At 37.9% G+C, this 72,089-nt stretch overlaps 2 protein-coding genes and 1 non-coding gene across 3 annotated transcripts; 1 reads left to right on the forward strand and 2 right to left on the reverse strand.

Moving 5' to 3' along the window:
* Positions 1-2,884: 2,884 nt before the first annotated feature.
* On the reverse strand, positions 2,885-34,634 carry LOC113759986. Its single transcript, XM_027302566.1, has 4 exons — positions 33,570-34,634; positions 32,752-33,090; positions 32,115-32,229; positions 2,885-3,147 (listed from the first exon to the last, which is right to left on the reverse strand). Exons 1-4 carry the CDS (start codon positions 34,632-34,634, stop codon positions 2,885-2,887), a joined length of 1,782 nt encoding a protein of 593 aa, XP_027158367.1.
* Positions 34,635-50,821: 16,187 nt separating this feature from the next.
* Positions 50,822-68,136, reverse strand: LOC113759987. The gene is made up of 3 exons (XM_027302567.1): positions 67,279-68,136; positions 66,726-67,164; positions 50,822-51,048 (listed from the first exon to the last, which is right to left on the reverse strand). The coding sequence occupies exons 1-3, from the start codon at positions 68,134-68,136 to the stop codon at positions 50,822-50,824; spliced, it is 1,524 nt and encodes a 507-aa protein (XP_027158368.1).
* An 88-nt stretch (positions 68,137-68,224) lies between these two features.
* On the forward strand, positions 68,225-68,331 carry LOC113764326. The gene has a single exon (XR_003467597.1). It is a non-coding gene; the product is annotated as a small nucleolar RNA R71 (small nucleolar RNA).
* The last annotated feature ends 3,758 nt before the right edge of the window (positions 68,332-72,089 follow it).

Genomic DNA, 72,089 nt, shown 5'->3' on the forward strand with positions numbered 1-72,089 from the left:
AAGACAATTCTCAAATGTTTCTCATGCTCCTCCAAAATCTTAGATTACACTAGTATATCGTTAATGAACACCATTATAAACTGATCCAGATAAGGTTTAAAGATTCGGTGCATTAAATTCATAAAAGCTGTAGGAGCATTAGTCAACCCAAACGGCATCACTGCGAATTCGAAGTTCCCGTACCTCAAATTAAAGGCAATTTTAGGTATATTTTTTTCCAAAATTCTTAGCTGATAATGACCCTGCCTGAGATCCAACTTTGAGAATACTACCGCCCCTTGCAATTGGTCAAACAATTCATCAATGTGGGGTAAAGGGTACTTATTCTTAATGGTAACGTCATTCAAAATTCGGTAGTCTATGTACAACCTTAAACTCCCATCTTTCTTTTTAACAAACAATACCGGAACTCCCCACGGAGAATTACTTTCTTTTATAAAATCTCGCTCTAGTAAATCTTGCAATTGCAATTTTAATTATTTCAATTTTGTCGGAGCCATTCTATAAGGTGTCTTACAGATAGGTGCTACTTCTGGAGTCACATCATTTTTAAATGCTATCTCTCTCTCCGGTGGCAAAGACTCTAGTTTCTTGGAAAAAACATTTGGATACTCCTTAACCACTGGCATATCTTCCAACCTCACCTTGTTACTAGGAGTATTTATAAGAAAGACCAAATACCCTTGAGCTCCCTTACTCAACATTTTTTTAGTTCGAATTCCTGAAATAAGGGCAGATGAGCCTAGTCTACCCCTTACATCCAATTTTAGGGTTGCCTCTCCCGGAATACACAACTCTACTGTTTTTGTCTTACAATTCAATTGAGCGTGGTAAAGAGCTAGCCAATCCATACCTAAAATGATATCATACCTCTTAATAGCTAAACTCATCAAATCGGCCAGTAATTTCCGCTCTCCAACCCATATCTCGCAGTTTCTATATACCAAATTAGGAATTAAGCTTTGATCCCTAGTGGCATTCTAACCTCCAAATCATAAGGTAACTTAATTGATTTCACATCTACCCCACTCATGAATCTAGGGTTTACAAAAGAGTGTGTCGCACCAGGATCAATCAAAATCTTAGCTAAACGGTGGAAGATAGGAATCGTACCTTCAACCACCTCAGTGGAATCAGGAATCTGTTGATGGTCCAATGCGTAAACTCTAGCCGGCACCTTAGGTCTACTCCCTCCAGCACTAGACTGCTTAGAGGCCGACTTCTCTGGCAGTTGAGTACTACCTCTCTCTTTCGGCACACTTGGACAACTTGAGAGCTGGTGCACGGTACTGCCACAGTACAAGTACTTTTCCGATTTCCTCCAACATTCATTCTCCGTATTGTTGAACTTACCACAGTAGCCACAAACAACTTGAGGAGCCACGGTCTGTTTACTAGGAGGTGTTCCTCTCGCTTGGCCTTACCCGTTGCGGCCTGCTCTTGATAAAACCCCTCTTAGTGCTCTAGCAGTCTTTACTCCTCCCGCTCCTCTTCCCATTTTAGGAGGTGGGGTACTCTTACTTGCTTGTCTAGGAGAGTGACTAGAAGTTCCCCTTTTCTTGACATGAAAATCTTTAACTTGCAGCCTTGCACTTTCAACTCTCTGCACTTTCTGTGGGGTTTCAGTGAACGTAGAGACTTGGGCTACTGCTAACCCTTCTTGAATCTCCACATTAAGTTCTTGTACAAATCGCCTTATCATTCTCCTTTCAGTGGCCACCAATTCTGGAGCGTACCTAGAAAACTTAGTAAATCTCCGCTCATAGTCAGCCACGCTAGAAACCCCCTGTCTCAACTTTATGAATTCATCCTCCCGTTTCTCTTGAATCAAGGGCGGGAGAAACTTCTCATTAAATTTTCTTACAAAGTTTTCCCAAGTCCAAGGGGTCTGCGCTCTTTCCTATTTTCCCCTTATCACATCCCACCAAGCACGTGCTGCACCCTCAAATTGAAAGGCAGCAAAGTTCACTCGCCTCTCCTTAGTATAGTCTAAGACAACGAAGGTATTAGTCATTCGTTCCAGCCAATTCTCCGCTAGTTCGGGATCAAGTCCCCCAGTGAAGTTAGGCGGAGCAAATTTCAAAAATCGCTCCAAGACTCTATCCTCCCCTCTCTCCTGAGCCCTGAGTTGGTTAACAGGTCCTGGACCTTGACGTTCTGCTAACTGTTCTAAGATATCCGTCATACAGTTAATAGCAGTAGCCACTTGGTTACCCTCTACATTTTCTTGTCTTTGGTTCGGCCCAGTTGCCGATCCTTGATCATCCCCATGGGTTTGGGGTTGCCTAACCCCACGCCCTCGGCCCCTTCCGCTTCTACGGCCATCCATATAGTTTCTAAAGACATAGACGCAAAATAAATATACATAAGTAACGTAAAAGTAACACTTTAATCATGCAAGACGAAAATAAATAAGAAAGAGACCAAAATGGTCGCATATAAACACAATCCATGGCATAGATTAGGAGTCAGAGTACAATAAAGTCGGGCACATCAGAAGTAAATTCAAGTGCTTCAAAAGATAGGCCGCACAGTTAAGTAAAATACAATGGCTTTTGAACTAGCACCACCCGACTAATCCCAATTACAAAAGTGTCAAAAGATTCAACATTCCTAGCCTAGTTCGCAGCAGAATCGCTAGTCTGGACCTCCTCCTCTGGGTCCTCTTCAAAAGGCTCCTCCTCAGCAGTGCCCTCATGAGCTGAGTTCTCAACTCCGTTTACCACCTCATCTATCAGCATGGTAGTGTCAATTAAAATCCCAGCGGCCCGCTACTTGACCTCTTCGACTACCCTAACTAGTCGAACCCTAGTCCTCTGAACCTGGTCACGAGCGGCTACAGTTCTAACCCGCTCATCGATCACTGTCCCCTCAAGCTCCAAGATCATAGCACTTGGGCCTCCACTATAGCCCTCAGCTCCTCAACCTGCTCAAATACTGCCTTATTAGAAATCAATAACTGTCGGCGCTCATCATCAATAGACAACACTAGATCGTTAGGGTAGACATGCGTCTCCCTACAGGGACAACAAGAGAATCTAGAAGAAGGTGAGTATCGGACACTAGATCCTCCACCCAGTACTCGATATCGGATAGGTCTAAGAGACTCTGCATGACCGTTAGCACCTCCATTACCATTCTCCATTCCTACAAAACAACCACAAAACTCAAGGTTAGAAACTTAAAGTCACTAATTCGCTCAAACATCAACTTAAGGTATAACTAAGTTATCTCATTTCTATTCTCAAGAGTAAAGCCTCTACAATATCTCCCAAATAGATCTCTAAACCTAGGCTCTAATACCAACTGTGTCGCCCCCACTTCTCCCTAGGGCGAACCCAATGGTATCGGCGGAACGCCTGCCTAACTCTCGCCAGAACTCAATACGAGTCAAATTTAATTTAAAGGTAATCAACCAATAATAAAAGTCAAAATAAAGAAAAGTCGCTTCCTTATATAATCATTCAAGTCTTACATCACAAGATTTCCAAAAGTACATCAATTTTTCCAAAATACAACAATCCAAAGTTAACTAGACTGTTTACATCCAAATTCTAATTAAAAGGTAATCAACTTAGCTCCTCCCAAAAGTCTTTCCATTCCAAACTCCTGTTAAGGAAAACAAACTACGAGGGTGAGCTAACGCTCAGTGAGGCCAAGAAAAGCATGCAAACAAATAAGTTCAAGTAGCAATAAAGCTTATACAAAAGGAATAGCCATAAAATTCAAGTTATTTGCAAGGGAAAGTAAAACACAATCAATAAGGATATGGAAGCTCTCAGGAGCTAACTCCACACAGCTTGGCCAAGGCCTTGATCCAAATATCCCACGTTGACTCTCCGTCAACCGAGCAAGTACCAAATCCGTAGACTCTATTTTCACCAAATTTCGTCCACCGTTACACCTTCTACCGGGCCCGTACATCAACTAGAAAAGGTAATACTACTCGAGTATGCCAAGCAAGATCTCAAAAGATCAACCTTTATAATTTTCTTATGGTTCACCAAGCTTCTCGACCAATCCCATGCCGGCTCGAGTCGCAAGGTTAGCCAATGAGTTTTGGGCGTCCCCACAAGTACAAGTATAATTTGTCAATGAGATTCACTCCAATCGACATTCAAGTTCAAGTTCGATACAAGTCAAGTTCAAGTAAGTCAAGTAACAAGTCAAGTAAAGGAGAGCGAGTGCGATAAAGTATACACTCGCCTCGTCAAGTCATGTTCACGTATACAAGAAAGATCAATCAAGTAGATACAACAATTCTTACACTTGACACTCACCAAATCAAAACTAAGTGAGCAAGTAAGGTCTTTAGTCGTCCGCTCCGAGATTTCCTTCGAAACCCCCTTGAGCACGTGAAAAAATAGTGACGAACCAGCACTCACATAAATTCTAGACCACTTAACATTCAAGTAAGAAAATGCATTTGTTTAAACGTAGGACAACGCCTCAAAAGATCTTTAATCCATCAAAAATCAAGATTTAAAAATGAATATTTAAAGTCACAAGGGAAACTTGTATCATCCATGAAATCAAATTTAAAACGGACTATCAATCTTCAAAGGAAGGGGAAAGTTCATAAATGTTCGTTTCTTAAGAAATCAGAAAATTTTAACTTTACGCGACAAAACTTGGAAAATCAGATCTTGAGTTTGGTAAGTCCAAAAATTAGAAACTTTACACCGTTGGAAACTAGATTCATGGTACTAAAATTTTCCAGAATATACTTTTCCCAGATTCCAACCAGAAACCATTCAAATCTCTGCTCAAACTTGCTGTTTCATGAAGACAGGGCAGAACCAGTTCTTATTTTTCAGCAAAGTTTGAAAATTCGGCAAAATTCACAGGTATCAAATTAACCTCTGAAGTGTTTCAAGTAAAGTTTCAAACACAACAAGTGGAACTAAATTTGGATTTTTGAACAACAAGATACAACAGTTTGAAGATGGCTGGATTTCACAGCCTGTTCAACAATTTTCCAGTTTCCAGCTTTGACACAGTTTTGAAATCAGACCATATCTAACTCTACACAAGTCCAAATTGAGAATAGTTTATGGCGTTAGAAATTAGATTCAAAATGCTTCATATCATCAGAAGATATCATTTTCAAACTCCTATTACAAGTGAGGCAAAATTGAGCCACAAGATACAGTTTTCCAGTTTCTCTCGGATAAGCAAGTAAAACAGGTCAGTCCACTTTGCCGATTCGCTACGGCTCACTCAAAATGAACTAGCAGGGGAATTTTATACCGTTTGAAAGCCCTTGGTGTCTAGTTTTAAATGCCGCAAACGACACTCGATTTCAACTTTTGTACAAAGATTATGCTCAGACAAAGAACTACTATTCGGCTACCCTAGCAGTAAATTTTCAGATTTCTACCTTTCACAAAACTCAAGTTTTATGCAACCCATTGAAGTGATTTTTGAAAGCCAAGTTCCACACGCATAATACAACATATAACAAGCAATTTAGCAGCCATATAATCAACAGAAATTTCGGCCAGCTCTCTCAAGAGTTTTTCGCCAACTTCCTCTCCTCTTATCAAGCCCATATCAAGTCCCTCATCACATAAACAACAACAATCAAGTAAAAGGCCTCAAGTCAGCTACCTAAAGGCCACCTCAAAACCACTAACTTAGAATATAAAGCAAGAAATAAAAGTTTCTCAAGTCCTCTAGCTTAAATTCTTGATTAGGGTTTCAAACCCATGAAATTCAACCTTTATACTTAGTGAAATTTGAAAGATTAAAGGTGGATGAAGTGATTACCTCTTCAAGCTCTAAACCCTAGTTGAATGCAAGACTCTCCACCAATATTTCATCAAGAAACACCACAAGCTTACACCTTTCTTCTAGTGAGAGCAAAATCCAAAAGATTTGTAGGTTGGATGAAGTGAATCAAGCAAGATTGGAGCAAGGAGTGAAGCTTTCCCTTCCCCCTTTTCCTTTCCCTTATTCGGCCGAGAGAATGAGTGAGTGAGGGAGTGTGTGTGTTTTGATTTTGTGGAGGGAAAATGAAGTAAAGGCTAGCCATAAGTTTTGTACAAAGTGAACTCTCAATAGTGGCTCAATAGTGCCTTGCACTACCAGTTTCTCTCTTATTTGATACACTTAATTACTAACCCTCCAAGGTAGTTCCTCTAGCACTACAATTACTCATACATACTAGTCTAGTATTAAATCCTCAAATCTCCAATTAGTCGTGCCGGTGCGACTTTCGAGAAACTTTCGACGCGCGCGCGATAAAATTTTAATTTAAGAAAAATTCACATAAAATAGTAAAATTAAATAACACTATGGCAAAATAATTATAAAATAGATTAAAGTAAGAATAAAAACATGAGTCCTCACATATGTTGACAATATGCTAATTAAAAGCAAGACTCTAGATCAATTTATTCCTAATTCATAGAAAATCTTTACCATATTAAAAGATTCATGGATGAGGCTAAACCCCAAGAAATGCACTTTTTGGATAACATCTGAAAAATTCCTAGAACATATGGTATTCAAAATTGGAATAAAATCCAATTCAGACAAACTCAATACCATCAAGAACATGAAAGAACTGGAAGGATGGTTGCATTGAATAGATTCCTTTCTAGATTAGCAGTTCTGGGCCAAATTTTGAATGGATAGATAAATGCCAGAAAGCCTTTGAGGAATTGAAAACATTTTTAGCCGAACTGCCAACCTTAACTTCTCCAAAATAGAATAATACTGTATTCGTATATCTATCGGTAAGTGATAAATGTGACGACCCCACCTCCCCCTAAGGTGAACCAAAAGTTTTAGCGGGTCGCCTGCCCAACTCTCGTCAGGACTTATGCACAGCTTATTAACAATCTTTTATAACAAGAGCCACATCTCCAATGACAATATAAATCAATCCTTTGCCAAGCATGAGTTTATAGATGATCCAAACTTCAAAATACCCTACTAGGTCTATTTACAATAGTCAAGTTCCCAACATACAAAACAACCTAAAAGTTGATACAACTGTGCAAAATAAAAGATTTCAACCTAACTCGGTCTCTCCTAGTCACTCGCCCAAGCGCTTGCCCCCTGTAAGGAAAACAAAACTAAAAGGGGTGAGTTAGGTTCCAAGAAAATCAAGCAAATAATGATATCAAGGTTAAGCCACAAAAATCATAATTCATTACAACAAGGAGCAAGTGTACTTCAATTATGGTTTCACGTATTCAATTAAAAGGATACGGGGCTCTCATGAGCTTATTCCAGTAGCTTAATCAAGATTCAAGATGTTGTTGACACTTCATTAACATAATCCAAGATACTATCAAGTTTATCACCACTTCACGTTTTTCTCCCTCCACCATACAACCCCCTACCGGGCCTGCACGCCAAAATCAGGAAGGAGTAATATTCGAGTATACCAGTTCACGTTCAAGAGCTCAAGTGCACGTTCACGTTCAAGTTCAAGTGACAGGACCCCTGGTTCATTGATCGTCTCGACCAAACCCTTGCCGGATGGACTCGACCAACTAACCAATGTGTCACGCCCCATTTTTTAAATGAAAAAAGGGTAAACAACAAAAAAGCCCCCTGTGGTTAAGCAATCATACATAAAAGCCCCCTGTGGTTTCATATCATACCAGTCGATACCCCGTGGTTTGAATTAACCTGAAAAGTGGACGGAAATCGGCAAAACAGACGGAGCTGAGTGAATAGACGAAAATACCCTTTTGAAGAACGCAGCTTGCATGTAAAATTTTTTTTTTTTTAAGTAATTTGTTAAATAGCCTGCCTGAAACCCGCTTGCGGGTTTCCCCCTTATGTAAAATGACTAAAAGCTGCGTTTCTGTTCTATTTATATCAAACACATACTCTCAAACCCTCACCTGAAGGGTGAGGATGAGAGGGGAGGTTTGCTGGGCATCCTAGGGCCCTCCGATGGGCATGTGCAACTCAACGCAGCTTGCATGTAAAAAAATTTTTTTTTTTTTAAGTAATTTGTTAAATAGCCTGAAACCCGCTTGCGGGTTTCCCCCTTTTTTTTTTAAAAATAAATTCTATGCTAAAATGACTTAAAACAAAAATAAAAGACTAAAAGTAAATAAAAACTAGCATGAAAAATAAAAATAACAGTAAATAAAAATACACTAAAAATTTGGTGTCTACAGTAGTTACTGAATAATCTGGAAACAGATTGAATGAAGACTCAGAAGAAACGGAAGCTGGTCTCTTATTATTAAAGAGTGAAGGCTAAAATAGGCATATCAGGTGAAAGTTTGTGGTGGAAATCTGTTTTTCGCATATGCACGCGCCTTTGCAGTTCATTTAAGACACACGCCGAATATTTGACGATTTCCGTCCATTTTTCAGGTTAATTCAAACCACGGGGTATCGACTGGTATGATATGAAACCACATGGGGTTTTTATGTATGATTGCTTAACCACAGGGGGCTTTTTTGTTGTTTACCCATGAAAAAATAAAGTGGTTAGAAAAATGGATTTTTGATTGATTTTGATTTGAAAAATGTGTTTTTTAGAAAATAAAGAAAATGGGCCTAAAATGGGATTTAATAAGTGCGACGATTTTGGCCCAAATTATAGTTTAAAAAGGGTTTTTGAATAAAAAATCGGAGTCGCCACTTGATATCGAGTTAAGGTGTACCAAATCACCTAAAATGAATTTTTAAAGAAAAAGTAGAAAAAACCCTTTTTAAACGACTCCAAGTCTTCGAAAATCAGAGAAAAGTGTTCGGGACTCACATTTGAAGAAAAGAAAGGCAAGGATAAAATCCAAAGTACCCTTTCAACCTAACCAAGGCTAGTTGCTTGATTTAGTCAAAGATTTTCTTATTTTAACCAAAAAATTTATCACATTTGGACGTACTATATGAATGCAAACTCTAGACCTAATGTATTGGGGTCAACATGTCTTTTCAAATTTTAGTTGGTGCAAATCGCATTAATTACGATGCCCAAAAGTAATTATTTAAAAAGGTCACGAATGTGCAAAATATGATACTCGAAGAAAAAAAAAATAATTATACAAATATACATGGCCTAGAGGAATGCAACATTACGGGTGCGGGGGACTAATACTCATGACTTCAATGTTCCCTTTTATAAAAGGAATACGAACGTGCTAAGGTTAAAAAACCACACTCGTCCATATCCCATATTTAAGGGGTATTTCCTAATGTAATCAAGCAAGTGTACTAGCCTATTTCTAATTTTTCTTATATGAAATGCAAGTCTAATGGCATGTCTTACACATGGGATATAGGATATACATATAGGGGAAGTATGGGATAATGGATATACACATAGGGGGAATAAGGGATAAGGGATGTGTATACAAGGGAAATGTCATGCAAAAATGATAAAAAATCCTTAAAAGTAGCAAATATGCATGAAAATGTAGTGATTGTCACATAAACATGATCTAACGCGTGGATGGTCTCTAAGGGTCTAGCGTTGGACTAGCCCACATCTATGAGTTCTCACTAGCGTTGGACTAGTGAGAAATCGGAATAAAGGGTCACAACTAGTATTGGACTAGTGTGGAATCAGGAAAGAGGTCACAATTAGCGTTGGACTAGTGTGGTGACGTCTGTCGCGCCCCATTTTTGAGAAAAAAAGAAAATAAAGTTGTTTGAAATCATAATGCGTAGTGTGCATGAAGTGTGTGAATGTGAGAAATAAAGGGAAAGGCCATGGGACTTTTAATATGTGACGGTTTGGCCCAAAAATGAAAATCTAAAAAGGTTTTTTAAACAAAAAAGTAGGAGTCGCCACTTGGTATTGAGTTGGGGTGTACCAAGTCACCCAAAAAAGTAGTTTTTGAAAAAATGAAGTAAAAACCTTTTTAGATGACTCCTAATCTACGAAAATCAAAGAGACGAGTTCGGGGGTCACTGTTGATGAAAGGGAAAGCAAAGACGGAGTCTAAGGCACCCTTTTACCCTAGCCTAAGCTAGTTGCGTGATTTAGTGTCAATTTTCCTAATTTTTACCCAAAAACTGTATTGCATTTTGGATGTGTCTAACATGAATGCAAACCTAAATCTAATGAGTGGTTTTAAAGGGACAGAATGTCTCTTTTGAGGCTCGATTGGTCCTAATCACATGAATTGTGACAGCCAATGGTGAATCCTCAAAAAGGTCACGAATAAATGCAAATGAATGCTCGAGTAATAAAGAGAGAAAAAAATGAGTGTGCGAAAATGTCTTTGAGTGTAGAAACGAGTGCCAGGTGCAAATGTGCAAAGTGCAAGTGTGTAAAGTGCAAGGGTGCAAATGAGAATGTAAAAGTGCACGTGTAAAGTGCAGGTATGCAAATGAGTATGTAAAGTGTAAATGTGCAGATGTGAGAGAGTGTAAAGTGATAGTGTGAAGAGTGAGAATGTGTAAAGTGGTAGTGTGCGAAGTGAGAATGTGTAGGATGAGAGTGTGTAAGGTGAAAACGTGAAAAAATGATAGTGTGTAAAATGGTGGTGTGTAAAGTGAAAAGTAAAAAATGGGTAAAGTGGTGGTGTGTGAAATGAAAAGTGAAAAAATGGGTAAAGTGGTGGTGTGTGAAGTGTGATGCGAAAAATGTGTAAGGTAGTAGTGTGGAAAATGACGATATGTAAAGTGAGAGTGCAAAGTGATAGTGGGTAAGGTGATAGTGTGCAAATGGTAATGTGCCTTAAGCTTAGAAATGCATGAGCCCTAGAGGAATGCAAGCAAGACGGGAACGGGGAGACCCTAAATCGTGACTTTTGATTTGCCTTTTGGTTAGAAAGAAAACAAGCGTGCTAAGGCTATGTGTAGCCAAACTTGTCTGTTTCCTTTACCAGAAGGGTGACTCCCTAACCTATGCAAGCAAATGAGCTAGTCTAAAAAATGAGGATGCAACCCTAAATGTGTAAGGGAAAGGTGAGGGGAGCATGCAGAAATGAGAAATACTAAAATGAAAATATGCATGAAGTTGTAGTGAGGCATGCATATATGACACTAGCGAAAGGGGGACGACCCTATTGGGTTTAGCATTGGACTAGCCCTTTAACTAACGTTCTCTTACAAGCATTGGGCAATATAAGAGCTTGGGGGGAAGACCATGACTAGCATTGGACTAGCCACGGTAACGTGCATTCCATTCACATAATCAGATATAATGCTAAAAACAAATGGACATGCAAGGCACATATTTTCACATAGCACGTAGCACATAAGCATGCTTATCTAGATGCAGAAACCTAGGGAAAGCAATTAAACACATAGGCATAAACATGCAAATCACACAAGGCAAACAAGCCCTAACTATTACATTAGGGGGGCCCTACTACAATCTAAAAGGGGGAAATGAAATAAATAATTAAAATAAATACCTAACTATTACAAATTTGGCATTCAAGTGCCTTTCAAATGATCAAAATGGAACTAAAATAAATATACAAAACTAAAGCCAATAAATAAGTAAATAAAATAATAAATATAAAACACTTTCAATAGGCATGCAATTAAACACATAAAGTCACATAGGGCACGTAGGATCAAATAAAGTGAGAAATAAGGGTTAGGGTGTACCTCCTTTGAGTTGGGACCCTAATGGAGTGAAATTACTTATTTACCCTCCAAAATAAAAGAAAAAGTCAAGGCATCACAAATAATCACATAAATACAAAATTGAATCATTAAAAGCATTTAGATAACTAAACCACCCATGTTCACAAAATAAGGACCCAATTGACAGTAAAAAGAAAGTTTGAGGGGTCAATTTGATTGATTTTTTCAATTGTTTGGGCCATAGTAGAATTAGACAAGAAACAAGGGGTTAGAATGTAATTATTGGAAAATCTTTTCATGTAAAGCACGCAAATGCTACGAAAGGAACTTCTGCAACTCAAACCTGCTTCAGTTTCATCTTCGCACATAAATTTCAGAATCTAACGCAAACTTTGATCGAAACTTTCTCAACCCAACATCCAAACTTTAAAGTAAGTAACAAAACACATAACTTCAACATCTAAACAAACAAAAAAAAAAAAAAAACAACTTCCATGAATGTAAACCAGTTTACTATTGCAGCAGATTTTCTCATTCAGCTTAGATATATGCATGCAAAGCAACCCAAAAAGGTCCTAATGGATTCGGCAACTCAACTCAACTGGGAGAACTTGGGATAAGGGGGAGAGGAAAACTCAACACCTATAACCAGGATAACAAAAGAAAAACTCCCACAATTTGATTTTTTGCAACAATGAAACACAAGAAGAGACCAGGACATATCAAAGTCTTTAAATTTCTTTCGAGTTTCTGGTTTGAAGAAAAAACTCTCGCCTGGAAGATCCTTTCGACATTCAATCACCTCCCAACACCGAATCCGAAGTGACAGGCACAAGAAAGAAACTACACAAATGAGGGCCTAGTACTATAACTAGAACAAATGGATGCTACCTAGATTTAAACAACCGCAGTCAAGACAATTAACAACAACAAAAACTCAGCATGGTTGAAGCTTTGCTGCAACAGAATTCTACTGTGAACTTTGCAGCTCATCCCACGCGTTTATGTTCTTATGAAACCCGAACCGAACCCATCATTTTGTCAGCCAAAAACCACATAATCCTCAACCCCTTATTGCTTACAGAAACCAAACAGATTAAAAACAAAATCTGATAAAAAAACAAAAGCATCTTATAAACAAAAACAGATTAAAAGGTCATGCAAATCCGATAAAAGGAAGAAAGATCTACAATTTGCTGGGCTTACTTGTCACAAACATCAGCCATAAACACCAAACAAAAGCATCTTAAATTCATCATAGAACCCCCACCGAGAAACCCAAACTACTGTCCCTAAAACCCCAGGTCAAAACCCCAATGAGTTCATAAACCAAAACAGGAACAACAAAAAAAATCCAAACTTAGCATGAGTTCTGGACTAAAATACCTCGGTGAAGATCTGCCGGTGATGATGGAGGGCTGAAATGGTGGCAGTCGTGAAGGTTAACAGTTCCAGCGGCTCCTTTGCTCCTTGGGGAAGTAGCACCAGACCTCTTCTCCTCCTTGCTCTCTCCACTCCTTCGGTTATGGCTGAGAAGAGACCGGACTCTCCACTCTCTCCCTCGTTCTTTTCTTCCCAAGCCCGCAACTTTTTCTTCCTTTCTTTCTCCTCTCGGTCTCTCCCTTCTCACTCTATCTTCCACTCTTCCGTTGTTTCTTTCTTCTTTCGGTTTTCTCCAACCTCAGCCACCCTCTCCTTGTTTGCCTTTTTCCGTTCTCAGTCTTTTTTTTACTCTCTCTCTCGGCTTTCCTCTCTTGCCTTCTACCCACTCTATCTCACTCCAATTTTTCTCTTCCAAAACCCTTCCCAGCCGTCACCAGCTTCTCTCTAAAACCCCCTTTCAGCCGTCACCCCAATCTGCCCCTCTATTCCTTGCTGCATTTTCTTTTATATCAGCTGCAACTCTGAAAACCTCATCTCAATGGTTGACAAACAACCTCAGTTCACCGCCTCTCCTTTAACCATCGGATGGTTTTTCTTCTAGATTCCTCTTGTTTCTTAGATGCAAGCCAGGTGGTTAGGGATTAAAAGATCCAATGGTGAAGAGAAAAACAAATGAAAAAATGATGGGAAAAGAAATGGAGCGCTGTGATGCCTTTGCCTCTGTACTCTCGCGCATGATCTTGCTTCTGATATGGAGAAAGAGCTTGGATCATGTGCAGCTCACGCATGCGTGAGCTTGCTTTTTTTTTTTTAAAAATTTAATTAATAATGAAGTAATTTTAACAACAAAAAATAAAATAAAAACAAAACAAGATTAATCAAATCAAATGAAATGCTAAAAAATTGTTGATTTTGATTGATGGCTTTTTTTTTTTTTTTTTTTTTCTAATTTTCACTTAATTTAGGTAAACAAACAATAAACTTTCATAAAATTGAATCTAAAAGAAATAAAGCATATTTTTTGTGAACAATTTTCTTTTTCCGATAAATTTTATGCTAAAAAAGTCTTAAAAATAAAAACTAAGAGACTAAAAATGAATAATAATTAACATTTAATCAATGAAAATAAAAATAATAATAAATAAAACTAAATTAAAAATTTGGTGTCTACAACGTCACACATGGATTATTATCTAATAAATCATATAAAGCATAATAAAGCAAGTAAACACATAAGATCACATAAACACATAACACATAATCATGATATCTAGATGCAAGACCCTAAGAAAGCGAATAATACATAACACACAAGCATGCAAAACACACCAAGCAAATAAAGCCCTAACTATTACACTTGGGGCCCTAACTACAATCTAAAAAAGGGGAAGGAATAAAATAAGTAATAAAATAGATACATAACTATTACACATTCTATCTAAATACATATCTTGAACCCCCTAACTATTACAACTTGACATTTAAATGACTTTCAAATAATCAAAATTTGTGAGGACTCGTAAATTATTTTACTTTTATTTTATTTTATTTATTCATTTTATCGATTTATTCACTTATTCATTGATTTACCCAAAAGGGGTTATTTTTATGTTTAAGTACTCAAGTATTAGTTAATAATACTATCGTTACAAGAATTTCTTAGAAATTTCACTTTATCGCGCACAAATCAGAAGTACGCGTTTTCGCGCGCGCGGTTGATTGAGGGACTTTGGACATTTATTTTTAAACTATTAAGAGTGAATAATAATAATGTTAATGGAAGTACATTAGAGGTTTAGTGCACAAGTGAAACAAACCCGATTTGAGATCTGGGTTGGAGAACGGAAACTACTGGCCGATTTGATAGGTTTAGTGATTAAGGGATACGATGTGATCCTAGGAATGGACTGGTTAGCCCGTTACAATGTCCAATTGAATTGTAAGACGAAAATGGTAGAATTGTGCATTCCGGGAGAGGCGACTTTGAAACTGAATGTAAGGGGCAGATTAGTTTCATCTGCACTTATCTCAGGGATTCGAGTTAGGAAAATGTTAAGTAAGGGAGCTCAGGGATACTTGGCTTTTCTAATCAACACTCCTAGTGATAAGTGAGACTGGAGGACATGCCTGTAGTGAAAGAGTACCCAGATGTCTTTCCTGAAGAGTTAGAATCTTTACCCCCGGAAAGGGTAATAGCTTTTAAGATTGATGTGATTCCGGGAGTAGCACCTATCTCTAAGACGCCATATAGAATGGCTCCAGCTGAGCTGAAAGAATTGAAGTTACAATTGCAGGACTTGTTGGAACGGGGTTTTATAAAAGAGAGTGATTCACCGTGGGGAGCCCCGGTCTTATTTGTTAAGAAGAAAGATGGGAGTTTAAGGTTGTGCATAGATTACCGAGGCTTGAATGATGTCACTATTAAGAATAAGTACCCATTGTCCCACATTGATGAATTATTTGACCAATTGCAAGGGGCGGTAGTATTCTCGAAGTTGGATTTGACATAGGGTTACTATCAATTGAGAATTTTGAAGAAAGATATACCCAAAACTGCTTTTAACTCGAGGTATGGACACTTTGAATTTGCAGTAATGCCATTTGGACTAACCAATGCACTTGCTGCTTTTATGGATCTAATGCACAGGGTCTTAAGCCTTATCTGGACCAATTTGTGGTGGTATTTATTAATGATATATTAGTATACTCTAAGAATGTGGAGGATCACGAGAAGCATTTGAGAATTATTTTACAAACTCTGAGAGAATATCAATTGTATGCTAAGTTTAGCAAGTGTGAGTTTCGGTTGAAGGAAGTAACATTCTTGGGTCACATAATTTCTAAGGATGGGATTAAAGTGGATCCAGTTAAAGTTGAAGCTGTTTCAAAGTGGAAACGACCAGAAAACGCTACTGAAGTTTGAAGTTTTATAGGGTTAGCAGGGTATTACCGGAGATTTATCAAGGATTTTTCTAAAATTGTTGGACCTATGACTGAGTTGACCAAGAAAAGTGAAAAGTTTATATGGAGTCCTAAGTGTGAAGAGAATTTTCAAGAGTTAAAGGGACGTTTGACAAGAGTGCCTGTATTAACTCTACCGAATGGGAAAGATAGTTTTGTGGTCTACACAGATACTTCCAAAGAAGGCTTGGGATGCGTATTAATGCAAAATGATAAAGTGATAGCGTATGCATCTAGGAAGTTGAAACCGCATGAAGGAAATTACCCGACTCATGATTTGGAGTTAGCGGCTATAGTGTTCGCTTTAAAGAAATGGAGGCACTACCCGTATGGAGTAACATTTGAGGTTTTTACTGACCACAAAAGCCTTAAATACTTGTTTTCTCAAAAGGAGCTAAATTTGAGGCAACGTAGGTGGATGGAATTTTTGGAAGATTATGATTGCACGATAAAGTACCATCCAGGGAAAGCTAATATAGTGGCCGATGCTTTGAGTCGTCAAGTGCAAGTGGTCGGATTGATGATTAAGGAATTACACTTGTTAGAAGAAGTTAGTTATTGAAATTCTAGACTTGAACCGAGAAAAGTAATTCTTGGAAATATTGTAGTGAATTTCACTTTGTTGGAACATATTAAAGAGACTCATGAAAAGGACCCGAAAGTGCAAAAGCGGGTGGAGAAAGTCAAAAAGGGAGAAAAATCAGATTTTAACTTGGGAATGAATGGCATATTGAGATTTCGGAATCGGATAGTAGTGCTAAAGGATGAAGAGCTTAAGAAGGAAATTTTGGAAGAGGCACACCGATCAAAGTTTACGGTACACCCTGGAGGGAATAAAATGTACCAAAACTTGAAGAGTTTGTATTGGTGGGAGAGCATGAAGAAGGAGATTGCTCAATTTGTCCAGACTTGTTTGATTTGTCAACAGGTTAAGGCTGAACATCAGAAACCATCAGGACTTTTGCAACTTTTGGAGATACCTGAGAGGAAATGGCAAAACATCATTATGAATTTTGTATCAGAGTTACCTAGGACACAAAGAGGTCATGATGCCATTTGGGTAATAGTGGATAGATTAACCAAATCGGCTCATTTTCTGCCGATTAGCATGAAGTACCCATTGGAAAAGTTAGCCAAGTTGTACTTGGATGAGATTATCAGGTTACATGGGATACCTGTAAGTATTGTGTCTGATAGAGACTCTAGATTTGTTTCAAGATTCTGGCAAAGGATGCAAAAAGTGTTGGGGACTAAATTGAATTTCAGTACTACATACCATCCTCAGACCGATGGACAGTCTGAGAGGACAATTCAAACCCTTGAGAACATGTTAAGAACTTGTGTTTTGGATTTTGGGGAGAGTTGGAGTAAGTATTTGACATTGGTGGAATTTGCTTATAACAATAGCTTCCACTCTTCTATTCAAATGGCCCCGTACGAAGCGCTTTATGGTCAGAAGTGTAGATCTCCGATTTGTTGGGATGAAGTAGGTAAGCGAAAAATTTTAGACCCAACTACGGTGCCTTGGATTGAGGAGGAGAATGAAAAAGTGAAGTTGGTATGCCAGAGGATTCAGACCGCACAAAGTCGTCACAAGAGTTATGCAGATAACCGAAGGAAGGATTTAGAATTTGCGGTTGGAGATCTGGTATTTCTTAAGATTACACCTCTGAAAGCGAGTTTGATGGCAGGAAGAGGAAAGAAATTACAACCGAGATTTGTAGGACCTTATAAGATTATCCAACGCGTGGGAAATGTAGCGTATAAGTTGGAACTACCATCGAGTTTGTCTCGGATCCACAACGTTTTCTACGTGTCCATGCTTAAGAAGTATCATCCAGACCCTTCTCATATCTTACAACCGGATGATGCGGATACGGGTGTGCAATAATTAACTTCAACCTTGGGTCAAAGATCCTTTGGTCCATATTGGCGGTCCGATGACAAGATCAAGAACCAAGAAGGTGAAGGAAGCTTTACGAGCCTTGATCATTCACCATACAAGCAAGGAACAAGCTAAGTTTGAAGATTTGATGGACCATGAAGTTACTTTGTTCACTTGTACGTTTGAAGTAAAGGAGTGATCTCATACTTGTTAGCTTAGTTGGTAGTTGTTTTAAGACTGTCCCGTTTAGTAGTTGTTAGGCGTTGAGTATTTTATTACTTATCGGGCCTTATCGGAAAGCCTTAAAGAGCTAGCTCTTTAAGCTCTTTTATGCGGACCGAATCTCTTCCAGGTTTATGTGGGCCGGATTTTGCCCTAGTTTTAGCCTATAAAAAGGCACCTCTTGTAAGAGTAAAAGAGAGATTATTACAACCAGAAATCGTGAGAAATTTTCCTTCAAGTTCTTAATCGAACTTACTCTTGAATTCTTGAGTTCATGGCTTAGGATTCAAATCAGACTTTATCGATTAGCTTGTTCCCTAATCGTGGTGTCGCTTCATCCATCCTTATTTGCTTAAGGTTGCTGATTACCTTTGTGTGTCAGAGGTCTTGAGTTCATGAGAACAATCGAGTTCAATTTCTATTGGGAGAAAAGATCCAACTCTGATAATTACAAGGTTGGGAGGTTCTAGGAGGGTCTTCCCCTAGGGTTGCCTATATCAGTTGGTATCAGAGCTAGGTTAATTCTCTTTTAATTGAAGTTGTTCATATCTTGTTAGTTTGTGTCTTTTGTCAAAAAAAAAAAAATTGTAGCGATTATTACTGTTCATCGTTACTGTTCCGAATTACTGTTCATCGTACTGTAGCGTACTGTTCACGTTACTGTTCATCCGAGTAAAAAAAAAAAAACTGTTTGGGTGTTGTCTTTTTGTGTTTTCTGTCCAAGTTCTTGGGTTTGTTATACTTGTGTTTGGGTTGTTAGGGTTTAAAGAAAAAAAAAAAAAAAAAAAAGAGTCACGTACCTTATATTGTTTAGTGTTCAAGTTGCTAGAGTATTGCTGGAATTTTCTTTTGAGTATTGCTGAAATTCTGTTTTGCTTATTTCTTGAGAATTGGTTGTTGTTTTTGCAAACCCTAGACACCGCAACATAATTTGGGAAAATTCTTGTGTTTCTTGAACAAATTCTTGAAGTTCTTGGACCACCAAGTCTTGTTTTGAAATTTCTTGAACAATAAACCAAGAACTAGGATTTTCTTGGAATTGGCATAACCTTTCATCCGTTTTCTTGAACTTGCTGGTGTGATCTGAATTTGTGTTCCTTGAAGAGCCGAAAAAAAAAAGGAAAAAAAAAAGAAAAAAGAAACGAAAGAAAAAAAAAGTAAGAAGAGAAGGAATTGACTCTCATACAAAGGAAATCAAGTTTCCAAAAAAATCGTAAGTTTCCAATTCTTGGTGGGTTCCCAAATCTTGATTAGTCTCCAAATCTTGGTTGATTTCCCAAAACTTGAGTTTCCTAATTTTGATTGGTTTCCAACTCTTGAGTTCCAATCTTGATTGAATTCCAAAGACCTCAAACGACCTCACCCGCCCCAAACACACCCAATTCCGTTTTCAAAACCAAACCAAACACCTTAGCCCAAATCGCCTTGGGAGTTCTTGAATTTCTAAAAAAATCGGTTGAGCTAGTTTTGCGATCCGATTTGACTGAAATTTGAGGACTGGTTCGTACGTTATTTGAACATCCCAAAAGCACCACTTACCCTCCAAAATACTGACCAGAAACTCAGCAAAACAGCAGCTAAAAAAAAAAAAGAAAAAAGAAAAAAGTTCCAGCTTCGGGTAGAGTTTTTCTAGGATTTACAAAATTCTGCTTTGTGTCTTATTACTTGCTTATAGGGTAATTAATTCTGAAATTTTTGAGAGTTTGAGTTGTTTTAAGAACTTCGAGAAGGAAAATTGAGAGTGAGTGTGTTTTCTTGAGTGATACACGAGTGCTTTGCAAGGTAGACTAGGATACATTTGTTTTGCAGGGTGGACAATATGTCTCAAGAGGGGAACATGCCTGAGCCGTCTGAGACCGACGTGTCACTCAAACTGGTGCTCCAAACTCTTCAAAAACAAGCGGAGAGACATGAATTTGTGATGGCACAAATATCCGACAGGTTGGCTGCCATTGAGATGCGAGGTACTGGAGATATTCCCAATAGGGCTTCAAGTGCTCAGAGTGTTGAGCATGATGCGGATGATGAGGGGTATCATTCTAACACCTCATTCCGATCAAGGAAAAGCCACAGGGAAGCGAGGGAAGGCCGAGACCGACCTAGGAGAACCGATGACAATCTTGGTTCCATCAAGACTAAGATGCCTACCTTTCATGGGAAAAATGATCCTGAAGCTTACTTGGATTGGGTTAGGCGAGTTGAGCAAGTGTTTGAAGTCCACAATTACTCCGAAGAGAAAAAGGTGAAACTTGCAGCTATTGAATTTCAAGATTATGCATCTATTTGGTGGGAGCAAGTATGTGCCACAAGAAGGAGAAATAGGGAACAACCGATTGCCACTTGGACTGAAATGAAGCAAGTGATGAGGAAACGATTTGTACCCTTCCATTATACCACGGACTTGTACAATCGAGAGAACGAACATAAACTCAAGCAAGAGAATGAATCTCTCAAGAGGAGGGGTTCCATGCAATCTACCTCTTTAAAGCCGGTTTATACAAGAGGTGATAAGAAGGTTCATTCAGCATTTTCTAACACTAAACTTAGAGTTGAACCACCTCATGCGGAGTCATTTTGGGAGACATATCAACGTCTTCTACACCAAAAACAAATGGAGTCAAATGGATGCTATCAAAGTGAGTTTTCTAAGAAGGAGATAGCTGACCCTATTCCCAACAAAGGAGTATCTCATCCTATTGAACTATTTGTTGAGGAGGTTGATGATGAGAAAACAATCGAGGGCGTTAAACTAGATAAAGAGATGGAAAAATTTGATGAGATGAGTGGTAAAAAGGAAGAAAAGAGAGAAAGTGAGACGATTTTGAACAAAAATGTGAGGGCTTATTGTTTTTCTAACGAACTTACCTTTGCTTTATTTAGTGTTTCTTCATTTGTGCAGATTAAGCAAAGTCAAGTGAAGTTAGTCATGCCATGCTCCATTCCAAAGTCACTTGTACAATTCACTAGTTTCCATGGAGTTTGTCTTTTAGGAATTGAATCTATTTGGAACCATCTCATGGAACAATTTCAATTCAAATCTGTCCATACCAAAGGGGAATCACGTCAAATCCACCATGAAGGGAGAATTCCGAAATTTGACTCTCATTTGCTACCTATGGGTCATTCATCATCTTTACCTTCTTCTGACTATAATTTCCATCCTAACACTTGTATTTCTTATCCAGATTTTGAAGAAAAGTGTAAAAGGCTAGCAATGCCTTCTCAAGTTGAATCAATTGGTGGAAGGAATAATGAAGTGGCAAAGGGAGTATTCACATTTAAAACTTGTTCTATACCTTCTTACCATTTAGTTGATGATGTACCATTACTTCTTTACCCAATTTCTAATTTGTTTCAAGTTGAAGGTTATTTTTTTTTGTAGGTTGTAAAGCTGTCCAAAATTTTTCAGTTTTGATTAAAGACTTACAACCTGATTTCGTGCTTATTCCAACTAAAGGTGGTGATCTTTCATGCTTATTCACACAGCCAAAAGCTGGTGGCCAAGTGCTCAATTTGTCAGCTTCAACTTGTGCTAGTTCGAGTAACCCTCATGAAGTGGAATTCAATTGTTTGCTACCTTATATGTTGGAAGATGAGAAATTGTGTGTCACGCAAGATCCCAAAGCTGTCCTCCACGAGTTGTTTAGTGTCTCATCCATGCAACAAGTTGCTCCCAATTTATCCATGCAAGATGATTCAAATCAATGTCAACTAGTGCTGGATTTTACACCTTTGCACAATCAAGGTGTTAATGTGAAGCTTCATGACCAAAGGCTAATTAGAGAGTTTTGGATTGCCACTTGGGATTTTCACACGCCTTACACAAGTTCTTTCCTATCTTGGCGCATGTCCTTGTTTGAGCGCTTCCCGAAGCTGACCAAACGACATGCAACATGGCTCGTAGTCATTCATCTATTTCCAACATTGCTGTCCTTTAAGCGCACCATCGATTTGTGGACAAATCATTTTCAAGAGGAGACTTTGAAGATTCGAGGACGAATCTTTTCGAGGAAAGAGAGAATGATGCGGATACGGGTGTGCAATAATTAACTTCAACCTTGGGTCAAAGATCCTTTGGTCCACATTGGCGGATGACAAGATCAAGAACCAAGAAGGTGAAGGAAGCTTTACGAGCCTTGATCATTCACCATACAAGCAAGGAACAAGCTAAGTTTGAAGATTTGATGGACCATGAAGTTACTTTGTTCACTTGTACGTTTGAAGTAAAGGAGTGATCTCATACTTGTTAGCTTAGTTGGTAGTTGTTTTAAGACTGTCCCGTTTAGTAGTTGTTAGGCGTTGAGTATTTTATTACTTATCGGGCCTTATCGGAAAGCCTTAAAGAGCTAGCTCTTTTATGCGGACCGAATCTCTTCCAGGTTTATGTGGGCCGGATTTTGCCCTAGTTTTAGCCTATAAAAAGGCACCTCTTGTAAGAGTAAAAGAGAGATTATTACAACCAGAAATCGTGAGGAATTGTCCTTCAAGTTCTTAATCGAACTTACTCTTGAATTCTTGAGTTCATGGCTTAGGATTCAAATCAGACTTTATCGATTAGCTTGTTCCCTAATCGTGGTGTCGCTTCATCCATCCTTATTTGCTTAAGGTTGCTGATTACCTTTGTGTGTCAGAGGTCTTGAGTTCATGAGAACAATCGAGTTCAATTTCTATTGGGAGAAAAGATCCAACTCTGATAATTACAAGGTTGGGAGGTTTTAGGAGGGTCTTCCCCTAGGGTTGCCTATATCACCGGAAAGTATAGAAATTGATGAGACACTGACCTATGAGGAGAAACCGGGGAAGCACCTAGATCGTAAAGTGAAAGAACTGAGGAGCAAGCGGATTCCATTGGTGAAAGTTCTCTGGAAGAACCATGGACTAGAGGAAGCAACTTGGGAAGTTGAAGAAGAAATTCAAGGAAAATATCCAAGCCTGTTCGCAAATCAAGGTATAATTTCGAGCACGAAATTCTCTTAAGGGGGAGAGGATGTGAGGACTTGTAAATTATTTTACTTTTATTTTATTTTATTTATTCATTTTATCGATTTATTCACTTATTCATTGATTTACCCAAAAGGGGTTATTTTTATATTTAAGTACTCAAGTATTAGTTAGTAATACTATCGTTACAAGAATTTCTTAGAAATTTCACTTTATCGCGCACAAATCGGAAGTACACGTTTTCGCGCACGCGATTAATTGAGAGACTTTGGACATTTATTTTTAAACTATTAAGAGTGAATAATAATATTATTAATGGAAGTGCATTAGAGGTTTAGTACACAAGTGAAACAAACCCGAGAGGAAATGGGCACGAAACGCGCGCGTACGCGTACTATTGGAGAGTTGACTTTTGTGCACCTTAAAGCCAACTACCAAGCTTACTCTAGAAGCTTTTGATCGGCACAACACTCTCTCTTTTCTCTCTCAAACAGCCGGCCACACCAAGGAGAAGAAGGAACCAAAACTTCTTCATCATCTCACTCAATCTTTCACCAAATCACTTCAAATTCATACCACAACTTGCAAACAACTTGGAGATCATCTTGGACTAGGAGAGGAGCTTCATTCTCACGGTTTTCTTGGAGCTCTAAGGACCGAAAATTCTGAGTTCATCATCTAAGGAGGTAGCAAACCATCCAACCCTTGAAACTTGATTATTGTAAGTTAGATTAGACTTAGAAGCTTGTAGCTTCATGTGTGTAGCTTTAGATGGTTGAAAATAACTTGAGTGGGCTCTATGAAATTCTGCAATGGATTTGATGATCTGATTTGATGAGTTTGGATGTTATTTGTGTTGATTAAATGTTAATCTAGTAGAGATAAGTGGAAAAAGTGAAAAGAAAATCAAAGGAAGTGATGCATGAAGAAGGGCCGAATCTGCCCTGTTCTTGTCAAACCTTTGGTGCGATTTTTTTGGGGTTAAATTGACTTGATTTTGATGTAGATATGTTGTATAGGTTGTGTGGAAAGTTTCAACAAAAAATCACTTGATTTGGTTGGGTAAATGTTTGGATTTCGAAATTTCTTCATGGCTGGAAAACGTATCCAGAGTTACTCTGGCAGCGAATTTCAAATGACTATAACTCGTTGCTCCGACATCGAAATTGAGTTCCGTTTGCGGCACTAGAAACTAGAAACTTCCAATTTTCTAACAGTATAAAATGAATCCCCTGATTCTACTTGAGTGAACCGTACCAGCCTTTCAAAATCACCTGTCCTGTTTCGCTGCTGTGTTGGAAAACCTGTTGTGTGCTGCGACTTGTCGCTCGAATATGAGCTAGTTATGGACAGAATTTTAAAATGATTTCTTCTGTGAAATTGTAACCTTATGAATTTAGTTTCCAACGCCACCAATCACACCCAATTCCAAGTTGAATTGAGTGAGTTGTGGCTGAATTACAGACCTGCTTCAAAGAAAGAAAACCCTAACTTTGGGCTAGCCAATGGCTTATCTTGAATGGAACTTGTTATTTTGAAACTCTTGGTGTTAATCACCTACCAAACATATTTTAGATGTTTCTTAGATATTTTATTCATAAATGAACCAAATTTAAGTCGATTCCATTGGCCAAAAGTTAGAAAAAGGAAAACAGAAGTACAAGGCAGATTTGCCTTGGAAATTCTTGGAACTTTAGTGGCTTTGTTAACTGACCTTCCGTGTGAATTTTTGAATGAAATTTGACAGAGGAATAGCTCTTATATGGTAGGGTAATACTACCAAATTTGGTTCCATTCCAAATCCATTTCGATGCCCAACCAAAGTCTCAAAGTTCATGTTTCAAATCTGGAAAACCCTTGTTCAGTGAGAAATTTTCACTTTGTTGGCGTTCAAAACTCCGATTCTTGTTCCGTTTGTTGCGTTTTAAACTTTGATTATAACTCTAATTGAGTTCCAAATTTCAGAGGCTAGTTCACATTCTGTGAATTTTGCCGAATTTCCAAAATTTGCCAAAAACCAACCCCAAATCTGTCCGGGGAGCCCAAATCAGCAACTTGAAACCAAAATTTGAATGTCTTCCATTTTGAATTATGGAAAAGTTTCTTCTAGGAACTTTTAGTACTTTGGAAGTAGTTTCCAACGGTACCAAGTTTTCTAATTTTAGAACTACAGAGAGTGAGATGTGATTTTTCAAATATCGCACCTCAAATCTGAAATTTCCGAACTTAAAGGAAATTGAGTCCTTAGCACTCTCTATTTTCCTTCGAGATTGCTTGACCATTTTACACTTGATTTCAAGATGAAAATCAGATTTTTTCTTGTATTATTAAACCCCACTTTTGAGTCTCGATTTACGAGTAATTAAGGCTCATTTTCATGATATTTTTCTAGATTGTACAAGTGTGCAATCTTTCTTGATAATTAGGGGTTTTAAGCGATAGTGTGTAATAGTTCATTATTAATTGCTCAATCACTCAAGAGGACCTTCAAGAGAATCCCACGGTGGACGTATGAACCCTCAAATGGGCACTACTTCTTTGTTTTTGATTGGTGAGTGTCAAGTGCGTGAAATACGTGTTACGTGTTAATTGTTATTGATAATCGAATATTTTGAAAATGCTGAGTCGAGTGTGTACTTTACCGCACTCGTTCTCATTTGAATGAATCGTGATTGAATTGATTGAAATATATTGAATGAATTGAATGAAATGAATGATTGAATTAATAAAATGGTATGTTATGGCTGCATACGTCGTTGGAGTGAATCTCCTCGACTCATAAATGTTAATTGGGGGACGCCTAAATTCTCACTGGCCAACCTTGGACTCGAGCCGGCACGGGCTTGGTCGGGCTCCTTGGCGAGCCATGAGAAAATATAAGCTTGACCTATTGAGAGGTCTTGCTTGGTATACTCGAGCAGTATCGCCTCAAACAAATGACAGGCGGGCCCGGTACAGGGATATGTAACGGTGAACGGGGACATGATAAGTGAAGTTCTACGGACTATAACCTACCCGATTGACGGAGTGTCAACTCGTGGAGGTTCTTGATCGTGCAAGTGGAAAAATAGCTCCTGAGAGCTCCTAATTAGGGGTTTTAAGCGATAGTGGGTAATAGTTCATTATTAATTGCTCAGGCACTCAAGAGGACCTTCAAGAGAATCCCACGGTGGACGTCTGAACCCTCAAATGGGCACTACTTCTTTGTTTTTGATTGGTGAGTGTCAAGTGCGTGAAATACGTGTTACGTGTTAATTGTTATTGATAATCGAATATTTTGAAAATGATGAGTCGAGTGTGTACTTTACCGCACTCGTTCTCATTTGAATGAATCGTGATTGAATTGATTGAAATATATTGAATGAATTGAATGAAATGAATGATTGAATGAATAAAATGGTATGTTATGGCTGCATACGTCGTTGGAGTGAATCTTCTCGACTCATAAATGTTAATTGCGGGACGCCTAAATTCTCACTGGCCAACCTTGGACTCGAGCCGGCACGGGATTGGTCGGGTTCCTTGGCGAGCCATGAGAAAATATAAGCTTGACCTATTGAGAGGTCTTGCTTGGTATACTCGAGCAGTATCGTCTCAAACAAATGACAGGCGGGCCCGGTATAGGGATATGTAACGGTGAACGGGGACATAATAAGTGAAGTTCTACGGATTATAACCTACCCGATTGACGGAGTGTCAACTTGTGGAGGTTCTTGATCGTGCAAGTGGAAAACTAGCTCCTGAGAGCTCCTATATCTTTGAATTGTTTCTGTTTACTTTACTAGCTCGAATTGTTATTTACTTGAATATTATTGTTTTACTCGTCAAATAGGATTGTTACTTGAACAATGTGCTTGCAAGTGTATTTTCTTGGCCTTACGAGCAATTGCTCACCCCATAGATTTGTTTTCCTTAACAGGAATGGATATAGTGTGAAATTCGGAGAAACCCCTTTGGATGTACTTTTGTATTAGGGTTTCAAATGTAAATGACTAGACATTTTGGCTGTTGTATATTTTGGGAATTGATGTATCTTTTGGATACCTGATGTAAGAATTGGATAGCTGATGTATTTTGAACTCGTGGTGTAAGACTTGGATATTCGATTATGGAAGCAACTTTTCTTTATTTAGCTTGTATTAATCATTATGTATCGTTAAGCGTGAATCAATTTGTCTTGAGTCCTGGCAAGAGTTGGGCAGGCATCCCGCAGATACCCTTTGGTTCGCCTTAAGGAGAAGTGGAGGCGTCACAAAATTGAACTAAAATAAATATACAAAATTAAAACAAATAAAGCGAATAAATAAATAAATGAAATGAAAACATTCAAAAGGCATGCAATTAAGCACATAAAGTCACATAGGGGTACATAGGGTCAAGTAAAAATCAAAATAAGGGGTAGAGTGTACCTCTCTTAGATTGGTGCCCTAATGAAATGAAATTACTTATTTACCCTCCAAAAACAAAGAAAAGATCAAGCCATCACTTTAATTAACAAATAATCACATGAAATGGAAATAAACAGGAAATTGAATCACTCAAAGCATTCAAATAAACTAAACAACCCATATTCATCAAATTGAAATAAACAGGGACCCATTTGAAAGAATTAAAGAAGTTCGAGGGATCAATTTATTATTATTACAAATATTAAGGGTCCAAAAGGAAATAAATTAAGATTAAGGGCTTAAGGTGAAACCTACCAATCAAATTATAAAATTCACAAGAATAAATGAAAACAAATTTGCTACGATTAAACAACAAAATTTCCAAAATTCCACAAAAAAATCAAATCGAAACTATAAATCAAGAAAAAGTTCTTAAAACCTTCAAATTCATCCTAAAACTCATGCATATTCTGTCCAATAATCACAATGAAGACACAAAGAAGAAAAAAAAAACATTTTAAAGGACAAAATTGTTTAATTTTTTCAATTTTATGGGTCATAATAGTATAAGGGAAAACTTGGGGGGTCAAAATGCAATTTTTCTGAAAATTTTCATGCAAGCTACGAAGCTTTCTTCGTTTCTGCTGGTTTCTGCAACTTCATGGGTTTCATCCAATGTGATCTTCCGTTTTATTCAAACACACCTCACATTTCGACCAAACAACTGGAAACAAAGTATCACAAAGCTTCCTTTCATTTTTAATTTCGACACAAAATCTCAATATTCAAAGATTCAAGACCATCATGCGAAATTGGAACCCGAAACTTTGCTGCAACTTTCTTATGCAGCCAAAACTTGCTTATACGAAGCAAAGCCTATCCAAGCCCCTATGTTATGACTTCCGTCCATGTTATTAACATCACCCAAATGCAATTGTCTACCCCACAGAAATCAAACAAGGGAGCTGGACATAAAAATCAGCAACTGAACTTGGAGCAGCGAAGGTTTCAATCATTTGCAAAACAATGTCTACCTCTATTGCTGCAAGAAACCAAGAAGCTTCCCCCCACTTTTGACCAAGTTTTGGCTTTGTAAACTCAAGGTAATTTGCTCACAGGGAGAGGAAAGTGAGGGCAAGAAACCACACTATCGGGTGACCATAAAAACAGCAAGTGAGCAAAATAAAAAAAATGAATTTCTGTTTCATACACTTGGAGAGCCGGAAACCAACATGACGAAACAATCATCAACCCAATGATAAAATTCAATGCAAACGAACGCGAGTCAGGGGAACAAGAAAGACAGAAACAATGGACATGCAAGTAATGAATGAAGAGGCGGGGAAACACATCAGCGAATGCAAGTTTGGTTGTATGCAAGCGAATGGACAGCAAACTTTTGTTGTATGCATTCTGGGCATGACTCAGATACCAGCCATGCTAACAATCAAGAAACCCACGTTCCAGTTTTAGAAGAAACAAACAAGAGAAGGGTTTAGAACTACCTCTTTTGCTGCTTTTTTGAGTCGAATCACCGTGAATATGCTTGGATGAGCAGGATTGACTGAACCCAGGTTGCAAGCTTCGATAAAGTGCAGTGAAGCTTTGAGCTTTAGGTCCGAAGCCTATCTTTACTCTCCTTTCTCTCCATAACCTCTCCTTTGCTCTCCGCCTTTCCTCTCCCAAAAACTCTCTCCTTTCTTTGTTTCTTCTTTGCCGTTCTCTTTCCCTAGTTTCCCCCGTAGCTTTTTCTTTTCCCAGCCAAACGCCTTCCTTTCTTTCTCTCCTTGCTTCACTCTTACCCGAAGCCTTTTTCTTCTATTTTTCCTTGGCTCCCTTGGCTCTCTTTTCTTTGCTGAAGCCTTCTCCTCTTTTCTTTTCTGGTTTCTGGTTCCTTTCCCGCAGCCCCTAGCCTCTCTCAATATCTCTTGCTCTTTTCTTCCTCGGTTCTATTTCACTCAGCCCGTAGCTCCCTCAAAGCCTCCCTTCTTGCTCTCTCCTTATCTCTATCTCTCACTCTATCTCCCCAACCCTAGCCGCCGGCCTCTTTTCTTGTTTTCTCATATTTCTTTTCTCTCCTCTTGCTATCCACCGCCAACTCCTTCCCCTTTTCTCCCTAGCCGCCACCCTCTTTCTCTCCCGTATCTTCCCTTCTTTTCAAGCCATTCTCTTGCCTTTTATATGGAGCCAAATGGATCAAAAACTCTTAGAACTAAGGCTGAGATTTAAGTTGGATTGTTCATTTTTTTGGAGCCGTTTGATCCATGTTCTCTAGATGCTTCATGATGATTCTCATTGAGGTGAGCTGTCCTTGTACTGGAAAATCTTGGGGCAGAATGGATGAAGAGCAAAATCGCATCCAGTTCCAGCTCCGCATCCTTGTTTCTGGTTCTCTTAGCAGCGAACATGAAAATGGGCAACGCGCGTGAACTAACTTTTTTTTTTTTAATGATTTTACGTAAACAGACAAAATTAATTCCTAGTTGAAGTTACATTGCAAAAATTCTTTTAAGAAATCGAATCTAAGAGGATTAAAACATATTTTTGAATTTTATGAGGATTTTCCTTTTTCTTCAAAAATTTAATGCAAAATGTTTTAAAAGGGAAAATAATGTCCCTAATTCGACCAAAATAATTAACAATGCAACTAACTATCACTTTGTGAATTTAATTAAATAAAATCAAATAAAATCAAATCAAGTAAAAGCAAGAATAAATAATAATAATAATAAACTTGAAATTTTGGTATCTACAGCTTGTTCCTCTTTGTCTGAGTTTCGAAGAGACTCGAGATAAAGACGTAAACATCAAATACTTACCTTTTGTTATTCTGCCGTGAAACACGTAAACATAAACGGTTAGCGGGATAAAATCCGGTCCTGCCGAGGTTGGCGGGATAAAATCCGGTCCTGCCGAGGTTGGCGGGATAAAACCCGATCCCAACGATGATATAAATGGTCAGCGGGATAAGACCCGGTCCTGCCGAGGTTGGCGGGATAAAACCCGGTCCCAACGAGGTATAAACGGTCAGCGGGATAAGACCCGGTCCTGCCACAAAATTGAAAAGATTTTTGCAAAATGTTTTTTGTAGAATTTTGAGAATAGAGTCAGATGATTTCTTCTTCCAACAAATTTGCCCCAGTATGATGCTATTGAATTGTTGGACCTGCATAAGAGAAATACTCATAATGATAGATAATGCCACCACCATCCGATCAATCCTGCTTTTAAGAAATGTGTAAACATGATTATTTGGGTGTTCTTCTCCGATGTAGCGAAAATTTAACTTTACTCTGTGAACTGTATCAAGTTTGCTCAACTTCCTATGCTAACAAAGCCCTTGGTATCCAGGCAATTTTAATAAATCGCAGGAGTTGCCCTTTGATAAATTCTCGATGTAGCAAAACTCAATTTCACTCTACGAATCACACCTTCTTAACTTCTAATGCTAATAAGACACTTGATATCCGGGTAATTTCAATAAATCACAGGGATTGCCATTTGATAAACCCGAAAAGATAAATGAAACCATGACACAGATGCAAGAATATTTTATTTACACAACAATGATGAAAACAATCACTTATTTTTATTGAAAGAAAAATTAATTTTAGAGAAATGAACCTGTAAACTCAATAATTTATGTTGGATAAACCAAACACTTTGATTCTCAACAAGATGCCACTTTGACCCTTTGGATATCATTCCTCCGGCATTCAATGCTTGTAGAAAATCACAATATGAGGAGGAATCCCAAACGAATCGAATCACCAGCTTTTTAAATCCAATCTCACTTTTCCTCCTGAAACTCTATCTTAGTGCCCTTTCAGGTTTTCACTAAGGCTAACCCCCACCTTTTTATTATTTTCTTCTCTTTTTTTTCATTTTTCATTTTCTTTTTATTCTTCTTTCCTTTTCTTTTTCTTTTCAAAGGTGCCCTTTCAGATTTTCACTAATGAACTAATCCTGCCGATAACCTTTATCAACTCAGAAATGCATTTTAAGAAATGATGGCATCAGTGCGACAACCCTTCCGTTGCAAAAGTGGTGAAAGTGTACTGACATCATTTGCCATGTGATTAGAAAATTTCCTAAAAGAAGTGATGCAAAGAACGGAAGTTAGGACTTTTAGTTTTTTATAATGTGGTTAGGTGAGGTGCTGAGAGAAGGTTAAGGCTTGAAGGCAGATTTTATAAGTGTTCAAATCACCTGAGATCGCATCTTCATATTAACCCTATTTAGGATTAAACTAAAATTGCCCTAGTTTATTCTCAACTGAGGTTCTCTTCTCTTTCATTTTTCCTTTTTCTTCTGTCATTCCATTCATCTTTTGAAATGTTCACAATTTGCCCCAGTTTATTTTCAACTGAGGTTTTCTTTTGTTCATTTCCTTTTCTTTCGGCTTTCCTCCAAAAATTGAATTTGCCCAGTGTGGGGTTTTCTTTCTTTTTCTTTTTCAAAACTAAATTTGCCCCAGTGTGGGGTTTTTTCTCTTTTCTTTTTCAAAACTAAATTTGCTCTAGTGTGGGGTTTGCGATCCTCAGGGGTTGCCAAACGAGATGATTCATTCTGAAGGTTAAAAAGGGATAACTAGGGATAAAATGTCTCAATGGAAAAGAAAGAGGGCCTGACTTTCATTCCATTGTTCGCATTAACCCTAAAAAGAAACTTTCATTTATCAGATAAAGAATTTGTTACACATATCCGAATTGATAGGTTGAGGAAAAATTTGTCCATCCATTTCTGTGAGAATGAGTGCTCCACCAGGCAATACCTTCTTGACGATAAAAGGGCCCTGCCAATTTAGTACAAACTTGCCTTAGCCTCTTCTTGCACTGGCAAAATTCGTTTCAAGACTTTATCTCCTTCTATGAATAGTCGTGGTTTGACCTTCTTGTTGTAAGCACGAGCCATTCTCTTTCGATAGCACTGACCATGACAAATGGCATTTAGCTGCTTCTTATTAAGTAACCACTGATTTTATTTGCTTAATCTTGATCCCAACTCAACTTGAATTTTTCTTTATACCATTTAGGCCTCTTTGAAACATTTTCGGATGTCTTATCGATACTGCTCTCATTTTGAAATTCAAATTCACATTCGTGAGATATCGAGATTGCTGCCATTAAATTTTGGAACAGTGATATCCAAAGGATCGGAGGATTTTATTCTTGGCCATCTGAAAAGAATGCGTAAGTAACACAGTATATAGAAAACTGTACATTTTATTGAATTCAAATGAAGGACAAAACGTCATAATATGCTATTTAACCAAAAGATACGCTATTTAACATAAAATTTGTATTGAAAAGACATTTGAGTCAGAACTATGAATAATGCGAATGATTTCTTTCATAGGTCACAACCAAAGGCAATCCTCTAGATTTATCAAAATTCCCTTCGGGAGGGAATGTGATTTGTAGTCCAGTTTTAGATGGCTCCTTTGAGTACAAAAGGATTCTGGACTATTTCGATGTCTTCATTCTCTCCCACAGTGTATTTGGCAGGCTGCTCAAACTCCTCATCAGTAGTAATGGCCCCTACAGTATCTTTGTGCGCAGGAAGAGGGTTTTTGCTAACACTTGGCCCTTGTTCTTCTCTCCTTCTCAAAATTATGTCTCCGGCCTCAATCATGTCTTGGATTTTATGTTTAAGCACCCAACAATTGGCAGTAGAATGTCCAGGAGCTCTAGAATGATAAGCACAAAAAGATTGGGGATCATAACCAGGGGGAACTCCTTTAGTATAGACTTTAGGAGGTATCGTACCAATTTTCCCTGCTGCTTTGAGCTGTTCATATAATTGATCAAGAGACCGACCTAGATTGGTAAAAGTTCTATATCGGGCTGGGTTTCGGGTGTCATTAGTTTGTTGATAGTTGTAGTTTTGGTTGGCGGGTGAAGTGGGTCTTAGGTTATAAGGAGGGTAAGGTCTAGTTTGAAAAGTGGGTGGAGGAATATGAAATGGTGTTGTGGGTGTGTTTGGGTAATTTGGTCGAGGTCGAGGATGGTTAATGGTGGTATGATAAACAGGTCGAGGACGTGGCTAGTATGGATAACGGGGTGAGTAGGTGGGGTATTGTTGGTATCTAGGTCGGAAAGAAGGGCCTTGATTCTAGACAAATGAAGCCTCCTCTTCTCTCTTCTTGAACGGAGATTTCTTGCTACTGCTGCCTTGATTTTGCATCGCTTCCAATTGCGATTTTAGAACCGATACATTAACAATCTTTCCTACTCTCACGAACTCATCATATTCTTCCAATTATTAACAATTTCTGCAAAGAAGCTTCCAGTCATGCGAAAAATTTCCTCAAAATAGGGCAGGTCACGAGCTTTGATGAACGTATGAACGATTTCTTCTTCAGTCATGGGAGGCTCCACCTTGGCAGCCAATTTTCTCCATCTCTTTGCATACGTCTTGTGATCCTCAGATGGTTTCCTTTTAGTTCCCTCTAGTGTGGTTCTCGTCGGAGCAAGCTCACAATTGTACTCATACTGCCTTACAAAAGCGGTTGACAAATCCAGCCAGGTTCTCATATCCTCAGGCTTCAAATTGGAATACCAATCCAATGCATCGCCTTCTAGACTTTCGGGAAATAAGCGCACAGGTAGATTCTCATCATCTATTGGCTTCCCTAGTTTGTTTGCAAACATTCGAAGGTGTGTCTTGGAATTGCCCGTTCCGTCATACTTGCTAAATTTGGGTGCTTTAAAACCCACAGGCAGTTGCATATCAGGAAACAGGCACAACTCGTTATAATCTAATCCTCCTTGTTTGCTTAAACCTTGGCTCTTCCTCATGAATTCATCAAACCGATCCAACCTCTTTAGCAAATTCTTGTCAATTGGCGCGGATGATTTTCCAGCTTCAACTTTTCCTTGGGCAGCGGTGTCTAACGTGAATGGTTCAGCGGTGAAATAGTAATAGGGTCCTTGAGGTTCAAGTGGCATGTTCATACTAACCGGCGGATAATTTTGGGGAACTTGAGTGTAAGAAGGATTGGTTTGGATGTTAGGTGCATAGGTAGGTGGTGGGCCATGGGTGGGATAGGTGAAAGCTTCCTCGGGTGGATTTATGACATGTAAAGTAACAGAGGTTTGAGTATAAGGTAAAATTATTGGTTGCAGTTTAGGTTGACTAGCAGATAAAGACTCAGGTTGGACACCACTACTGCTACCAGCGACCAACTGGTCAATCACACGCCGTTGCGCGGTCATTTCCACACTTAACTCATTGAATCTGTTTAGTACTTCACTCAGCTGAGCTCCTAGATTTGCCAAGTTAGTTGATGATGTCGTTATAGGCCTATCGGACGATTCCGGATGCATACTCATGTTTACACCAGTTCTTGAAGCTCGGCTACGCGATCAGGTAATGATGGGACTTCTTTGTGTAGCTATATTTGCAATTACCTAAAAATTGAGGAAAAATCCTATTTAGATGCCCTTCTTGATTAACTGCTGTCAAAAAGAAAGAAAAAGAAAAAGAAAAAGACCCAAGTTAGTAAAAATTACAGTAATTCGGAAGCATGTCCTATTGGGGAGCCCTTTTGTGCCAAGGGTTGGCCTAGCATGAAAATGCAATCCTCTAGGGTAGGCACATACAATACCTGACGAATCCGATCAACTTATTGATATTCGAGTGAAAAGCAATTTGAAAAATTTGACCAATTGGAGTGAGAAGAGACATTTGTCCTAACAAAATGAGGACAAAGTCCGAATGGATTGATCACTTTGATTAACACATAAAATGATGTGTGAAAGAGCCTACTCTTGAAAGAATTGCAATGCCTCGACTAGTTTATTCAGTTATCCCTAGAGCGAAACCCTAAAAGAGAATAAACGGGTCAAATGGATTGGATAAAATTGATAATTTATTCAAAAATTAGCTGGATCACCCTAAAAATGAGTAAACCGGTCAAATGAATTGAATGAAATTGATAATTTATTCAAAATTGAATGGATCACCCTTAAATGGGTAAATGGGTTAAATGAATTGAATGAAATTGATGATTTATTCAAAATTGACCAGATTATCTTAAAAATGGGTCAACTGGTCAAATGAATTTGAATGAAGTGGATAAATCGACTCAATCATCCTAGATGTTAATAAACTCGCAAGAATGGGATAGATGGAATTGACGGTTTATTTAAAAATTACCTAGATTGTCCTAAAACTGAATGAATTGATAAAATGGATTGAATGAAATGAATAAATTGATCAAATGAATAATTGGTTCAAAGAAATTGAATGGAATTGAAGGTTTATTCAAGAAAAGATCGATTGAATTGTTTGCCCACTTGTAGTTTCAAAAAATTTATTGCAATGCATTAGTCTATCAGCTTTTCTAAAATCATGATTTGGCCTCAACATATTTACCATCTCAACAATGAGGAATTATTTGTGAATTTCTTCAACTTAATGTCCTTTATGCTAGGGATTTTTACCAATTATGATAAAATGGTCAAAAGATGATTGTTAGATGCTCATATTCTAATGTACAACAGATCGCTCTATGAAAATGATCGAATCCTACCTTACCTTGTGCACTACCCCTCCGGATGTTACAAAAATATAAACGTACAAGTCTCCTTGGATTAAGTATCCAAGACAAAAGGGTGGATTATTCCTAACGTGGGATTCCCTATGCGGCATTCCCATCTAAGATTCATGCATGATGCCAATTTATCAAAGCAATTAAATATGCAATTTTAAAATAAAAACATGACCTAAAGGGACCCTTTGTATGCTAGGGTGGGCCTAAAATGATATACAATTATTAATCTACAAATGCAATACATCAGAATCTTAAACGTGCAATAGCCTATCTAAGAGGGTAGGTTCTAAAAGAAGATCATGCCAAATCTCTTATTTTCTAGCGTTTGTGAATGCAAAAGACGAGAAAATAGGGAAATGTTAGTTCAACACATAACACATTGTGGCAATTAAACAATATAAAACGAGAAGAAAATAAGGAAAGAGGGGTGGAATCCCTCCCCCCGTGCTTAATGTTCCTAGTTGGGGTAAGGTTGACTCTATCCTAGGATATTTCTAATATGGATGCATGAGATTTGGCTTACTAATGCATCTAGACTCGATAAGACTTCAGGCTCCCAAACCTTTAGACCAAAAGGCGAAGGGTCATCAATCCCAGGGCCTTCGGTCGGTGGCTCAAGTGATCCCTTAGGCATCGCTATGGGTGTAGAGCACACCATCCACCTACCTAAGGAAATCGATCCTAATCCTACAAGGAAGTGTGGGAAACGCCCACAAAAAAGAAAAAATAAACAGGGTAAAAGTAATGCATGCATGTATGAAGTGCTTCCTTTTGAAGGGAGAGATTATAATACCATCAAATGCGGTTGACGGTTCTAGGGTAACTACCCCCCCCCTAAGATGCAAGCACGATACAAGTAAAAAGCAAATAAATAAATAAACCATCCATTCATCACATACGCGGTGTGCGAGGAGTGATTATGCGCGCGTGCAAATGTAAAAACCCTAAAAAAGAGGAAAAAGGGAAAGGAAAAAGAAAAAGAAAAAGAAAAAGAAGAATGCAATCTAAAAACCTCCAAATGTGATGTATAAGAAGGTTAGAAAAAGAAAATGATTGACTAAATCGGATGTTCGGACTCTCTAAATCCCCAGTGGAGTCGCTAAGCTGTCGTGCCCTATTTTTTAAATGAAAAAATAAAGTGTTTAGAAAAATGGATTTTTGATTGATTTTGATTAGAAAAATGTGTTTTTTAGAAAATAAAGAAAATGGGCCTAAAATGGGGTTTAATAAGTGCGACGATTTTGGCCCAAATTATAATTTAAAAGGGTTTTTGAATAAAAAATCGGAGTCGCCACTTGGTATCGAGTTAAAGTGTACCAAGTCACCTAAAATGAATTTTTAAAGAAAAAGTAGAAAAAACCCTTTTTAAACGACTCCAAATCTTCGAAAATAAAAAAAAAAGTGTTCGGGAGTCACATTTGAAGAAAGGGAAGGCAAGGATAAAATCCAAAGCACCCTTTCAACCTAACCAAGGCTAGTTGCGTGATTTAGTCAAAAAAATTTTTATTTTAACCAAAAAATTTATCACATTTGGACGTACTATATGAATGCAAACCCTAGACCTAATGTATCGGGGTCAACATATCTCTTCGAATTTTAGTTGGTGCAAATCGCATTAATTATGATGCCCAAAAGTAATTATTTGAAGAGATCACGAATATGCAAAATATGAAACTCGAAGAAAAAGAAAAAAAAAATAATTATACAAATATACATAACCTAGAGGAATGCAACATTACGGGTGCGGGGGACTAATACTCATGACTTCAATGTTCCCTTTTATAGAGGGAATACGAGCGTGCTAAGGCTAAAAAGCTGCACTCGTCCATATCCCATATTTAAGGGGTATTTCCTAATCTAATCAAGTAAGTGTACTAGCCTATCTCTAATTTTTCTTATATGAAATGCAAGTCTAATGTCATGTCTCACACATGGGATATAGGATATACATATATGGGTAGTATGGGATAATGGATATACACATAGGGGGAATAAGGGATAAGGGATGTGTATACAAGGGAAATGTCATGCAAAAATGATAAAAAATCCTAAAAAGTAGCAAATATACATGAAAGTGTAGTGATTGTCACACAAACATGATCTAACGCATGGATGGTCCCTAAGGGTCTAGCGTTGGACTAACCCACATCTATGAGTCTTCACTAGCGTTGGACTAGTGGAAAATCGGAACAAAGGGTCACAACTAGTGTTGGACTAGTGTGGAATCAGGAAAGGGACCACAATTAGCGTTGGACTAGTGTGGTGACGTCACACATTGATTATAATCTAATAAATTATATAAAGCATAATAAAGCAAGTAAACACATAAGATCACATAAACACATAACACATAATCATGATATCTAGATGCAAGGGTCTAAGAAAGCGAATAACACGTAACACACAAGCATGCAAAACACACCAAGCAAATAAAGCAAATAAAACCCTAACTATTACACTTGGGGCCCTAGCTACAATCTAAAAAAGGGGGAAGGAATAAAATAAGTAATAAAATAGATACCTAATTATTACACATTCTATCTAAATACATATCTTGAACCCCCCTAACTATTACAACTTGGCATTTAAATGCCTTTCAAATAATCAAAATTGAACTAAAATAAATATACAAAATTAAAACAAATAAAGCGAATAAATAAATAAATGAAATGAAAACATTCAAAAGGCATGCAATTAAGCACATAAAGTCACATAGGGGCACATAGGGTCAAGTAAAAATCAAAATAAGGGGTAGAGTGTACCTCCCTTGGATTGGTGCCCTAATGAAATGAAATTACTTATTTACCCTCCAAAAATAAAGAAAAGGTCAAGGCATCACTTTAATTAACAAATAATCATATCAAATGGAAATAAATAGGAAATTGAATCACTCAAAGCATTCAAATAAACTAAACAACCCATATTCATCAAATTGAAACAAACAATGACTCATTTGAAAGAATTAAAGAAGTTCGAGGGATCAATTTATTATTATTACAAATATTAAGGGTCCAAAAGGAAATAAATTAAGATTAAGGGCTTAAGGTGAAACCTACCAATCAAATGATAAAATTCACAAAAATAAATGAAAACCAATTTGCTACGATTAAACAAACAAAATTTCCAAAATTCCACAAAAAAATCAAATTGAAACTATAAATCTAGAAAAAGTTCTTAAAACCTTCAAATTTATCCTAAAACTCATGCATATTCTGTCCAATAATCACAATGAAGGCACAAAGAAGAAAACAAAATTTTAAAGGACAAAATTGATTAACTTTTCCAATTTTATGCGCCATAATAGTATAAGGGGAACTTGGGGGGTTAAAATGTAATTTTTCTGAAAATTTTCATGCAAGCTACGAAGCTTTCTTCGTTTCTGCTGGTTTCTGCAACTTCATGGGTTTCATCCAATGTGATCTTCCTTTTTATTCAAACACACCTAACATTTCGACCAAACAACTGGAAACAAAGTATCACAAAGCTTCCTTTCATTTTTCGACACAAAATTTCAATATTCAAAGATTCAAGAAGATCATGCGAAACTGGAAACCGAAACTTTGCTGCAACTTTCTTATGCAGCCGAAACTTGCTTATGAGAAGTAAAACCTATCCAAGCCCCTATGTTATGACTTCCGCCCATGTTATTAACATCACCCAAATGCAATTGTCTACCCCACAGAAATCAAACAAGGGAGCTGGACAAAAAAATCAGCAACTGAACTTGGAGCAGCGAAGGTTTCAATCATTTGCAAAACAATGTCTACCTCTATTGCTGCAACAAACCAAGAAGCTTTCCCCCACTTTTGACCAAGTTTTGGCTTTGTAAACTCAAGGTAATTTGCTCACAGGGAGAGGAAAGTGAGGGCAAGAAACCACACTATCGGGCGACCATAAAAACAACAAGTGAGCAAAATAAAAAAAACGAATTGCTGCTTCATACACTTGGAGAGCCGGAAACCAACATGACGAAACAATCATCAACCCAATGATAAACTTCAATGCAAACGAACGCGAGTCAGGGGAACAAGAAAGACAGAAACAATGGACATGCAAGTAATGAATGAAGAGGCGGGGAAACACATCAGCGAATACAAGTTTGGTTGTATGCAAGCGAATGGACAGCAAACTTTAGTTGTATGCATTCTGGGCATGACTCAGATACCAGCCATGCTAACAATCAAGAAACCCACGTTCCAGTTTTAGAAGAAAAAAACAAGAGAAGGGTTTAGGACTACCTCTTTTGCTGCTTTTTTGAGTCGAATCACCGTGAATATGCTTGGATGAGCAGGATTCACCGAACCCAGGTCGCAAGCTTCGATAAAGGGCAGTGAAGCTCTGAGCTTTAGGTCCGAAGCCTGTCTCCTTTCTCTCCACAACCTCTCCTTTGCTCTCCGCCTTTCCTCTCCCAAAAACTCTCTCCTTTCTTTGTTTCTTCTCTGCCGTTCTCTTTCCCTAGTTTCCCCCGTAGCGTTTTCTTTTCCCAGCCAAATGCCTTCCTGTCTTTCTCTCCTTGCTTCACTCTTACCCGAAGCCTTTTTCTTCTATTTTTCCTTGGCTCTCTTTTCTTTGCCGAAGCCTTCTCCTCTTTTCTTTTCTGGTTTCTGGTTCCTTTCCCGCAGCCCCTAGCCTCTCTCAATATCTCTTGCTCTTTTCTTCCTCGGTTCTATTTCACTCAGCCCGTAGCTCCCTCAAAGCCTCCCTTCTTGCTCTCTCCTTATCTCTATCTCTCACTCTATCTCCCCAACCCTAGCCGCCAGCCTCTTTTCTTGTTTTCTCAGATTTCTTTTCTCTCCTCTTGCTATCCACCGCCAACTCCTTCCCCTTTTCTCCCTAGCCGCCACCCTCTTTCTCTCCCGTATCTTCCCTTCTTTTCAAGCCATTCTCTTGCCTTTTATATGGAGCCAAATGGATCAAAAGCCCTTAGAACTAAGGCTGAGATTTAAGTTGGATTGTTCATTTTTTTGGAGCCATTTTTTCCATCTTCTCTAGATGCTTCCTGATGATTCTCATTGAGGTGAGCTGTCCTTGTACTGGAAAATCTTGGGGCAGAATGGATGAAGAGCAAAATCGCATCCAGTTCCAGCTCCGCGTCCTTGTTTCTGGTTCTCTTAGCCGCAAACATGAAAATGGGCAGCGCGCGTGAACTACCTTTTTTTTTTTTAATGAGTTTACGTAAACAGACAAAATTAATTCCTAGTTGAAGTTACATTGCAAATTTTTTTTTAAGAAATCGAATCTAAGAGGATTAAAACATATTTTTGAATTTTATGAGGATTTTCCTTTTTCTTCTGAAATTTAATGCAAAATGTTTTAAAAGGGAAAATAATGTCCCTAATTCGACCAAAATAATTAACAATGGAACTAACTATCACTTTGTGAATTTAATTAAATCAAATCAAATAAAATCAAATCAAGTAAAAGCAAGAATAAATAATAATAATAAACTTGAAATTTTGGTGTCTACACAATGGGGGTTGGAGCCCCAAGCACACAAGAAAGTTGATGGGATGAACACCCAAGCGACTGACAAGTCAAGTACGAGCAAAGCAATTCATCTCATGTCAATATCAAGCCACAAAGGAGCGCGTATGATAAAGTACATCCTCGTCCCAAAATTAACAGTTCAATTGCAATAAAAGCAAGTATTTCAAGTAAGCGAACATGTCATTCAAGTAAGAGACATTGCATGTAAGCACTTTACATGCACTTAGAACACTTACCACGGTACACGTTCAAGTGTTTGCCTCGTGTGCACTTCCAACCTCATTTCCACATTCTAAATTTACATTTATAAAGTGTCATGAGATCCACTATGCCAAGTCACATTACTCAAAAGAAAATCACCCCAAATCACCCAAGTTATCTCCATTCCAAACACAAAACCAAGCTCAAAATGGTTCAACAATTCCAACTTGAAGTTGGAAATGAAGGCAAGAACAGTTTTAAGAAAACAAAATTTTCTAGTTTTGCGTGACGCTATTTGGAAAATCATTTCTCAAGCTTTTTAAGTCTAAAATTTATAAACTTTATACCATTGGAAAATAGACTCAAAGGGTTACAATTTCCCAGAAGACACATTTCCAAGATTCTGCCCACAAGTTAGTCAAATTTCAACCTCAAGTTGCTACTTTATCCAATAGAAAGACAGAATAGGTGTGGAAATTCAGTCAAATTTGAAAAATCACATATATTCATAGGAATTGAGAAAAATTCTGAAATTTTCACGGTATAAAGTATTCTGAATCTAGTTTCAAATGCAACAAACAAAACTCAATTTGAATTTTTCTGCACCAAGATACAATAGATTTTCCAAGGCAGTTCAGAGTCTCCTGTGGAACAAAATTTTTAGCAACCCTTGACTCAACCTTCGCACTTAAACTCATGATTTTGGTTCAAATCCAACTCACAATCAAAGTTTAATGTCCAACATAGTTTGTGGAGTGAGATTTCTCCCAAAATTTCTTGAAAATAAGGGCTAATAGCACTAAAAAATTTCAGCCATCAAGAAGCTTTCGAAACAGAATTTTTCCACCAAAATTTGCAACAAAATCCAACCAAGATTCAAGCTTTCCAAGAAACATACACACAAGCCACAACATCAAGTTTTAAAACACCAAAATCTACCATAAACATTTATCATAAAAGCATAAGAATGACCCTCAAGTCATCTATCTAGTTTGCCATGAAAATATAAGGAATTTTCCTCAAGTCATCTACCTAAATCAAGGTTTCAAGGAAACCCATCAACAACCCATCAAAGATTCAATTTTTCTAACTACAAATCTACTAGAAATTTGAAGGAAAAAGAGGGTTTCAAGCCAATACCTCTCCTAGAAATTTCAATCAAGCAACAAGTCCAAGTTTTCTCCAAGAGTTGCCCCCAAGCAAGACTTTCTTCCAAGCTCAAGCAAGATTCCAAAAATCATCCAAAGTTGGGGAAGATTTGAAGCAAAAATGGAGGAAAAAAAGTTGAACTTTTCTTCTCTTTTTTTTTCCTAGCTCTCGGCCCTCTCTCTCTCCTTTCCTCTTGATTTTGGTTGTTTTATTTATTTATTTTTTAAGGCAAGAAAGGAAAGATTAAATGATAAGAAAACTTGGTCAAAGGTCTCCCTTGGTTCCTATGGTGACAATTGTTACCTTCTAGAATTCTTTAGCTCCAAGTGTCCCAACACTTGTCACCTTCTAGCTCTCTAGCTCCAAGTGTCCCAATTCTCTGTCTTATTGAACTAAAGTCCTCCTTTTTTTTCAAAAGTTACTTTTTACACCCTACTACAAAGGAAATTTTCATTTTACCCCACACATTAAGTTTCACATGTACAATTTAATAAAAGCATTAAGAAAAAATCATCATCAAATCAATAAATAACCAAATAGATGACTTAATAAATAAAGTACCATGTAGTTAAACTAGATAAATTAGCAAATTTCTAGGTTCTCACAATAAAGCTATCAACACAACCCTAATCAGTGAAGAGGAAGGAATCCAGAAGCCTGTACACTATATGATCAGGCACTACATGGAGCTAAAGTCAGATACCCAGCTCAAAGAAATTAGTATTGGCTCTTGTGCATACTGCTTAGAAGCTAAGACCTTATTTCCAAACTCATTGCACAATGGTGGTGACCGACCAGCCACTTAGGCATATTTTGCCAAAGCCCGAAATGTCTGAACGAATGACCAAGTGGGCTATCAAGTTGTCTGAGCATGGTATTACATACCAATCTCGAAAAGCTATCAAGACCTAGGCCTTAGCTTATTTTATTGTTGAAGGGGTATATTTATCTCTGTCAAATGAAGCTAGCTTGGGAATTCAAGATTCTAAACAAGATAGTTCTAAATGGACATTGTACGTGGATGGAGTCTTTAGTAAGGAAGGAAGTGGGGCCAGTCTTTTTCTTCTCATATAGGAGAAGAATTGACTTATGCTTTGAGGTTTGATTTCAAAGCATCAAACAATGAATTTGAATATGAAACCCTAATAACGAGGATGAAGATAGCGCTTCTTTATAGTTATTAGCTTGACTATATCACCTCATTATCAAGGAGGTTTAGTTAACGAATAATTCACCATTTTAGACCTTGGTGGATCATTAAATGGTGACTTTATAGCAAAAGTCACATGATCTAATAATGTGAGAAATGAAAGTGACTTATCTATCCCAAGTGTTTCATAGAGAAATGAAAGTGACTTACCTATCCCAAGTGTTTCATAGATATTACCTTGAATATGCACCACTTGAGAATTCACCAAAATAAATGCCATGAGAGTATCTTGGGCAGGAATACCTTTAAAACCTGTACTTTTTATACACTCCTCAAGAGGGGTGAAAAATGAGTCATTAAAGTTCACCTCTTGAGATTCAAAGTTAGCTCCAAAGATATTATTATGTGAAATGGACATTTCCTCATTGAAACACAAGTTAGAATCATCATTTTGATCAAAATGCAACCCATTTTCACATACAACATTCCCACCATTCATTCTAGGATCTTTTTGCAAATTATTAGAGGAAATAACTTCACACAATGCATTCAATTGCTCATGTATTCTACCAAAGTGAGAAGCTAATTCATCTATTCTTTCCTCAATCCTATCAAAACGGTCGGAAGTTGCATTTGCTAGCTTTTCTATTACTGAATCAAATTGATTAGAAATATTTTCTACAGCTAGCTCCCAAGATGCATTAGAATCATTAGCTAATAGTTCACTTTCTAATTTCCAAGGTAGAGGTGCATTAGCTAAGTTCTCTATTGTCAACTCCCAAGATGGTTTTGATTCATATTGGATACTTTCAGGTTGGTAATTATAAAAATATGGATAATCACTATACGTAGATTGATTATCCTAACCATAAGCAGGAGAATTGCTCCAATTAGCACTATATCGATCAAAACAGGGATTGTAATGCTCTAATTCATCATAATAATCCACATTTTATGCTTGCATAGATGTATTAGTAGCATGATAACTTCCACACAAGTCACAAATCACATGATAAGAATTAAAAGCATTGACATTCCTCCCTTGCTCAATTTCATGCATAATTGTGTCCATTTGAACTTGTAACATCATAACATCAAATTTAGTCTTTAAGCACCTTAAACCATCTTCAAAAGACATACATTCAGTAAATTCTTGGTTACCTCTATTGAAGGAATTTTGCACTTGGTAACCATCCATTGCCAATCTTTCACTTCTCAAGCATTGTCCTCCAAATTGACCTACTCTTCTCATCACCTAAAATTGCTTTTAAACAATCTCAAAAGCAAAATTAGTAAGAAGAATAGGTAATAAAACACATAATATCATTGTGACTAGTTTGTTGAGTCAGTCTTGAATGTCATATTATGTGACTAGTTTGTTGAGTCAGTCTTGAATGTCATTTTCTTTTATTTTTGTGTTTTATGTGTTTTATTATCTATTCTTCTTACTAATTTTGCTTTTGAGATTGTTTAAAAGCAATTTTAGGTGATGAGAAGAGTAGGTCAATTTGGAGGACAATAATTGAGAAATGGAAGATTGACAATGGATGGTTACCAAGTGCAAAACTCCTTTAATAGAGGTAACCAAGAATTTACTGAATGTATGTCTTTTGAAGATGGTTTAAGGTGCTTAAAGACTAAATTTGATGTTATGATGTTACAAGTTCAAATGGACACAATTATACATGAAATTGAGCAAGGGAGGAATGTCAATGCTTTTAATTCTTATCATGTGATTTGTGACTTGTGTGGAAGTTATCATGCTACTAATACATCTATGCAAGCACAAAATGTGGATTATTATGATGAATTAGAGCATTGCAGTCCCTGTTTTGATCGATATAGTGCTAATTAGAGCAATTCACCTACTTATGGTTGGGATAATCAATGTACGTATAGTGATTATCCATATTTTTATGATTACCAACCTGAAAGTGTCCAATATGAATCAAAACCATCTTGGGAGTTGGCAATAGAGAAGTTAGCTAATGCACCTCTACCTTGGGAATTAGAAAGTGAACTATTAGTTAATGATTCTAATGCATCTTGGGAGCTAGCTGTAGAAAATTTTTCTAATCAATTTGATTCAGCAATAGAAAAGCTAGCAAATGCAACTTCCGACCGTTTTGATAGGATTGAGGAAAGAATAGATGAATTAGCTTCTCACTTTGGTAGAATACATGAGCAATTGAATGCATTGTGTGAAGTTATTTCCTCTAATAATTTGCAAAAAGATCCTAGCATGAATGGTGGGAATGTTGTATGTGAAAATGGGTTGCATTTTGATCAAAATGATGATTCTAACTTGTGTTTCAATGAGAAAATGTCCATTTCACATAATAATATCTTTGGAACTAACTTTGAATCTCAAGAGGTGAGCTTTAATGACTCATTTTTTACTCTTCTTGAGGAGTGTATAAAAAGTATAGGTTTTAAAGGTATTCCAGCCCAAGATACTCTCATGGCATTTCCTTTGGTGAATTCTCAAGTGGTGCATATTCAAGGTAATATCTATGAAACACTTGGGATAGGTAAGTCACTTTCATTTCTCTATGAAACACTTGGGATAGGTAAGTCACTTTCATTTCTCATATTATTAGATCATGTGACTTTTGCTATAAAGTCATCATTTAATGATCCACCAAGGGCTAAAATGGTGGATTATTCGTTAACTAAACCTCCTTGATAATGAGGTGATATAGTCAAGTTAATGACTATAAAGAAGTGCTAGTTGGGAGGCAACCCAACGATTTCTTATTTTTAGTAAGTTTTAGTTGTTTAACTAGTGTTTTTGTGTGTTTTGTAGGTGGCAATGGCAAGGGTTCATGCAAATGATTTCAATGACAAAAAGTGTCTATATTGAGGCAAAAAGGAAGTTTTCATGTTCAATTGCTGCATTTCATGCATTTAAAGTGTTTCATGTTAAAATTATAATCATGCATGATCATGTTAAACTTGGAATTTTTTCAAAGAATATGAAAGCAAGTGAATACTAGTGGAATGCGGAAGGTTGGCCAAGTAAATTTGGAGTAAAAACTGCAGAAAACAGGTTTTTCTGTAGCAAATTCGGCCATAAATCTGGCCAAATATTGGCCGGATTGAAGTCCGGATAGTCAGGGGAGAAAGAAAATTTTTTTCGGGCTCACTGGCCAGAATCCGGCCAAAAACTGGCCGGATTGTAAAAAAAAAAAAAAAAAAACCACTGTAGCAAATCCGGCCAAGAATCCGGCCAGAAACTGGCTGGATATGCAACAGCAAAAAAAAAAAAATTTCTACCCAGAATCCCTGCACGAATCTCTCCAATATCTGGCCAGATTATGAACAGTAACCAGTGTAAGATGAATCCGTTTCATGGATTCCTCACAAATTTTCTCCCTTCTTCTTCAACCCAACTTACACACTAACACCTCAAACACACACCACTCACTAAAACACCACTTTTCACCATTTAATCTTCAAATAACCTTCACCAAATCACTTTCTCCCATTCTCTAGAGTGAATTTCATAGTTCATATTCTTTCAAAAACAACTCTAAAGTGGTTTCAAGCTTACCATTAGTTAGGGTTCTACTTTCTTGAAATCACTCAATTGAGGTCAAATTGGAGTAAGTTTCTTGGGGGTTTTCATATCATATTCATCACTTAACATCACCAAACCAATTTGAGGTAACAATTCTTCACCTAACTTTGTTATTTGAATTTTACCATGATTGAATATTTTCTATTTTTAGGCAATTTTTAATATGTGAAGTTAGGTGTATTTATTTGAGCTTATTGATGCTATTGGTGATTGTTAGTGATAAATATATTTTGCGATTTGCATTTATTGTATTTATTTGGTGAATTCTTGCTAGTTTTATGCTTAATTTGGCTTGGTGACAAAGTTGCATATTAAGTGGCCAATATAGCATTTTAATTAGCTTAGTGGGAGTTTTTGATATTCATGTGAGTAATATAAATTACCTAATGAATGAAAAGGTGCTTGATTGAATGATTTCTTGAATTCTTAGGTAATTCTAAAAGAAGAGGTGAATGAAGATGGCCTTAATTAATGAAATTCATAAATGCACTTACAATTTTTGTGGTTCAATGATTTTTAGTATTTCATGAATTCTCACGAAGGTCATTTATATTTTGGTTTGGTGTGTTTGCCTCCATTTTGAGATTACTTTTGTACTCGAGGGACTTGATCATTGATGACAAAATGTATAAATGGAACTTATTTTGTTCATGATGGTGGATTTATTGTGTGAAATTAGCTTCCCTTTGGTTTGGATACTAATGCATATATTTGATTAGCAAAGATTAGCTCATTTCATGTTTTTATCCCTTGAACATTGTATGGTTCCACATGCTTGATCATTTTTCCTTTTTCCTTGAATTGCATGTTTTTGTTGATTGCAAACTTTTATTTTTAAGAAGTTGATTTGTTTTGATTTTTTCTTTTTCCAGGGTACAATAATTAAACTCTCCATTCTTTCCCAAATAAGGTTGGAAATTCATCACTTGGCCATGGATTTGGACTGCGCAAGTTCATATGAGTATTATTTTCTTTTACTCTTTATTTATTTTCCTTTTCTCACATTGAGGACAATGTGAAGTTTAAGTGTGGGGGAGGAAATATTTGAACTTGCAAATACTTTCTATGTGATGATATTTTGTGGATTTAAATGTTTAGAAATATTGGAATTGTGTTTGAATTATTTGCCATGTGGATAATTTGCTTGAAATTGGGTTTGTTGGCAGGGAGTTTTCATCCATTTATAAGGAGAAACTCTGTAAAAATTTTTCTAAAATCTTTTCCAATATTTCACTATGCCTAAAAGTTCTTCAAATTTTTGCATTTTCATTCAAAAAGGGCTAAATTGTTCCAACCTTAAATGTTTGATTCTTCCAATTGTTGAAACTTTATGTGTATTTTGGAAGGTTTAGTCCTCATTTAACTTGGAAATGATTATTATGCAATTAGGATTTTTGCATTTTAGAAAGTATATTTGGTAAAGTGAGGAAAATTATGTCTATAAATTTTACATGTTTAATGAGATTTCTTCTCTTTATTTAATTTTACAAGTAAGTGATTGATATAGTCGATAAAGGTTATACTCCTCCTTTGATTATTTCTATATATTTTTCTAATAAAGAAAAGAAAAAAAAAGAAAAAGAAAGTAAATAAAAATTGTTCTACTCCAATGATTCTTGTACCAAGTAACCGGGGGTTGGCATCTACAAATGTCAACTTTCGCATAAAAAGGTATTTGAATTAAGAGTATGCATAGCAACTTGAATAAGTGAAATGTTGAGTAACCGAGGATCTTCACCTAAAAGTATTGATTTTCGCGTCAAAAGGCATTCTCACTATTTAAGTAAAATTAGTGCGAATAAATCCCTCTTAGTTGTAAAATTTTGAGCAAAAGATGATTATAGGAGGAGGAAAGTTATAAATTGACTGTGTGATTTGCTTATTTGTGAAATTAGGTTGGGGCAGGAAATTAAGTTTAACTTGTTAAAATTAGGGTATAATTATCTTTCATTTACTTGATATTATGAGTATTTAGTGTAATTTGAACAATTGTATAATGATTGTTTTCCAAGCCATGGGGAATTAAATTTGACAAAAGTGCATATATTGTTTCACCTCTTGAATCATTGTAGTTGATTATGTATGGATTGCTTGAGGACAAGCAATGATTTAAGTGTAGGGGAGTTTGATAAGTGTCTAATTTACGTTTTAATTGTATGACATTTTATATTATTTTTAGTCACTTTGGTTATATTACTGGAAGAAAATGAATCATTTTGGCTATAATTGGTAAAAAATGCTTTTAAGTAATTAAATGAGGTTTTTATCACTTTTTACTTGGATTTTGTGCATTTTGACAGTTTTGACACATTTTCGTATTTTGCCTATAACTTGAGCTACAATGATCGGATTGAGATGATTCTTAAACCAATTTGAAGATAAGAGATAGATCTACAACTTTGGTGAAGACAGCTAAATCCAGTTTGAAGGTTTTCCAGGTCAAAAAGCCGAATTACAGTAGCTAATTTCTATTGGTCGAAGCTGAAACATGGTAGTGAGCAGTCAAGGGTATTTCAGTCATTTTTCAGCCTACACAGATCCAAATGAGGTGATTCTTGATGCATTGGAAAACTAACTCAAAGGGATACAAGTTTATGTTTTGATCAAGGGCTAAATTAGCTTTTATCATCAAGAAAAGTTCAGTTGAAGTTGACGCAAAATCGGAGCAGAGCTGAAAATTGAACAAAAGTGCACCAAAATGTCACTGTAGCAATCCGGCCGGAACTTGGCCGGATTTCTGGCCGGATTGTGGTCAGAGAAGGCTGCCCTTTACGCGAAAAACTTATTTTCACCTCCAACAAGTCACATGCAATGCCATACATGTGAGAACTACTTTGCAGCTGTAAAAGGATGGTGTAGGCCTCATTTTCTTGACTTCTTTCATCTTTATATAGCCAAAACTTGCAAGATTGAAGAGAATAGAGAGAGATACGGGAGAAAGCTTGAAGTGCAGAAATGTAGCTCTTACATTTTCTGAGTGTTAGGTTAGTTTAGCATAGAGTAAGTGTAGTTCATCCATTCTTGTATATTGGCTAGATTAGGATGAAGATGTAGATGAAGAAGGAGGAGTTGAAGCTCAAGTGACATGGGTTATTTCTTCTCCAACTCTTTATCTTTTGTATCAGATTCTTAAGTATAGTTAATATGCAAGTTCTGGATTTTGTGTTCAATATGTGTCTTTAAAGTTTATGCTTGGGTTTGGTTGAATTTTCTATGATTGTTAGTGTTTATTGTTTGGTTATTTGATTGCTATTATTTGAGCAAGTTATTTAGCACTTTGGCCCTTTAAATCATGATTAATCTGGTACCATTAATTGTGATTATCTAAGGGGGTGCTTCTGCAATGAAAATTGAGATTTAACACTAGTTCAAGAAGTGCTAAACATAGGGAGTATACTCACGATAGTGTAGAATTTACAATCACCGGCAATGTCTCTTTTTCTCCAAGAAATGTATATTTGAGGTGTTTAGGCAATGACTTAAGCTCAAGCTGTGGAGCTTGCTCACACGATGGTGGAGGTAATCCTTTGCTCTGTCCTAACTCCTCATACGCGTTTCTCCTATTGCATGGAACCTGTGCCTGCAAAAATTCAGTCATTTCTTCAACTTGTTCCTCTTGTAAGCCTATACCATTAAGACAAAATTCAAGAGAATCATCATCAAGATTAACTTGGCTCATCTCTAATGCCAATTTATCACATATATCAACAGAATAAACATGGTCGGTAAAAGAGGGATATTTCTCCACTTTACTCAAATCAAACTCCACTTCCTCTTCACCAATTTGGAACTTGAACTTACCACATTTAACATGTGAGGACCCGTAAAATTCTTGATATTTTTCTTAAAAATGCCCTTTTATTTGGAAATTATTCATTTATGATGGCCCTACTACACAATCATCCCACAATAAGAGTAAATGAATATAGAAGTAAGGGTTTTCGTTGTCCGTTTTCAAGTTAGAGCGAATTAGGATTTTCACGTTTTTCCGTAGTGTGACTATTCGGTACGGAGTGAGGATCAAATTTGGTAGGTAAGAGTGACTTTTGGATGAGGAAATATTATATGATTTGAGGTGATAATAATAAGTTAGTGATTAGAAGGTAAAAACCCTAGTATACGTGAATTAAGAAAAAACGGCTCGAACCGACGGGTATCGATCACTACAGGTTGAACCCACCACTTGACCACCACTTCCTTACCACTACCTACCATTGATATTTTTGCAAAATATCCCCCCCCATCCTCAGCCATATAACCGAAATATGTGGCCAAAATACAAGGAAAAGAAAGAAAAAAATTAGTTGGTTTTGGTGGTGACAAGTGTCAACCACCTATGGTTCCTTGACCAACCTTTTGTCTTGCCTTCTTATCTCTCATTTCAGCTCATTTCCCTCATATTCTGCTTGTCTTGGCCGTGAGAGAGAGAGAGAAAAACAAGGGGGGATAAACTCCATCTCATCTAGAGTTTGATTCATTTGAGTGAGAAAACAAGAAATCTAAACCGATTAATCACTAGTTTGGAAGCTTGGGAAGCTTAAGGAACCAAAAATTTCAAGGAGAGGTGGAGGATCATTCTTGCAAGCTCTTGTCTTGAGGTATAATGGCTGATCAACCTTTCTTTCTCTATTAATCATGATTAAGTTGGGTATTAATGTTAGTATTGTGCTTGTGATGCTTGTTCCATGTGATTTTCATGACTAGATGGATGACTTTTGAGTTAGGATTTCTTGTGGGTTAGGTGTTGTATGATGTATATATGTGGTAAATAATCTTGTAAAGGAAATAGTAGTGGTAGTTTCAAGGTAAAAATGAGAAGTATAGCTTGAATATAGCAAAATTCCAGATTTCTGGAAATCTTAGCTTCAGTTCTGTCCGGTTCTATTTCATCATGTTAGAGGCCGAACTAGGCTTAGCACAAAACATAAAAGTTGTAGAGAATGACATTTTATGGTTTCCTACAAAATTTCATCTCAATCAGAGCAACGTAGCCTGTGAAAAGATGAAAATACCCTGACTGCCCTAGGAGTAAAATCAGCAGACAGTTTTGACAGTACAATAAGTTGGTTGCAGTTTTTCACCTGGATACGTACTGAACTAGCTTTTAGTCAAAACATGAAAGTCTTAGTACTTTATCTTAGATTTTCAACGCCTCCAAGAACGGCTTAAACGGACTTTGGTAACTTGAGATACGGCCATTTGAAGGTAGTGTGGTTAACTGGTCTATTAGTTGGAATTTGGTTCTGTGAATTGGGAATTTGACTAGGTTACACTGGAATTTGGACTAAGTGATCTTCATGAAAATTGTAGGCCCTTGTCTTAGCTTCGAAACGGTATAAGTTGAACCTCAATCTGATAAGCGTAGCCTCGGTTGTGTCCGTTACGCAAAACCCCGTCAAATCTGTCTTTTGTTAAACTTCATTTCCGCACATGTTGTTATCTTGATTTTGTACTCGTATTACCTTGAGCCTATTGAACGGCTATTGTGATGAATTTATATTGTGTATGACTTTGGGATTGGCTGAGGAAAATAATGAAGCCGTAAATGGCTGAAAAATTAGGTAAATACAAAGGGCATGCTGCCCAAATTTACGCTCGAGGACTTGAGAAATATACTTGCGACTTGGGTAAAGTTGGTAAATGAATATCACTTGAACTATCTAGGATATTTGCATCTTCTTGTATCGAGGTATATCAGTGAGGATTTGGCCGAACTTGTACCCTTGAGAAATACAATCATGACTACTAGGAATACGTTTTCCTTGTACTTTCGACTCAAATGGCATTTCCAAGTATAAATGTTACAAAGTTATATAGTTTGAAAAGCGAGCGAGTGTTTCACGAATATTCTCCAAACGAATGTCAACTACTTGATTCTTATTGAACGAAACGTCTAAGTTTCGAACCTTAGTCATTTTTCAAAGTTCTTAAACAAGAGTTTTATCGCAGATTTGGACTCCAAACCCGGAGTACAACCCAGACACGATCACTAGAGGCACTACTTTTGGTGAGTGCTTCCAAATACCTGATTGAACTGGACACTTGTTTCCAATACTTGATCAATATGATTAAATGATATATGATTGGTTTGATCGGGCAAGAGTGTACTTTATCGCACTTGCCCTTATTTGATATACATACTTGTTTATTGTTGAAATTGATTTGAGATACTTGTTCACGATGTGCGCACTTCCTGGAATTCCAGAAACCCTGCGGCAAGTTATTCGAGTCGAGTCGGCAAGGGCTTGGTCGATTGGGTAACGAACCCTAGGTCTCTTGTTTGTCGAGTGGAGTGATATCTCCTCGACTAATCGGTATACTCGAGTATTACCACCCGTGTTTATTGAGGATTTTGGGCCCAGTAGGGGGTTTGAATGGTGGACGGAGAGTAGTGTAAGTGGTGTTCTACTGGATTGGTTACTTACTTGAAAGTTGACGGAGCGTCAACTATTACGTGATCAAGCTCCTGGTGATGCATTGGGAATTTGGCTCCTGAGAGCCATTCGTATCCTTATACTTTGAGATGATTGTTACTTGTAGTGTTATTGTTTCTTTTAAAACTTTACACTCGCTTATTTTGAGATTGCTACTTGAAGTGTTTTTGCTCACAAAATGAGATTGCTACTTGAAGTGTTATTGCTCACTTTTATTAACTCTTCATGCTCGTTACTTTGCTATATCGAAAACTTGTACTTATAAATAATGGTCAATTTGCTATTTGGAACCTCACTGGGCTTGTAGCTCATTCCACGCCATTTGTTTTCCTTACAGGGGTACGAGCGAGGCGTGAGATGTATAAAGACTAGTGTAGCCTAGTTGGTTTTGACTTTTGACTTGTACTCGCGCTATCACTCGACTAGAATGATTTGTACTTGGATTGTATACACTTTGAACCAGTTTGGGTATATAGAGACTTTGTATTTTGAATGTGCATCGATGTACATTATAAATTTGAATTGCGATGTTATTTATGATCTATGGATGCATGCACGTGATACGAGTGAGTGAGTCCTGGCGAGAGCTGGGCAGGCTGTAACGGCCCCACCTCCCCCTAAGGCGAACCAGAGGGTTCGGCGGGCCGCCTGCCCAGCTCTCGCCGGGACTCAGTCGTTCACTAAAACCCTCAATTGAATTACAAGAATAAACCTCAAATATAAATCAAATATTCCCACATTTACATATCAAAAGCGAAGCGTCCACGCTTCCACTGCGCCACTCTGATCCAATCAATTCTAAACGTTCAATACAATCCCAATATAAATGATTACACAAAAGGAAATCCAAATTCAATCCATACATGAGTCTTCCTTCGCCTTGAGCCCTGTGGAGGGGAATAAAACATTTTGGGGTGAGCTAGAAGCTCAGCGAGTAACCAATAAAATCAGTTATCAAATCAGTTTCACAATCATTCATTTCAATAATGTCATGCTTCAATAATCAATGCACTTTCATTGCTCTCGTGAGCCAGTGAAATCATGGTACTTAGACGTCCAACGCTCCAAACAATCATTTAACATTGAACATTGACATTGAACATTGAACATTGAGAATGAGCCCATTGGTGCTCTACAGGAACATTAAACGGTGGAGGAGACGTCGGAGTCTAGGACACGAATTCCAAGTACTCATTTGAGCCAAAACATGTCAAGAACTTATATGCCGGCACACAGGATATGCAATCAAAGAAACGATGCAAGAAACAGTTCAGAGTAACGTTGGAAAGAGTTTAAGGTCACTCACCTCCACGGCTCATAATCCTTGTCCAATATAGCCAATTTCAACATTCAAGTCCAAGCCTTTTAACTTAAACTCAAAGTCACCAACGCTATTCAAAATTGGACAGCATTTCCCCATAATTCCTTTATTTTTCCAACCTACAAACAAATCCAATCACATAGCAATTAACCACAATTGCTCATACAATTCACAAACCATAAAACATATCCAATTAGGGCCTCAATACCCCTTAATTGAGCCAATTAGAAGCTCATAAGCCAACCTTGGAAAAATTCCCAAATTGAAACCCTAAAACCAGAAATTATACCACAAGCGTAAATTTTCCGTAAACAATCACAATTAACGCACAATCACTTCATTTAACACCCTTTCAATCCATCAATTCAAGCCAACTCATCATAATCATTTAAAATCAGAAAAATACCCAATAAATCAGAAATTCACTATAAATTCCTTAAACCCATGAAATACTCCACAATATAACACATTTAATCACCACAAACCACTAATTCACCAATTGGAAAACAAAAGGGAACTTGTTTATTCAACTTACCTCACAACTCAAGAAAGCTATCCACTTAGAGCCTCCCATCCAAAAGCAAGCCATCAAAAGCTTTAAACCACCCTAGAGAGCACTTGTGTGAAATATTTGCCAAAACCACCGATTAAAACTCAAGATTCAAAGAAGGAAATCAAAGGAAAGAAATGGAGTTTTTCTTTTCTCTCAAAGCTCACGGAAGAACCAGGGAAGAAATGAGATATTTTGGGTGCAAAAGTGGAATAAAAAGGGAGGAAACAGCCGGTCAAAGCTCATGACCGACTCTGCCACGTCAGAATCCGGCCGGAATCTGGCCGGATTCAAGGCAGTGGCCAATTCAATTTTTTTTTTCAAAACTGCAAGGCAATCCGGCCAGCTATCCGGCCAGAAACTGGCCGGATTTCCGGCCGGATTTGGCCCCTGTCGTTTTTCAAAACTTTTCTTTTCTTTTCCAAGTTGAAAAGCTGTGCCACTCCGCTCGAACAATAACGATATATATAAAATTAAAACCCTCCTTCATACGGGGCGTCACACAGGCGGTCCGTCGAACCCTTTGGTACGCCTTAGGGGGAAGTGGGGGTCGTCACAGGTGGTATCAGAGCTCCTATTGAGCTCGTGCCGGGAGAAGGTTCTCGGACTGTGGGGATTGACTTGTTAAGTGTGGAACAATTGTCTATTGTTGGGGACCTTAGATATGTATGTTGGGTAGGAATCTCTAATATGGGTGATTTGCTATTGAGCCTGGCCAGTTTGAGTGGTGAATTATCATATTTTCGGATTCTTGTCCCCGAGTACCAAAGAGTGATACATTTACGATAAGTTGAGATCTTGAGTAATATTAGGATAAGTTTGGATGGCGAAAGCAAAGGCACGGGGATTGCGAATAGTCTGGACTTGAAATATATTGAAGATATTCGTGGGATTTGGGATCCTTATTATTCACGTGCTTCAAGTTTTGATTAAGTGTAGTGCCTGAGCAATACCTAGGGTTAATGTCCTATAGGTTATGTGACTTGTTTTGATTGAATGTGTTGCATTACCCCTGTTTTATGATTTGGAAAGGTTTATTTGAGCCTCATTTTATTCTGTTATACTTATCTTCTATCATTGATTAGTTGGCTATATTGCTATAGTTGATTAGCTGCGAAACATGGAGGGTAGAAGAAGTCAAGCCAGGGGAACTAACCGAGGACGCGGTCCTAGTCGTGGCCGTGGGGGTAGACAAGCACAGGAACCGGTGCAAGAACCGAGAGAGGAGAGAGAGGCAATGATTGAGCCACAACCTGGACCCCAGGCTGTAGAGGGAGATCAAGTGGCAACTGCAATCCAACAGATGACTAATATTCTGGCCCGTTTAGTGGAACAACAGGGTCAAGCCCCTGTAAATCAACCTAGAGATCCCGATATGGGGCAGGATAGGGCCTTAGAGAGATTCCAGAAGTTCTCTCCACCTAAGTTCCTGGGAGGACCAGACCCGGAAGGAGCCGAGAAATGGCTAAAGGCCATGATCAACATCTTTGCCGCTTTAAACTATACAGAGGATAGGCAAGTACAACTCGCTGTTTTCCAGTTCGAAGGTCCAGTCAGGGCTTGGTGGAATGTGGTTCAAGCTAGGTGGGAGAGAGAGGGGACCGCATGGACGTGGGTGAATTTCGTGCGAGAGTTTAACGAAAAATACCTCCCACCTATAGTTCGGGAGAAAAGAGAGGACGATTTTATTAAGCTCCGGCATGGAACTTTGAGAATAGCTGAGTATGAAACCCAATTTAGGAAGTTGTCTAAATTTGCTCCTGAAATGATAGCTACGGAGCAAAGAAGAGTCCGGAGGTTTGTGCAAGGGCTCAATGTGGGGATACAAGAGGCCTTGGCGGCAGCCCAGATTAATACGTTTACGGAGGTTTTGGAGAAGGCCCAAAGAATAGAAATTTCTAGGGCACAAGTGAGAGCTTTTCATGCAAAAGGAGAGGTGCGCCTGGTGGAAGTCAAAGGCAAAGACAAGATGATTTAGATATGCCACCCTCTAAGATGGGTCGAGGAGATGGTGGTGAGAAAATTTCAGGAACATCTAAGGAAATTACTCCAAGAGGAGCCTCGCGTGGCAGGAAGCAAGCAAGAGGTGCCTTACAAGGAGGTCAAACTCGAGTATCTTGTGGGTACTGTGGGAAGCCAATCATACGGAGAATGATTGTTGGCGAAAAGCAGGAAAATGTTTATGGTGTGGTGGTACCGAGCACCAGCTTGCAACTTGTCCCCGTCGATCACACCTAAACCCTGAACAAACAAATGTATGAGGGACTAAGCCAAGAGTGCCAGCTAGAGTGTATGCCTTGGACCAACAAGCATTACCTGAACCATCAGAGATAATAGAAGGTACGATTCGTGATTTCTATTATTAAGCTAAATTTTGGCTACAGTGAGACCTGTGAGCTAGAAATGGATATACAAGAAAATACCCTACATTATTTAGGAGTGCATGGATGAATTTCGAGAACGAAATTCTTTTAAGGGGGAGAGAGTGTGAGGACCCGTAAAATTCTTTATATTTTTCTTAAAAATGCCTTTTTATTTGTAAATTATTCATTTATGATGGCCCTACTACCCAATCATCCCACAATAAGTGTAAATGAATATAGAAGTAAGGGTTTTCGTTGTCCGTTTTCAAGTTAGAGCGAATTAGGATTTTAACGTTTTTTCGTAGTGTGACTATTCGGTACGGAGTGAGGATCAAATTTGGTAGGTAAGAGTGACTTTTGGATGAGGAAATATTATATGATTTGAGGTGATAATAATAAGTTATTGATTAGAAGGTAAAAACCCCAGTATACGTGAATTACTAAAAAACGGCTCGAACCGACGGGTATCGATCACTACAGGTTGAACCCACCACTTGACCACCACTTCCCTACCACCACCTACCCTTGATATTTTTACAAAATATCCCCCCCATCCTTAGCCATATAACCGAAATATGTGGCCAAAATGCAAGGAAAAGAAAGAAAAAAATTAGTTGGTTTTGGTGGTGACAAGTGTCAACCACCTATGGTTCCTTGACCAACCTTTTGTCTTGCCTTCTTATCTCTCATTTCAGCTCATTTCCCTCATTTTCTGCTTGTCTTGGCCGAGAGAGAGAGAGAGAGAGAAAAACAAGGGGGGAGAAACTCCATTTCATCTTGAGTTTGATTCATTTGAGTGAGAAAACAAGAAATCTAAACCGATTAATCACTAGTTTGGAAGCTTGGGAAGCTTAAGGAACCAAAAATTTCAAGGAGAGGTGGAGGATCATTCTTGCAAGCTCTTGTCTTGAGGTATAATGGCTGATCAACCTTTCTTTCTCTATTAATCATGATTAAGTTGGGTATTAATGTTAGTATTGTGCTTGTGATGCTTGTTCCATGTGATTTTCATGACTAGATGGATGACTTTTGAGTTAGGATTTCTTGTGGGTTAGGTGTTGTATGATGTATATATGTGGTAAATAATCTTGTAAAGGAAATAGTAGTGGTAGTTTCAAGGTAAAAATGAGAAGTATAGCTTGAATATAGCAAAATTCCAGATTTCTGGAAATCTTAGCTTCAGTTCTGTCCGGTTCTATTTCATCATGTTAGAGGCCGAACTAGGCTTAGCACAAAACATAAAAGTTGTAGAGAATGACATTTTATGGTTTCCTACAAAATTTCATCTCAATCAGAGCAACGTAGCCTGTGAAAAGATGAAAATACCCTGACTGCCCTAGGAGTAAAATCAGCAGACAGTTTTGACAGTACAATAAGTTGGTTGCAGTTTTTCACCTGGATACGTACTGAACTAGCTTTTAGTCAAAACATGAAAGTCTTAGTACTTTATCTTAGATTTTCAACGCCTCCAAGAACGGCTTAAACGGACTTTGGTAACTTGAGATACGGCCATTTGAAGGTAGTGTGGTTAACTGGTCTATTAGTTGGAATTTGGTTCTGTGAATTGGGAATTTGACTAGGTTACACTGGAATTTGGACTAAGTGATCTTCATGAAAATTGTAGGCCCTTGTCTTAGCTTCGAAACGGTATAAGTTGAACCTCAATCTGATAAGCGTAGCCTCGGTTGTGTCCGTTACGCAAAACCCCGTCAAATCTGTCTTTTGTTAAACTTCATTTCCGCACATGTTGTTATCTTGATTTTGTACTCGTATTACCTTGAGCCTATTGAACGGCTATTGTGATGAATTTATATTGTGTATGACTTTGGGATTGGCTGAGGAAAATAATGAAGCCGTAAATGGCTGAAAAATTAGGTAAATACAAAGGGCATGCTGCCCAAATTTACGCTCGAGGACTTGAGAAATATACTTGCGACTTGGGTAAAGTTGGTAAATGAATATCACTTGAACTATCTAGGATATTTGCATCTTCTTGTATCGAGGTATATCAGTGAGGATTTGGCCGAACTTGTACCCTTGAGAAATACAATCATGACTACTAGGAATACGTTTTCCTTGTACTTTCGACTCAAATGGCATTTCCAAGTATAAATGTTACAAAGTTATATAGTTTGAAAAGCGAGCGAGTGTTTCACGAATATTCTCCAAACGAATGTCAACTACTTGATTCTTATTGAACGAAACGTCTAAGTTTCGAACCTTAGTCATTTTTCAAAGTTCTTAAACAAGAGTTTTATCGCAAATTTGGACTCCAAACCCGGAGTACAACCCAGACACGATCACTAGAGGCACTACTTTTGGTGAGTGCTTCCAAATACCTGATTGAACTGGACACTTGTTTCCAATACTTGATCAATATGATTAAATGATATATGATTGGTTTGATCGGGCAAGAGTGTACTTTATCGCACTTGCCCTTATTTGATATACATACTTGTTTATTGTTAAAATTGATTTGAGATACTTGTTTACGATGTGCGCACTTCCTGGAATTCCAGAAACCCTACGGCAAGTTATTCGAGTCGAGTCGGCAAGGGCTTGGTCGATAGGGTAACAAACCCTGGGTCTCTTGTTTGTCGAGTGGAGTGATATCTCCTCGACTAATCGGTATACTCGAGTATTACCACCCGTGTTTATTGAGAATTTTGGGCTCAGTAGGGGGTTTGAATGGTGGACGGAGAGTAGTGTAAGTGGTGTTCTGTTTGATTGGTTACTTACTTCAAAGTTGATGGAGCGTCAACTATTACGTGATCAAGCTCCTGGTGATGCATTGGGAATTTGGCTCCTGAGAGCCATTCGTATCCTTATACTTTGAGATGATTGTTACTTGTAGTGTTATTGTTTCTTTTAAAACTTTACACTCGCTCATTTTGAGATTGCTACTTGAAGTGTTATTGCTCACAAAATGAGATTGCTACTTGAAGTGTTATTGCTCACTTTTATGAACTCTTCATGCTCGTTACTTTGCTATATCGAAAACTTGTACTTATAAATAATGGTCAATTTGCTATTTGGAACCTCACTGGGCTTTTAGCTCATTCCACGCAATTTGTTTTCCTTACAGGGGTACGAGCGAGGCGTGAGATGTATAAAGACGCGCGTAGCCTAGTTGGTTTTGACTTTTGACTTGTACTCGCGCTATCACTCGACTAGAATGATTTGTACTTGGATTGTATACACTTTGAACCAGTTTGGGTATATAGAGACTTTGTATTTTGAATGTGCATCGATGTACATTATAAATTTGATTTACGATGTTATTTATGATCTATGGATGCATGCACGTGATACGAGTGAGTGAGTCCTGGCGAGAGCTGGGCAGGCGGTCCGTCGAACCCTTTGGTACGCCTTAGGGGGAAGTGGGGGTCGTCACAGGTGGTATCAGAGCTCCTATTGAGCTCGTGCCGGGAGAAGGTTCTCGGACTGTGGGGATTGACTTGTTAAGTGTGGAACAATTGTCTATTGTTGGGGACCTTAGATATGTATGTTGGGTAGGAATCTCTAATATGGGTGATTTGCTCTTGAGCCTGGCCAGTTTGAGTGGTGAATTATCATATTTTCGGATTCTTGTCCCCGAGTACCAAAGAGTGATACATTTACGATAAGTTGAGATCTTGAGTAATATTAGGATAAGTTTGGATGGCGAAAGCAAAGGCACGGGGATTGCGAATAGTCTGGACTTGAAATATATTGAAGATATTCGTGGGATTTGGGATCCTTATTATTCACGTGCTTCAAGTTTTGATTAAGTGTAGTGCCTGAGCAATACCTAGGGTTAATGTCCTATAGGTTATGTGACTTGTTTTGATTGAATGTGTTGCATTACCCCTGTTTTATGATTTGGAAAGGTTTATTTGAACCTCATTTTATTCTGTTATACTTATCTTCTATCATTGATTAGTTGGCTATATTGCTATAGATGATTAGCCGCGAAACATGGAGGGTAGAAGAAGTCAAGCCAGGGGAACTAACCGAGGACGCGGTCCTAGTCGTGGCCGTGGGGGTAGACAAGCACAGGAACCGGTGCAAGAACCGAGAGAGGAGAGAGAGGCAACGATTGAGCCACAACCTGGACCCTAGGCTGTAGGGGGAGATCAAGTGGCAACTGCAATCCAACATATGACTAATATTCTGGCCCGTTTAGTGGAACAACAGGGTCAAGCCCCTGTAAATCAACCTAGAGATCCCGATATGGGGCAGGATAGGGCCTTAGAGAGATTCCAGAAGTTCTCTCCACCTAAGTTCCTGGGAGGACCAGACCTGGAAGGAGCCGAGAAATGGCTAGAGGCCATGATCAACATCTTTGCCGCTTTAAACTATACAGAGGATAGGCAAGTACAACTCGCTGTTTTCCAGTTCGAAGGTCCTGTCAGGCTTGGTGGAATGTGGTTCAAGCTAGGTGGGAGAGAGAGGGGACCGCATGGACGTGGGTGAATTTCGTGCGAGAGTTTAACGAAAAATACCTCCCACCTATAGTCCGGGAGAAAAGAGAGGACGATTTTATTAAGCTCCGGCAGAGAACTTTGAGAATAGCTGAGTATGAAACCCAATTTAGGAAGTTGTCTAAATTTGCTCCTGAGATGATAACTACGGAGCAAAGAAGAGTCCGGAGGTTTGTGCAAGGGCTCAATGTGGAGATACAAGAGGCTCAATGTGGAGATACAAGAGGCCTTGGCGGCAGCCCAGATTAATACGTTTACGGAGGTTTTGGAGAAGGCCCAAAGAATAGAAATTTCTAGGGCACAAGTGAGAGCTTTTCATGCAAAAGGAGAGGTGCGCCTGGTGGAAGTCAAAGGCAAAGACAAGATGATTTAGATATGCCACCCTCTAAGATGGGTCGAGGAGATGGTGCTGAGAAAATTTCAGGAACATCTAAGGAAATTACTCCAAGAGGAGCCTCGCGTGGCAGGGAGCAAGCAAGAGGTGCCTCACAAGGAGGTCAAACTCGAGTATCTTGTGGGTACTGTGAGAAGCCAATCATACGGAGAATGATTGTTGGCGAAAAGCAGGTAAATGTTTATGGTGTGGTGGTACCGAGCACCAGCTTGCAACTTGTCCCCGTCGATCACACCTAAACCCTGAACAAACGAATGTAGGAGGGACTAAGCCAAGAGTGCCAGCTAGAGTGTACGCCTTGGACCAACAGGCATTACCTGAACCATCGGAGATAATAGAAGGTACGATTCGTGATTTCTATTATTAAGCTAAATTTTGGCTACAGTGAGACGTGTGAGCTAGAAATGGATATACAAGAAAATACCCTACGTTATTTAGGAGTGCATGGATGAATTTCGAGAACGAAATTCTTTTAAGGGTGAGATAGTGTTAGGACCCGTAAAATTCTTTATAATTTTCTTAAAAATGCCTTTTTATTTGTAAATTATTCATTTATGATGGCCCTACTACCCAATCATCCCACAATAAGTGTAAATGAATATAGAAGTAAGGGTTTTCGTTGTCCGTTTTCAAGTTAGAGCGAATTAGGATTTTAACGTTTTTTCTCAGTGTGACTATTCGGTACGGAGTGAGGATCAAATTTGGTAGGTAAGAGTGACTTTTGGATGAGGAAATATTATATGATTTGAGGTGATAATAATAAGTTAGTGATTAGAAGGTAAAAACCCTAGTATACGTGAATTACTAAAAAACGGCTCGAACCGACGGGTATCGATCACTACAGGTTGAACCCACCACTTGACCACCACTTCCTTACCACCACCTACCCTTGATATTTTTACAAAATATCCCCCCCATCCTTAGCCATATAACCGAAATATGTGGCCAAAATGCAAGGAAAAGAAAGAAAAAAATTAGTTGGTTTTGGTGGTGACAAGTGTCAACCACCTATGGTTCCTTGACCAACCTTTTGTCTTGCCTTCTTATCTCTCATTTCAGCTCATTTCCCTCATTTTCTGCTTGTCTTGGCCGAGAGAGAGAGAGAGAGAGAAAAACAAGGGGGGAGAAACTCCATTTCATCTTGAGTTTGATTCATTTGAGTGAGAAAACAAGAAATCTAAACCGATTAATCACTAGTTTGGAAGCTTGGGAAGCTTAAGGAACCAAAAATTTCAAGGAGAGGTGGAGGATCATTCTTGCAAGCTCTTGTCTTGAGGTATAATGGCTGATCAACCTTTCTTTCTCTATTAATCATGATTAAGTTGGGTATTAATGTTAGTATTGTGCTTGTGATGCTTGTTCCATGTGATTTTCATGACTAGATGGATGACTTTTGAGTTAGGATTTCTTGTGGGTTAGGTGTTGTATGATGTATATATGTGGTAAATAATCTTGTAAAGGAAATAGTAGTGGTAGTTTCAAGGTAAAAATGAGAAGTATAGCTTGAATATAGCAAAATTCCAGATTTCTGGAAATCTTAGCTTCAGTTCTGTCCGGTTCTATTTCATCATGTTAGAGGCCGAACTAGGCTTAGCACAAAACATAAAAGTTGTAGAGAATGACATTTTATGGTTTCCTACAAAATTTCATCTCAATCAGAGCAACGTAGCCTGTGAAAAGATGAAAATACCCTGACTGCCCTAGGAGTAAAATCAGCAGACAGTTTTGACAGTACAATAAGTTGGTTGCAGTTTTTCACCTGGATACGTACTGAACTAGCTTTTAGTCAAAACATGAAAGTCTTAGTACTTTATCTTAGATTTTCAACGCCTCCAAGAACGGCTTAAACGGACTTTGGTAACTTGAGATACGGCCATTTGAAGGTAGTGTGGTTAACTGGTCTATTAGTTGGAATTTGGTTCTGTGAATTGGGAATTTGACTAGGTTACACTGGAATTTGGACTAAGTGATCTTCATGAAAATTGTAGGCCCTTGTCTTAGCTTCGAAACGGTATAAGTTGAACCTCAATCTGATAAGCGTAGCCTCGGTTGTGTCCGTTACGCAAAACCCCGTCAAATCTGTCTTTTGTTAAACTTCATTTCCGCACATGTTGTTATCTTGATTTTGTACTCGTATTACCTTGAGCCTATTGAACGGCTATTGTGATGAATTTATATTGTGTATGACTTTGGGATTGGCTGAGGAAAATAATGAAGCCGTAAATGGCTGAAAAATTAGGTAAATACAAAGGGCATGCTGCCCAAATTTACGCTCGAGGACTTGAGAAATATACTTGCGACTTGGGTAAAGTTGGTAAATGAATATCACTTGAACTATCTAGGATATTTGCATCTTCTTGTATCGAGGTATATCAGTGAGGATTTGGCCGAACTTGTACCCTTGAGAAATACAATCATGACTACTAGGAATACGTTTTCCTTGTACTTTCGACTCAAATGGCATTTCCAAGTATAAATGTTACAAAGTTATATAGTTTGAAAAGCGAGCGAGTGTTTCACGAATATTCTCCAAACGAATGTCAACTACTTGATTCTTATTGAACGAAACGTCTAAGTTTCGAACCTTAGTCATTTTTCAAAGTTCTTAAACGAGAGTTTTATCGCAGATTTGGACTCCAAACCCGGAGTACAACCCAGACACGATCACTAGAGGCACTACTTTTGGTGAGTGCTTCCAAATACCTGATTGAACTGGACACTTGTTTCCAATACTTGATCAATATGATTAAATGATATATGATTGGTTTGATCGGGCCAGAGTGTACTTTATCGCACTTGCCCTTATTTGATATACATACTTGTTTATTGTTGAAATTGATTTGAGATACTTGTTTACGATGTGCGCACTTCCTGGAATTCCAGAAATCCTGCGGCAAGTTACTCGAGTCAATCCGGCAAGGGCTTGGTCGATTGGATAACGAACCCTGGGTCTCTTGTTTGTCGAGTGGAGTGATATCTCCTCGACTAATCGGTATACTCGAGTATTACCACCCGTGTTTATTGAGGATTTTGGACCCAGTAGGGGGTTTGAATGGTGGACGGAGAGTAGTGTAAGTGGTGTTCTATTGGATTGGTTACTTACTTGAAAGTTGACGGAGTGTCAACTGTTACGTGATCAAGCTCCTGGTGATGCATTGGGAATTTGGCTCCTGAGAGCCATTCGTATCCTTATACTTTGAGATGATTGTTACTTGTAGTGTTATTGTTTCTTTTAAAACTTTACACTCGCTCATTTTAAGATTGCTACTTGAAGTGTTATTGCTCACAAAATGAGATTGCTGCTTGAAGTGTTATTGCTCACTTTTATGAACTCTTCATGCTCGTTACTTTGCTATATCGAAAACTTGTACTTATAAATAATGGTCAATTTGCTATTTGGAACCTCACTGGGCTTTTAGCTCATTCCACGCCATTTTTTTTCCTTACAGGGGTACGAGCGAGGCGTGAGATGTATAAAGACTAGCGTAGCCTAGTTGGTTTTGACTTTTGACTTGTACTCGCGCTATCACTCGACTAGAATGATTTGTACTTGGATTGTATATACTTTGAACCAGTTTGGGTATATAGAGACTTTGTATTTTGAATGTGCATCGATGTACATTATAAGTTTGAATTGTGATGTTATTTATGATCTATGGATGTATGCACGTGATACAAGTGAGTGAGTCCTGGTGAAAGCTGGGCAGGCGGTCCGCCGAACCCTTTGGTACGCCTTAAGGGGAGGTGGGGTCGTCACATAACATCTATTATTGTACCTGCGGTGGCCAGAAATGGTCTATCAAGTATAATTAGTACATTGACATCCTCCTCCATATCTAAAACAACAAAATCAACAGGAATAATAAATTTTTGCACTTTAATGAGCACATTCTCCAATATGCCCATTGGATGTCTAATAGACCTGTCAGCCAATTGTAAGTCAATGTTAGTACGCTTTAACTCTTTCAACCCCAATTGCCTAGTCACAGTTAATAGGATCAATGAAACACTCGCACCAAGGTCACATTGTGCTTTAGAGAATTCTACATTACTAATAGTGCATGGAACTGTGAAACTCCCTGGATCTTTCAACTTTGGTGGCAATTTGTTTTGTATAATGGCACTACATTCTTCCGTTAATGCAATTGTCTCACTATCTACTAACTTCCTTTTCTTAGTCATTATCTCCTTGAGAAACTTTGTGTATGAAAGAATCTGCAAAATAGCATCAACAAAAGGAATGTTAATATGTAATTGTTTGAAAATGTTGACAAACTTCTCAAATTCTTTGTCATTTCTCGAAGGTTTCAATCTTTGTGGAAATGGCACCGGTGGAGGAATTGGTATTGTATCTCCAATTTGTGGTTCATTTTCTTCCATCTTTTCTTTCCCTTTGATTTTCTTGCCATCTTCTCCTAATTCACTCAACTGCTTATTTTCTCTTCTTTCAAATTCTCTTTCACTTTCAATTACAAGTTTCTCCGCCACTTCCTTACCTTTACGGAGGGTTATGGCCTTCACTTGTTCCCTTGGATTCACCTCAATCTTGATAGGTAAGTCCCCTTGGTTGCGATTGTTGACCGCATTAGCTATTTGCCCCAATTGGACTTCAACATTTCGATACATATTGGTGAGTTGATCCATCCTACCTTCAATTCTTTCAAACCGTTGAGTAGTGGCACTGGCTAACTTTTCAATTTTATCATTTGATACATCTGCCAGCTTTTCAATTGCCAATTCCCAAGCTGGTTTGGACTCCGGAAGTGGTTGCTTCGGTTGAAAATCCGGTGGATTAACTGGTCTTTGTTGGTTCCCTTGATCCTTCCATCCAAAATTCGAGTGATTACGCCATCTTGGATTGTAGGTATTAGAGTATGGATTGTTTTGGGGTAGACGGTTGTAACTGTTGAGATATTGAACTTGTTCGCTGCTAGAACACATAGAATTATCATGATCTCCACCCCAAGTAGTACAACATGCAATAACTACTCCTTGATTAGAGATAGAACCAACATGCCTATTAATCATCTTAACCACATTATCCATTTTTGCACTTAACATATTCAAGGTATCTACTTCAAGCATACCTGCGGTTCTTCTCGTATTACCTCGTTCGTTGGCCCATTGGTAATTGTTAGCAGCCATTTCTTCAATTAATTGTTGAGCTTCCTCGGCTGTCTTTCCCATCAATGCTCCTCCCGCTGCCGCATCTACATGCGTCTTTGTTGGATAGGTGAGACCATTGTAAAATGTTCAGACCACTAGCCAATCTAGTAAATCATGATGAGGACATCTTCGTTCTAATTCCCGATAATGCTCCCAAGCTTCGTACAATGTCTCTCCTTCCTGTTGAGAGAAACTAGTTATATCCATTCTTAGTCTAGCAGTTTTTTCAGGTGGAAAGAATTTATTGAGAAAAGCCTTAGCTAATTCAGCCCAAGTAGTAAAAGTGTTCGGAGGATGAGATTGTAGCCAAATCTTGGCCTTGTCCTTTAGTGAAAATGGAAACAATCGAAGTTTAATTGCATCATCACTAACACCATTAAACTTAATTGTATCACAGATTTCAAGAAATGTTGACAAGTGAGAATTTGGATCTTCGGTAGCATTACCTCCATATTGAGATTGTTGTACCATTTGAATCAGTGATGGTTTAATCTCAAAATTATTAGCATTTACCATTGGCCTTGCGATGCTAGTTTGAGAACCTTGTGTTTCCGGTAAAGCAAAATCTCGTAGAATTCGCCTATTTGGTTCATTTTCCGCTATTTCTTCCTCAAATGGTAATTCTATCAAGATTTCTTCTATCGGCTGCCAAATCTCTTGTTCCTCTTGATGCGGTGTATTCCTCCTTTGTCTCCGAAGTGCCCTCTCAATTTCTGGATCGAAAGGTGCAACTTCTCGATGTGTTCGGTGCATACACTACAAATAGAAATAAGAGAAATTATGCAGTTTTAATTGTCAAAAACTATATTAATGCAAAAATCAATTAATCGCAAGTATACGAATCGTGAGCGAGTATAGGATATTAAGGGTCGATCCCACAAGGAAGATTGCAATTACCGGCACTACTAAAGCTTCTTTATTATTTAGACTATCAATGTATTATAAGAAATGAAACCTACTGAACTTATGCAAAATAACAAATGAAAACTCCTTAGGTTATGGTATCCCTAACTACTCATGCAATTGCCATTTTTGGATCATTGAGTACTACTATCTAGGCTAGTTATGGTGTAATTTCCTTAAACATGTGAAACCTACTTTCGTAGTGAATCAACTATACTCATAACTAATCCATACCTATTCTCATGGTTATGAAATTAGCTACAAGTTCATTTCTTCAATGAAATTACATGAAATTAATCACTAAAACCACATAGGTGCACCTCTACTTTCGTGAGTGTACTCCCTATGTTTAGCACTTTTTGAACTAGTGTTAAATCTCAATTTTCATTGTAGAAACAACACCTTAGATAATCACAATTAATGGTACCAGATTAATCATGATTTAAAGGGCCAAAGTGTTAAATAACTTGCTCAAATAATAGCAATCAAATAACCAAATAATAAACACTAACAATTATAGAAAGTTCAACCAAACCCAAGGCATAAACTTTAAAGACACATATTGAACACAAAATCCAGAACTTGCATATTAACTATACTTAAGAATCTGATACAAAAGATAAAGAGTTGGAGAAGAGATAACCCATGTCACTTGAGCTTCAACTCCTCCCTTCATCTATATCTTCATCCTAATCTATCCAATATACAAGAATGGATGAACTACACTTACTCTATACTAAACTAACCTAACACTCAGAAAATGTAAGAGCTACATTTCTGCACTTCAAGCTTTCTCCCGTATCTCTCTCTATTCTCTTCAATCTTGCAAGTTTTGGCTATATAAAGATGAAAGAAGTCAAGAAAATGAGGCCTACACCACCCTTTTACAGCTGTAAAGTAGTTCTCACATATCTGGCATTGCATGTGATTTGTTGGAGGTGAAAATAAGTTTTCCGCGTAAAGGGCAGCCTTCTCTGACCACAATCCGGCCATAAATCGGCCACAAATCCGGCCAGATTGCTACAGTGACATTTTGGTGCACTTTTGTTCAATTTCCATCTCTGCTCCGATTTTGCATCAATTTCAACTAAACTTTTCTTGATGATAAAAGATGATTTAGCTCTTGATCAAAACATAAAACTTGTAGCCCTTTGCGTTAGCTTTCCAATGCATCAAGAATCACCTCATTTGGATCTGTGTAGGCTGAGAAATGACCTAAATACCCTTGACTGCTCACTGCCCTGTTTCAGCTTCGACCAATAGAAATTAGCTACTGTAATTCGGCTGTTTGACCTGGAAAACCTTCAAACTGAATTCAGATGTCTTCACCAAAGTTGTATATCTATCTCTTACCTTCAAATTGGTTTAAAAATCATCTCAATACGATCATTGTAGCTCAAGTTATAGACAAAATACGAAAATGTGTCAAAACTGTCAAATGCACAAAATCCAAGTAAAAAGTGATAAAAACGTCATTTAATTACTTAAAAGCATTTTTCACTAATTATAGCCAAAATGATTCATTTTCTTCTAGTAATATAACCAAAGTGATTAAAAATAATATAAAATGTCATACAATTAAAACGTAAATTAGTCACTTATATCAATAGTTTTTAACATATGTGTAAAGACAATATTAAGTGATTAGAAGCCAATTTAGGTATATAACTATCATGAGTTTTCCTCTCATTTGCTTTAATTTAACTCTACTCGTGGAACTAGATATAGTCGTTAAATCTCAGACCAACCGTAGCTACCATTTATGAAAGCTTACAAGGTTCGAAATTAGAAGAAATGCTGGTTAAAAGTTGGTTTCTCACGGCTAGCATCTTAGCAAAGTACATTCGGGAGCAAAAGGAAAGGCAACGAGAAAGGCAGCTTTGCCATCTTCTGGTATTTTGATCATAACTGGAGCTACGATTATCGGATTGAGGCAAATTTTATAGCATTTCGAAGCTAAGACATAGACCTACATTTCTTATGAAGACATCGACACTCAGTTCTCGCCTTTTCAAGGTAAAAAATGTACGGTCAGAAGCATCTTCTGTTTCACTCTCTCGGCTGAAGCTAAAAGAATTTCAGCATGGCTTAGCAGCTGCATTTTTCCCTTTTCATTCCTCCTCAGTTTTCTGTTCTAGATTATGTACAAAGCATATCGATTCATCTTCAAGTTAACTTAAGCAAAACGGGGCAGATTATGCTCAAAACTCAAAAGGAAAGCTGACTAAAATTCAGCTCTGCGCAAGGCTGCAAAACTGAAGTACCGCAGCTTGCCTCAGAGTTCTTTCACGTATGGCTCTCTCCATTTCACACTCATTAACCTACGACTGACCCCTTAAACTGAATAAGGAAACAAATAATCTGTTGCATGCATCCCATAACGTTATTAACCCAAGAAATTTTGACATCAGTTGCAAGTTCCAGCTCAACACTCAGTTTCTGCAATTTTTCTGAGATTTCACAGTTATTGCCCGGCATTTACTTCAGCTACAAGCTCTTCTCACTCTAGTTATCAACCCTGCTCTAAGTTCTCAGGTAAGACAAGAAAATAGCATATAGTTTGAGCTTCTAGCAGAAGATTTCTCCCTACTTTCGGTTAACAAGCTGCATGATCAGTTTTTTTTCCTCGGATGGAGCTGAAAGGTAACCACTCCCTAAACAAGTTTTCCCTTCAATCAAACTGAATTTTTCTTAGCTACATTCCAGCATTCCACAGTAATATCCAAGTGTACTAGTTGTTTAGAAGGTTATTGCAGTCACGTACCTCGTTCCTTCCTCCTAACGTTTGAAAACAAATGCAGATCGCACGTTTGGTTTCCTGCTCCTAGCTTCGTCCCTCTAACTCTTGCACCAGCTCTCCCTTTTTTTCTCACGTTTGGCTCGCGGTGTTGAGGCTACCAGCTGAAGAAATGAAGCGAGCCAGTGCCTCTCTCTCACTCTCACTCTCTCGGTTGCAGACTGGAGGCAAAGAGAAACCAGAAATGTTTTCTTTTCCTCTCACTCGATTATGTTTGAGCTGAATGGGTGTCCAAATCACTCTCTCAGCTTTGCTCCTAGTGCGTGGTTGGTAA

Source organism: Coffea eugenioides, chromosome 2 (assembly GCF_003713205.1).
Source record: "Coffea eugenioides isolate CCC68of chromosome 2, Ceug_1.0, whole genome shotgun sequence".
NCBI lineage: Eukaryota > Viridiplantae > Streptophyta > Magnoliopsida > Gentianales > Rubiaceae > Coffea > Coffea eugenioides.

Bases quoted from the DNA above. Each gene is read 5' to 3' on its own strand.
- LOC113759986 (XM_027302566.1), bottom strand. From the start codon at position 34,634: ATGAGTATGCATCCGGAATCGTCCGATAGGCCTATAACGACATCATCA. The intron at 33,091-33,569 runs GTTAATAATTGG...TTATATGAACAG, and splicing joins GAAGCTTCTTTGCAGAAATT to CTCAAAGCAGCAGGGAAAAT. The intron at 3,148-32,114 runs GTTTGTACTAAA...GTTGTTTTGTAG, and splicing joins GCAAGAAGAGGCTAAGGCAA to GAATGGAGAATGGTAATGGA.
- LOC113759987 (XM_027302567.1), bottom strand. From the start codon at position 68,136: ATGGGAAAGACAGCCGAGGAAGCTCAACAATTAATTGAAGAAATGGCT. The intron at 67,165-67,278 runs GTGCCATTTCCA...GCTATTTTGCAG, and splicing joins CAATACCAATTCCTCCACCG to ATTCTTTCATACACAAAGTT. The intron at 51,049-66,725 runs GTACAATAATAG...TTAATGGTATAG, and splicing joins ACCATTTCTGGCCACCGCAG to GCTTACAAGAGGAACAAGTT.